The sequence below is a fragment of the Thunnus thynnus genome, chromosome 7 (assembly GCF_963924715.1).
Source record: "Thunnus thynnus chromosome 7, fThuThy2.1, whole genome shotgun sequence".
NCBI lineage: Eukaryota > Metazoa > Chordata > Actinopteri > Scombriformes > Scombridae > Thunnus > Thunnus thynnus.
In genome coordinates, this window is record NC_089523.1 from 7446444 (window position 1) to 7506002 (window position 59559).

A 59559-nucleotide genomic window follows, 5' to 3' on the forward strand; every position below is an offset into this window, starting at 1 on the left:
TGAAACACAGCTGACAAGTTAGTTTTGTGCCGGTGGTGAGTGGTGGTCAGAAGGAAGCCGGCTGCCCTCCATGCCTCAGCTGGAGAGCTGCATGCAGTCTGCCACACCGCACAGATAAAGTGCAAAGAATAAAAATAGAAGACAGGGAAGTTGGCTTTCACAATAAAAAGACCTTGATGGGTTTCTTAGGAAACAGTTCAGGCATGGTTTCAGTCAAGTGTTGTGCATTACAATAAACAGTTACAAATGCAGCATGTGTTATTTCACTGTGAATGTACATGAATGTTGTATTTTAAAGAATATGGATTTCTAATTTGTGCAGGGAAAACACTGAACACAGGAATAAAGACAAACAGGCTAAAAATAGATATTTTGCCAAAGCTCTGCAGAGGAGACGAGATCACACATGGTCCTCAAAATAATTAACTGAAGGCACCCACAATATCTATAGTCGTGTTTCTAATGTAGAATATGTATTAATATAGTGCTAGAGTCAGTATGACAGGATTTAGGATTTATATGCTGAAATGTTTATTGTGTATACAGGGGCAGAGAAATGCATCTCTTCTTCTAAGAGATATGGTCAGGCAAAATGAAAAGAAAACATTTTTTTGAGAAAGGAGAAGAAGTATAAAAGACTTGCAGCTCTATGTTTTAGTGTTGTAGGCTACTGTCTATATTTATTCTTGGTATGTTGCTAATTAAACTAAACTAAAACTATCACTCCAAATAATAGGCCATGTGCAGTGTCAGTTAGGCTACTACTGTATGTGCAGAGTTTGACACTAGAAGGCTGTTTTCACATTTATCTGCTGAGAGTGGAAAGTTTCTCTGTGCTCAATGAAAATCTAATTTTAAGGGATGGGTCTATGAGCATGATTTATGACATCGCAAATAGTTTGGAAGCCAATTCTGGTCCAATATTGAACTTACACAAGTGTGATGTGGAAACTTGAAGCCTCCAGTGCACAAACACTGAGACTGGACTTTACAGTGAGGTAGGAGACATCTTGCAGTTAAACTACAAGATGTCTAAACTTAAACTGCAGTAAAACTTGAAATGAACAATATTTGCATATTTATAGATTCTGAATTTTTAGTAAGGGAGAAAGAATAGATGCAATTTTAGGTATTTTAACAAGATAATTAACTTTTTTGGCGAAAAAAACATACATATTTACATACATAATATTTCTTTGTATACTATGTATATAATCATTGCACAATGGATTAAAAACTTTTTTTTAAATCTACCTCACTACCCATTTTATTATATACTACGTATATAATTACTGCATAATATATAATAATAACCTTTTCTATTTTAACATGTAACTATTTTATTCTGTGGTGCGTGATGTGTGCTGAACAGTGCTGTTGTGACAATTAAATTTCTTTCGGGATTAATAATGTATTTCTTATTCTTATTCTTATATCAGACAATAATCATTATTCAAAGCAGAGTATTTTGTATACATATCAAACATGTGTGGAGGGGATCTTTAAATAAATAACCGCTGCAGTCCTGTAGGCTACGATCATCGGACAGAGTTTTATTTTGAACATCCTGAGCGGAGGTCCTGTTTGTCTGTGAGTCTCTGGGACTTGACGGCGGTGGGAGGAGGGAGCGGAGGGAGCGGAGGGAAAAGCAGCGGCGGCCGCTTCACCTTCTCAAACAAACAGGAAGCGAGACCGCGCGCGCTCTCCTGTCCACCTGAGACATCTATGCTCCGCGTCGGAGGCACAGCCGGGCTACGCGAGTCGTCTGTCACTCCGACTTTTTGCATGTGAAACTACATAACCGCAATAGTAACTGTCAGCTGTTTGTTCGTCCGCTAGCCTACATTTTAAAACGACCACACGACAGAGTGCCTAAAGGTAAGTCCCTCACTTCTTATTACGCCACTCATTTGAGCCCCGTAGACGTTCACTAGTGAGCACGTCACGCTAAACTCCGTTCATTAAGCTGTCCATTGCTTAGCTACCATTAAAAAAAAACATAACTCTGCCAACTTCTGCGAATGCATAACACCCAGCTTTTAATTCGACATTTATCCAACATACTAGTTTAAGACACATTTCGGTCTCACGAAACTGTTAGAATTGTTTTATTAGTGATTTCTATAATCAAGACATTCAGTTAAATGGACTGTGTGGGTGGCAGTAGCGACAACAGTTTTTAAGTTGGGCTTTTATTAAACTAAAGTGTTGCTCACTGTTATATGTAAAATACCAGGAGACTTTGTGGATTTATGAAGAATTCAGTACACGATTAGAGAGTCGATGACTTGTACTGATAACCCTGACAACAACAATCAACAAGATTTTCAAGCTGGGTTTGATTAAAGGTCTCTTCTTGCTTATTTTTATTGTGTGTGTGTGTGTGTGATTGGCTTATGTCTCTACCGAGGTGAATCTGATAAGTGCCTGTATTGTTACTGTACAGTTGCGTGTTTGGCCTTGGAGATCATGCGTTTTTAAATTGCACAATCAGACAACAATGAAAGAAGCACTTTCTTAACTGTCTTCGTCCAGCCTCTAAACTTGGGCTTTGCTGTTTTTATTATACACTAGTCTCCTCTAAAAAAAATATTCACGTGACAGAGTCCTACTTACAATTAGGTAGTCTGCATTCTCTTTCTGGGATCATTTGTTTTGAATTGTTGTAGTTATTTTTCTTTGAGATCCTGATGGTCTTCATCAGGGACCCCTGGGTCATGATCCCCATCTCAAGAAACACTAGTCTATAAAACCAATAGTATTGTTAAGGGATCATTGGGACGACTTAGTTTAGGCAGTGTGTCGCTGATGACAGTTGTGTCTGTTTTAATGTTGAGAAATAGACAACACAGTCAAATAAAGAGGATGTGAAACTTTAACATTAATTTATCTAGTCAGCTATTCTGTCATATGTGTAAGAACCACCTTTTGGTTTTATTTCATTCAAAAACAGAAGTCAGCAGTGGCTAAACAGCTGTGGTAGAGTTTAGCTGCTAGCTTAGCTTATGTGACCCTCCTGATTACTCAAGCTGATTCATAAACCTTCATGAATCGACAGTTTACGACTAAGCCCATATGTCATATGCACTTCAAATGTTGTAGGCGAGGTTGAAATGGGCAATAGGTCATACCGCAAAGATTTTGAAGTCGGCTGTTTTTAAGTGTATGACAAATAATGAGTGACTTGAAAGTTGATACTTCTCAAGAATTGTTGTGATTTTGATGCGGGTTTTAGCATGTCGGACTCTGTCAGTAAATGTATAAGACCAATACCAACTGTATTGCACGTTTCATACCTGTGTATGTGGAAAATTGTGACTGACGTGCTTGCATGTTTGTGTTTAGCAAGCGATAGCCTGACATATCTTAAGGCTGAGTTTTCCTAAAGGCTCCATTCTGCTCTGTATTTACTATAAGCCAACAAGAGATATTTGTGAATCAGAGTATAGTTTGAGCTCAATCTCTTTCTGACAGTGGAAGAATTCAGTAAGTGGAATGATAATGTTGCAGGCCACAATACAACATGGGGAAGATGTGCTGGTGTGCTGGCAGGTGTGTGTGTGTGTATAGAGTGGTGCCCTCGTGTGTACTTACAGCATGTCTTCAGCAACTAGCCTGAGGATGGAGCATTGTGTTGCATCACGTTAGAGATTTTTCAACCAGTAGTGATTTTTGCTTTACTGTTTCTCCTCTGGTTACTATCCTTTTAATATCTATAATGTCTGAAGGCCATTTCAGGCAATGTTTCAAGTCAATGAGCAGTACTGTTTCATGGCAGTATTGGATTTATAGGATTTAATTCACCAGATCAACCAAAAACAGATGTTTCTAGTGGTTATTTTTCTGTTTCTCAGCAACATTTTCAGAAAATTTACTTCACAGTACATGTCCCAGTCATGACATAAAATAATTTACACAGTATCATGATTGAGGATTTTATCTGCACCAGCCACACCTAACTTGTCCTGAAGTACATGTGTTCCAGGTGGCTGTAGTGTTTTATGTCACGTGAGACTTGTTCTGACTGTCCACAATTGTTTGTCTATAAACCTAAAACACTCCCAAGCAAACATAACCTTAAAGATAATTTGACCTTTTTAGTAGTTTGATCTCCAGAGTTATGGCCTTTTGTCACAGTGATTCACAACAAACACTTATAACACACACACACATACACTTGCACTTGTGCTGTCCCTCACAGGTCTTAGAGCCACGCTACATATTACAAAAGAGAAGTTGGGTTAAAGAGAGCTTTAACCCAAATATGCTGCTAATTTTGTTTTGTGTTGGCACAGCACTACCACTTCTAGAAATATTGTTGCCCAATCAGTGCATTTGATGATGTAATTTTAATCAGGCAAAGGTCCTGGCAGCCCCGTCTTTGGGCGGGGTCTGCTGTCAGGCCCCCTCTGAGGTAAAGTTAGAGAACACTGATAAGGCTAACTGACGTCATTCTGTAGACATCAGCCAACAATGCAGCTATTTACTCCAAGCCAGATTTAGTCCCAAAGCAGGCCTCTCCCGAGAAACTGGGCACAAATGAAAAGAGAGTTCTAAATAAGTGTTTCACTAGGGAAAAAAAAAAAGTTGTGTAACTGTGTTGACATCCATCGTCTGCGTCATTATTGGCCTAACAAAGTTTTCTATGTGAAGTTTCCGTTTCACATATATTGTGGTTTAGGATACCTGAATGATACAAGCTTAAGTGAGGGAAAGAGAAAAGTGGATTGCAACTGGAGAAAAAGTGTTTCTGGTCTCAGTGACCAACAGTGTGGTGAAATTATGAGGTAAAGCTTAGAGGAAGGAGGCCTGCATCTAATATAGCCCGAGTTACTTTACACACCAGCAGTGTGTTTGCTGCCAGTAATCAGAACAATAATACATTTTACTGCTGTATTTTCCAGGGTACTTAAAGACTTAATGGCATATTGCAGCATGGTAAAACTAAACATACAGCGCAGCCTGTAAGTGTTTGGACAGTGATATGTTTTCATTGCTTTGGCTCTACTCCACCATGTTTAATTCCAAATGAAACAATGACTACGAAGTTAAAATGCTGACTTTAAAGTTCAGGGGTGTTAGGGGGTGTTCACATCCATGCTGGGAGAACAGTATCGGAATGATGAAAGTCAACAACCTCAGTCATATTTCATTTCAAATCCAATGTGCTGGAGTGCACAAATACAGACTGCGTCGTATATGAGAAGAGTTCAAATCCAAGTACAGAGTAAGGAGAATGAATTTCAAAAATTTGTATTTTGAAGGTTTAATATGGAGAATAAATACTAGCAGTGTGTTTTAGTGTCAGTCATGCACTGTGCTTTTTCAGCCAATTTTCCCTGACCAGCTGATTTTTGACTGACTTGAAGTATGTTTTCCTACCTTTGTATCTGTCTCTCTCTTATTGCTTACTGAGTTAGAATGCTGTTAGACTTTTTCTGGAGCTCTGAAAGGCAGAAGTCTTTAACTGCTTAGAGACCGAGCAGTGGAGCTGGATTAGATAAGATAAGACACACTTACATGAGACGCCTACATATTCTTTCAAACGACCCACTTTTGCAACCTGAATCGTATATTCTATTGTCAGTGTCTTTCTTTGGAGTGAAACATCTGTGTGTGTGTGTTGCAACTATCACTTATTATACTATCCCCAATATGTTTTGTCCCCCTTCTCTCCCTCTCTGCTCCTGTATCCCCCTCCCTCCCCCCCCCCCCCCCCCCCCCCCCCCGTTCTCTCTCCTCATTCACACTTCCTGCTGTAGTTTTGATGTAATCATCCCTCATTACACTGAAAGGCTTGCGTAACATCCTCTCAAAGAGTAGTATGACAGGGAGTTGGTAGATCTTGTTGTCATTTGTGTGTGAGTGTGAGCAAGCTGACTTTCACAGTTAGTCTTTTTGTAAGCCCCACAACCTCATCTACTACCAGCACTGACCAAGGAAAGGGAACATTCAGTATTCAGTTATACTTAGTGCAAGCTGTGCCTTACTGCTTATTATAAAACTATACATAGAAATGGAAATTGCCAGAGCAAGAAATGTGACTGTGAGATGAGAACGGCCTGCTGGAATTCTCCACTTGCTGCACAGCAGGCCGAGACCTGCCAAGGAATGTAGGGGAGACAGCAGGAGAGGGATAGAGGGAGATGCAGGGAAAAGAGAGGGAAATGCCACAGAAGGTACAGTGAAATATATGAGAGAGGAATCTAACATGCGATATGTGACTACAGTAACATAATGAAGTAATGGCTGATTAAAACTTCACACAGTTAGAGCTAAAATACAGAAAAAAACAGGTGTGGTTAGCTGCATTTTTGGGTAGAGACACATTTAGCCACATTTACTGTAAAGTGTCAATGCCACAAAAGTAACTCATGAGCGCATGACACAATCCTCCCCTCCCCACCAAAGGCAAGTGACTGTTGTTGTTGTTCTTGTGTTAGAAAATAGTGAAAAATGCCTGTCATAATTTCTTAGAGCTCAGCTTGTTTTGTCCAATCTACAGTCCAAAATCAATGATCATGCATGACACAAAAAAGCTTAAAATCCTCACATTTGAGAATCTGCAACCAGCAAATTTGTGTCTTTTTTTTTTTTTTTGACTAAAAAGATTATTTGCTTCTCAGAATAGTTGCGGATTAATTTTCTGTCTGTTAACTTATCAATTAATCGACTAATCGTTGCAGCTGTACTTAGAAATCATACTGTCACTTTCTTAAGTAAATGAAATTAGAAGTGAAACAAAGATCATTGCAGACTCCCTCCACATGAGACCCGCTACAGGCTGTTCTGCGTGAGGCAGGTTCCTCTGGTTGTATGCTGGTGTGAAGGTGCGACATCTTTGACTTGAAAATTGGCTGCCAAACGGAATAGCAGCTAAAAGGCAAACTATAAATAGAAATGTTGAGAAAGCAATAATGTATATTGGTAGCTTCTTATGTTGAAAAGGTGTTCTGCTGTCTCAGTTGTACTATATTATTTCCTTGTTTCTAGCTGTCCTTTCCTTGACTTTGTGTATAATTCAACTTTGCAAACACTAGTATGAGTGTACACTTTATAATGAACATTTTTATGACCAGAATTGATGGTGTTGTTCCCATTATTTAGTCTGTCAATTAAAGTAAGTGAGTGAAGCAGTCAGACAGTGAAAGTATTAGCATTAGCATATGTAATGATAGCATTATGAACAAATATCAGAGAAGCATTCCAGATTAAACATCCACTTAAAACAACAGACACACATGCAGGCAGGAGAAGCAACAAGTCATCTGATTACATGTAGGCTGGTTAATTATACACAAAAACAAAAAAAAAACAACTGAGTGTGCCTGAGAAGATCAGTATTAAAACTATTATTCAAAATTAAATTATTATTTTTATAACCAGTGAATTTTAAGTTCACTATATTCATTGTATACTTGCCTTACCTCCCTGCAAACACAAGCGTGATGATATTGGGTGAGGTGTAATGAAAGCTTGTCTGGGGTCATCTGTTGACAACAGATAGCTGTGCACATTCCTGGCTGGACGCTGCTCGTATGAAAACAAGCGGGCATCTAGACTGTCGCTCAGCTAAATTTCATTTAAAGTGTAACATTTTCAGACATCTACTTCATGTAGTCTGCAGGCTAGTCAGGACCATCATGTCAACAGAATTTAAATGACTGATGACTTGAAATAAATAAATGCAAACTCTTAATTTAACTTGGCTTCTTTTCATACACAATATTCAGTTCATTTACTACATTCACTGCACATCTAATGAAATGAACACACTAAAGTATCTGTTACTACATTTCATACTGCTGTGTATACCTGGATGCTGATTATAATATTGATTTTATGATTAGACACTACATAATGTCTGGATCATGGTAAAGATGACCAGATGTCATATTTTACTTATCTTCAATCTGAATCGATTTTATATTGAGGGGAAGCATTTAAATTGAATGATGTCTGTGTAATCCAGCTAAATCACACGTAGACAAAATTTTAGGGCTGGGTTCTGGGTTTTTTTTTTTTTTGGCACCTTCAGATAGTCAGAATATTGCTGGTGACACAAGCTGTGACTGAATGGAAACTAACAGTATGAATGACACGTGTTTTTGGATACCGGTACACAAGCTTACATATTCAAATAAACACCCCAAAACCCAGTGTGTAGAGCAAAAAGTCATTTGGATTTTCAGTCTGTACCTGAGCCAAGATGGACTTAAGAAGTAAAGATTATGATGGGAAGCAGATGCCTTTGGCTAATGGAGAAACAGGAAATTTTTTTATGATTGCTGAACATTTGGCAACTTTTAAAATAAACAAAAGATAAAGAAATCCGTGATATAACAGCTGTTCCTTCAGTGGTCGTCGTTCTTCTTCTCGCAGGTAGCTAGATGCGGTAACCGCGGCAGCCCTAGATGCATAGATAGCGTCAGGTTATGCTGCCACCCTGGGGGGAGCTCCAGCTTCCAATCTGAAACCTGAGAGGGCAAAACCTCAGCTTCACATCTCTATGGCAACGCTTCCTCACAGCGCAGGATGACACATGCACAGTCTGTCCCACATACACTCTGCTGAGAGCACGCATCAAGCCTTGTGATAGTCAATATGCATACATGCATGTTATATACTGTAGTGCGTTCACATGCTACTGTCTTTACAACATTCCTCCACCCATGTGTCCATGTGGGTAAACTGAAAACGCACATTTGTACTTTGTAAGAAAAGTGTCTCACAGGATATGAAAACTTTTGATTAAATTCACTTTATGCACAGGGTTTAGCACTGTCTTCTCCTTCTTTCTGGCTTTATTTTACTGCAGATTACTTTTTTGAGAAAGAGATGATCACATTTGTCTTCGAGGAGTGTCATCCAACTTTCTGCTACGCTCCTCTCATGATATCATTGTGTCTTAAAGTCCACAGGTCTGGACAGTTTCTCTCTCTGTCAGGCTATTCGTCTCTTCTGTTTTCCCTTCCTCCTGTAAAACTAGACGACTATATTACTGATCTCAACCAGCTGCATCATTGTGTGCGTGTCTACATTGTAATTATGGTGTGACAGTTTTGTGTGTGTGTGTGTGTGTGTGTGTCTTCTGAGCGATCAGCAGTGCTGATCCCCAGGCTGAGACGGACCTTTGCTCAGCCAGACAGCCGGAAGGTAACTGATTTACAGCATCCAACGGGAACTTTTGAGAATACAGACACACAAGCACTCCACCTACCTAAGGGCAGCCTCACAATAGCAGCTATAAATAGAGATTGAAGCAAGTAGCTAAATAAAGGGAGTCGGGGGAAGAAGTGGGTAAAGGCCACTGGTGAGACACCACAAAGAGATGCACTGAGTGGAAAAACTAAATGTAAAGTTCTTTATCTACCTTTAAACTTTACTTTGATGACAGTAGCGCTAATCTGTGTGTTTCTCTGTCATGGAGGCTTGTAAACATCCCACTGTGATAAAAAGTGGGTTTGTATTGTTTTAGAAATGGACAGACAGTGCTCTTTTGTTTACCGTGAAGCAATGATGACGCATGTCGAATGCAATGGCCCTTCAGACTACACTTGTTTGGGGAGTGCATAAAATGTGTGTGTTGGTGCATTCCTCTTGCATTCCTTTTGCGTGTCTTGAGCACATTAGCTAAATTGTCTTTACCTGACATGATTTCTGACCCATTTTCCAAAGCATAGCATAAGGTTAAGTTGATTTCTTGCGAAAAAACAGTTTCAAGAGACTTAAAATTTAGTTAAGAGAAGTGATAGCCTACATCACAGTCTCCCAGTAATAGTCGATTTATTGTATTTCACTGTAGAGGTGTTGCTTTTATTGTGTCCACTCACTCCCTTGAATGAGAAAGTGTGCACATACTTTTGACTGGTACTGTATTTATGCTTCAGTTGCTTATGTTTAAGCCCTTGGGTTAAGTCATTTTCAGGTACAGTAAGAAGAAAGTGGTGTTGTGCCAGGAGAGGGAGCGCCATTCAGGAGATTTGGTTTGATATGCAACCCTTCAGGGCCCGAAAAACCATCTGTTTACAATAGCAGCTCTCACTGCCCCTTAATAGCCTAAAGGTCCTATGGAAATTAGGGATATTTATGAGTATAATAAAGGGTGAGAGCATCCTCCCCCAATGACTGTCTCACATGACCAAGGTGTTTTGTTTGTGTGTGTATACACATGCCCCAAGGTGAAAGAGAGTGAGCGAGAGGTTGCTGGTGAAGCCCCCAGTCATCTTAGGATTGTGCATTCCTTACATTCCTTTTCCAGAGGATGGGTGGAGGAGAGGAAGGGTGTGTGTTTGAGTGTGGTTATGTGGGGAGAGAGAAAGTCATATCAAAGTTAGATGCTCACTGCAGTGTTTGTATAATGATTAGGATGACAGCAGTTTGGAGGGAGGCTCTGAGGATGAGAAAATCTTTCTTCCTGTGTGTGTGTGTGTGTGTGTGTGTGTGTGTGTGTGTGTGTGTGTGTGTGTGTGTGTGTGTGTGTGTGTGTGTGTGTATGTATGTGTTTGGTCACTTGCTCCTTTAGTACAGGGTAATGTGTATGTGCAGTAGCCTAATTCCTTTTGCGTAAGACATAACAGTAGATAGACTGAAAACTTGGAGCTAACGTCACTAACCACTACTCTGTGCATTGTGCTGTAAACTGTTTTTCCAGTGCTGTTATCCTGCAGAAATAACAAATATAACCTAACTAGTTGCTTAAACACACTGGTGCAGTTGAGCATACCATTCACCTTTTACTAATATGAATGTGCTTTTTGTAATTTGTAAAGATAATCCCATATAATATATATGTTATAGCATATATGAATACATAAAAACATTCAGAAAGGCTGGACATTGGAGCTACTGCATAAATACTTCAAGATGCACTTCCATAAAGGCCAGTAGATACAAAAAAAAATATTGAAGTCAGTGGTGACACCAACTTTAATTTTGTTTCTATCATATTAGGATCTTAATTGCTGTTTTGCTCTTTCTGGGAATTTAGACAGTTATTGTCCATTAATAGGAAATTAAAGCTTAAAGAGAAGAATACTTGGACATTCATGAATTCCTGAAAATGTAAAAAGAAAAACAAAATGCTAGCAGTAACCCAAATTTTAGGCTTTAAATAAATCCATTCTGTGGGGGTGTCACAGACAGTTTTTACATTCCATGATTATTTTCAGCATCAGCCCAAAAACCCATTGACGTTATAGTGGATATTTTTCCACTGAACTGTGGCAGAGCTAACTTTGGGGTTTGCCCTTCAGCAAAAGTTTCATCACCGGACCACTCTCTAGTGAACCCTCCGTCTGTCTCGCTCTCTCAGTTTCTTCTAAAATGACTGTAACACACACACACACACACACACACACACACACATTTGCACTGTAGATCATGTGATGCTTTGAGCTGAGTCCAGTCAGGGAGTTAAACATTGACTGTCTCTTGCCTGAGATTTTATCATTGTGTTAAACAGCACACTTCCTGGAACTGGTCATCCCATTTGTGGTTTTACTGTAGATGTGTGTGAAGGCTACATTATTTCCATTTTCTGGGGAAACCCACATTCTCACCTCTTTCTATGAATTTATCCTCAACCCCGCTGTAAGCATATAAATATCCCATGTGTCGGTACATAAAAGATCTCTGTAGACTCAGAAAGACTCACCACAGTTGTTTTTGTGAACCTCTCTGTGTCACGCTCTGGTAAACAAGATAGAGCATCTTAACCACTGGGGAAAAACAGGAAGTTTACTGGCCTCAATCAGGGTGAGAGCATTGCGTGTCATTAACGCGTATGACTTCACTGTGTGTTTTTATCCACAGTATATTTGCTTTTCATATCGCTCACTTCACATCTTGATTTCTATAGCTGCAGCTCTTTGAACTGTGGGCAGATGGTAGTGATGGAGAGGCCTATGGACCGCCTCAGGCACTCTGTCTGCACATACAGAGGTCACGTCCTTCACTCTTTTTTCATCTCCATGTTTCAAACTCTTTCATATTTCAATGTTAGGTTGACTAGATAAGACTGTTCAGAATGTTTGAATGAAGTGAGACTCAAGACAACAAGTCTTGTTTTCATTTACTCTGTCTGAGACCCTGTTACTTACACAATGGAAGTGAATACCTGACATTGTACTTTTTTTATTTTGTAATGCTGGTGCCAGAGAAGTTGAACATTTTGCAGCACAGACAGTAAAGGGTCCAACAAACCATTATTTTCACAATTGATTAATGTGTCTTGATTAATTGTTTATTCGATGACTTGTCAGAAAGCGGCAGACAATGTGTGTTGAGATGTATTCAGTTGTCCTGTTTTGTCCGACTCACAGCCCAAAACACAAAGATATTCAGTTAACTGTCATATATGACACATAAAAGCAGAGAATCCAATTTGAGAAGCTGAATGCAGATCATTTTTGGCATTTTTGTTTAAAAAATTACTAAAACAATGAATCGATTGTCAAAATAGTTGGCGATTCATTTTCTGGCGATCGATTAAACCGTTAATCAACTAATTGTTGCAGCTCTAAAATCAATAATTCTGAGATGAAAACATCTGTATTAAAGCTGTTATGACGACTTCATCTAAAGGCTTTATTTTCATTATGAATTAACTCTGAAGACTATTTTCTTGAGTACCTGAGTAATCATTTCATTTATATTATGTCAGAAGAACAATAGCCATTTCCCAGAGCCCAAAGTGACATCTTCTCACTCCTTGTTTTATGTGACTATCAGTCCGAAACCCAAAGATATTCAGTTTTCATTCATATATGTCCAAAAAATGCAGCAAATCCTCATGTTGGAGACGCTGAAACCAGAGAAAGTTTGGCATCTTTGCTCAAAAAATGACTGAAACCTTTCATAGATTATCAAAATGGATGCTAATCAATTCTGTTGATCATCCAATCGTTTCATCTCTAGCTCTTATTACTATCGCTTGATCACTATTTCAAGATGTGTTCAAGCGATTAAAAGGAGAAAAACTGAGTCGAAAGTTGTTTCATGGTATTAACCTTGAGTGAACTTAATATTTCAAGGTAATATCAAGTGAAAGATTAAAACAAGGACATGTACACATTGACAGACAAATAGCAATAACTAGTTCTGATAGATTTTGCTCCAGCTACACAAAGTTAATACATCAACAAAACATTCTGCTGGCTGCTCATAATAGTTTGGCTCCCTTAGAGGAAGACTTCCGCTTGACTGCAACATTAGTTGCAGGGAAACCCTTCAGGCACTTTGGATTGTCTCTAGTTGCATGCTGTAAGATGATTCTACACCTTGTAGATGTGACTCAGACTTTCTTGTAGGTGTGATTCAACATGAGGCCTTTTGCTTCCACTCTCACTGAAAAACCATGTTTCATTACTTGGTTTTTCTATCTTGAGTATCTACTCAGTTTCATAGCTGCTGTGATAATATTGTTGCACTGGAAAACCCTGCCTGTGTAAATCTTTACTGTCCATGTCAGCAGTTGTTACATGCAATAATGAAACTTACTAGGAGTGGAGAACATGATTTAATACGTCCACTTGGTGTCTTTATGAGTTGACTTTTAGTTTTCAGTTTTTCCACAGATGAATGTTCTTGTACAGGCAATATGCTTTCTAAGTGATTCTAAAATGATCTAGACTATAACCATGAATTAAAGGTGAATGATTAGTCATCACAGAAAAAGGAGATAGTGGGAAAAGATTGTAAGAAAAGAGGATGAGTGGAGAGACAGAGGAACAGTGGAGAGAGCGTTTTCTGTTGTCTTATCTCAAATGAAGGGGCAGCTGGGGCCCCTTTGAGCATGTGGTAGCCTGTGTCAGTGTTCAGTGCATCTCCAGTGGTGGAAAGTAACTAAGTACATTTACTCAAATTTGAAGTACTTGTACTTTACTTGAGTATTTCCCTTTAATGCTACTTTATACTTCCACTCCACTACATTTCAGAGGGAAATGTTGTACTTTCTACTCCACTGCATTTATTTGACAGCTTTAGTTACTTTTCATCTTACAACCCCTCAGATTTATCTGGTGACCCTTAGGAGGGACCCGACCCTTAGTTTGGGAACCACTGGACTGAACTAGCTGACTATAAATAAAGTGGTTCAAACTAGTTCCACCTCCAGCAGCTAAAACAGTAACATGCTGCTCTAACACTGATGCATCAGTATTAATAATCTAATGATGTCATATATAATAATGTATCAGTCAAAGGAACCAAACCACTACTTGTACTTTAATACTTCAAGTGCGTTTTGCTGATAATACTTATGTTCTTTTACTTAAGTAGGATTTTTCATGCAGGACTTTTACTTGTAATGGAGTATATTTACATTACTTTTACTTAAGTAAAGGATCTGAATACTTCTTCCACCACTGGTAGTCTCTCACCTCTAGAGCAAAACTTGTCTTGTTTGTTTCCATTCTCTGCATTAAATCAATCATTTCTCAGACACTTCCTATTTATTTACTTTCTTTTTTTTTTTTTTTTTTACTTCTCCATTAACTTTGTCACCTTATTATACATATAACTAAAGATACAGCTCTCAGACATGTACCACACTTCATGGTTTCTTCCCCTCCCCTAACAGCCAGTTTGTTCTCATCCATCAGATGCAGTGTCCCAGCCGCTATCCAGACACCCCCAACGAGGAGCAGAGGCACAGGAAATAAAAGACTCAAGGAAACAACAGGTAAAACCTGTGTGATTGTGTGTGTGAGAGAGAGAGAAAGGGAGAGAGAGAGAATGCTGTATCTTGTAATTATCTTGACCTACTTTACCTGTGATACCGCTGTGGGCTTCTGTGTGAAAGTGGGAGAGGAAGAATGGAGCGCTGACTTGGCTGGAATCTGGGAGAGTAGGCCTCGTCCTGACAGGCGGGGAATGTGTGGAAGTCAGCCAACATGCTTTACTTTCACGTCAGAGATCAGTGTTACACCACCTCAGTACACTCCCACCATCATTTCTCATGTATCATATCCTCCTAATTAGCTGAATTACTATGAAATGTTTCAGGACAGTACAACCAAATAGACCCTGTGTAGTGTTGTTGTGTGAGTTGTTTTTTTCCCATGTCTCTACAGCTAGGTGTTTTATGAAAATTATCAGCATCCTTTTACTTCCTGTATTTCCTCTTGCAGCGCTCTTGGCTCCAGTGAAAATTATAAAGTCATAAGTGCTTTATTGTATCAGATTTCAGCTCTTGGTGCACTTGGCAGTCATTTCCTTGTCAGAAGTATTGCACCTCTCAAGTCAGATTTTGGTTTATGTAACAGTGCAGTAAAGTATATATGTATATATACAGCAATATATGAAGTATAGTTGCCTTTTTTCCCCTCACTGTGGTAAGTAGTTGCCCAGAGAAATGATCAGCATGGCCTTTTTTAGAACAGATGTGGTGATTGGAAGAATGTAAAATTAACCATTTAAGCACTGAACCGTGGCACTCTCAGTACTACTGACCCAATTTGTTGTTGAGTGTGTGTGAATCTGCTCTTGTGTAACAGAACTGTATCCTAACAAGTGCAGGATAGCTTGTTCATTGCTGTGGGTCTTTTTCTGTGTCCTTACTCACCACATGCTCTCCTTTTGTCTTTTTAAGCAATGCCAACAGAACTGTAATAATTAGATGAGCATGGAAAAAAAGAGAAAATCAGACTCTGATTTGCTGATTTCTGTTTTTTTTGTTTGTTTTTTGTTTTTTTTTTTGCTTCTCTTCACCACTATGGTATGTGAGCCAGCTGCAGCAAATACTGGCACAGAGTAAACATCGTCTTATTTCCGCCTCCTCTCAGATGTAATGCCGCTATAAATGCAATAGTACAGTACAGGTGCAGCTTTGACATCTATAAGCCTGACAACCACATTTCCTACTGTCAATCAGTACCGGTGACCCATAACCGGTACAGATGCCTCCCACCTGCTCTCTCTTTCTCTCTCTCTCTCTCTCTATCTCTCTGTCTTTTTCCCCTCTTCCTTCACCTCCTACACAAATTTGGAAAAATAGCTTGATTCAATTACTCATGCTATGTTCTGTCTCCGGTGATCCGACTCTTCCCACCAACACAACCGTATTATCTCCTCGGAGCAGAGGGATTTCTAATGGCACTCCCAAGATTATCACATAGCCTCTCTCAAGAAGCCAAATGAGGAACGTGTGTGTGTGACTAGTTTCTTTTTTCCCATAAATGAATATTCTCCTTCTTGGTTTTGGTATTAACATTAAGCAGTGTACCGTAACTCTCTTCACTCACACAATCCTAGGAAGCCCTGCCCTTTGGTAGCACAAGGATAATGCCCAAACACACTCCTGAGAATGCACCAGAGTTATTACAGAGGTTATGTAAAATTAGATTAGACTGTGTTTTCAGCTGGACAATAGAACGTGCGCTGCTATAATTAACAAATTATACAATACAATAAATGCTACATCTCATTTCCTGTCTTTGGTAACAAGAGATGTGTTTGTGTGTTTCTTTAGATGGAGTGGATAACAAAGATAAGACGTTATATTTGGTATTGATTGTTGTGTGTAACTTGTGTGTACAGTATTAAAAGTTTAACAGAAAGCGACGCTGCGGCAGGGGCAGCGTGTGTGTAGAGGCGAGCAGCACAGACAGATGGATGGATGTATAAACTGGAGAGGCGAACATCAGCCTAGCATTTACCGCAGCTAAGTGTTCCTAGCAACCCAGTCACCCCTATAGTGAGATGATGGCCAGAGCCAAGAAACGTCTCCCATTTCTAGGCTTGTGTGTGTCTGTGTGTGTGTGTGTGTGTGTGTGTGTGTGTGTGTGTGTGTGTGTGTGTGTGTGTGTGTGTGTGTGTGTGTGTGTGTGTGTGTGTGTGTCATTCAGGGCCAATGTGTGGCCCTTTTGTTTATGAGGGAGATAAATGGTGGCTTGGCAAGATGTTGAGAGACCAATACTGAAAAATCAGCAGTGTGTGTGGGAGCCATCCCCGCTACATTCACGGCAGCTCAGTGTTATTTTTGTCCATCTCTCGCAGTCTTTCCACTGTTTCACGACATAATCAGCGGCTGTGTGACTGTGTGACAGGCTGGGATTTTCTTTAAATCTATTTTCAAACTTCCACTTTTGAAGAATCCTTTTGCAGCGTGTTGTGCTTTTAACAGTGACCTCAAAAGACCTCTCAATCAGCTCTGTTGTTCTTTTGCTCAACTTGTTTTTCACATCGCTCTATGAGAGTCCTCTGTTGTTGATGTGAATTATGGTAGTGCCCCTGTGTAGCAGTAGCAATGCTGAAGAGGGTCGGTCAAAATACACACTGTGGTTATAATAATGCCAAAATTGACAATTGTACATTTTAACTTGAAACCAGAGCTGAAGCAATTAGTTGATTAATCACTTAGTTGACTAAAAATAAACAACAATTTTGATAATTAATTCATCATTTAAGGCATTTTTTTAAGCAAATATGCCAAAAATTCACTGCTCCCAGCCTCTCAAATGTAAACATTTGCTAGTTTTCTAATTCTTCTATGATTGTGAACTGAACATTTTTGGGTTTTGGTTCTTTTGTCAGAATTTTACAAACAAAATGATTAATTGAAAGCATAATCAGCAGCTTAAACAGTAATGAATTAAATATCTGATATCTACAATCTAATATCAGTATTGGTCAGACAAAACAAACAATACAAACAGGTCAACTTGGGCTTTTGGAAATTGTGATTTTCTGACATTTTACAGAACAGGCGATTGGTAGATTGATCAAGACTATAATCATAAATATATACTGTAGTGTTGTCAGCTTTTTAGGTGTTGGTGGTATCTTTTGATAATGTGGGACTGAATTGAGACATTAAAAATAGGTTGCATAAGCTGTTGTTAAGTAGGTAGTCATAAGAAAGGTTAATGTTATTTTGAATGGAAAAATATTGACCTCAACAAATAAAAAAAACATGCCCACAACATGTTCACCCTCTAATGATAGCTGTTCATTGTTTCCTTTTTGTCAGAGTTTCCAAGGAAAGCTTCCTCTGTTCTTTTTTCAAAAAGAGGCTGTTGTGTCAAACGGAACAAAGGCTAATCCTTACGTCACCCTCATACAGCAGCTGTTAGTGCACGATCCTACTCCACATCAAAACAGGAAGTACTATATTGGCCACCTCCTGTCAACGCGCGTATCGTCTGTGATCACTGGATGCTGAGGCAAAAGGAGGGAGGAGCTCAGACCCCAATGCTCCAGTTATTCAAATATCCCTTTTTTTTAAAGAGAGGAACAAGGAAGTAGCCCATTATATAGTATTCAAAATAGTGCTTTTGTTCTTGTTTCGATGACATCAGGTGTATTTATAGAGGAGTTTTGCGAAAATCTTCAAAGATGTCAGTCAATGGCTGGCAGGTTGTCGCCTCCATTGTATTTGATTCATTGTCAAGAGCAGTCAAAACAAAGGAGAGTATTAGTCGTCTGTGTGTGGATGTGCCAGAGCATCCAACGTCTTAATTTCCTGTTTCACAGAATCAGATTGGCAAGGCAAACTTTGCATGTGATTTTTTTTTTTTTTTTTTTTTTTACCTGCAAGGCTTCCTTTAGCTTGTGGTGTGAGTGGGTATCTGAGCTCACTTTGAATAAAGACCTTTTGTTGTGATAAGAGTTTGCATAGCCTTTAGCTTTTCAGTGAGGGTGTGGTAAATATAAGCCGTGTTTGGGTGTCGAGGATATCTCTCTGCTTCCATGTCTGTCAGGAACGCTGGTGTGTTTGGTTTTCATCAGTAGTGCTTAGACTAAAAAAAGCAGCTTATTTACATGTGCCTTGAGTTTCACCCTTGTGTGTGTTTACGGAAGCTACTGGAGGTGTGAGTAAGCCACCTGAAGGTTGATCTCACACCGCAAAATACAGTAAATCATGTGAGTGTAGTTCTTTTATTGTAGGGGGGCACTGTGTGACTAGTGCCATGTGACCCCGTTGCCCCCTCCAGCCTCAGTGTTTTTATGGGAGCTCTGTGTGTGTGTGTGTGTGTGTTGGTCTGTGAGGCCAAGCTGGTAGGGCTTTATGTGTCTGTGTGTGTGTGTGTGTGTGTGTGTGTGTGTGTGTGTGTGTGTGTGTTTGAGAGAGAGAAATGTTGTAAGGAGGGGTTGATGGGGGCAAGGGCAATACAAGGGCAGTGTTTGTGCAGGGCACGGGACTGTCCTCGCTGGCACGCACGTACACATACAAACATGCACACACACTTGCCAAAAACAGAGGCTTATTGTGGACACCCAGCCCAGTTCGGTCCACCCACTACAGTCACACATTGTATCACACTTTGCCTTTTCCATCTCTCTCCCTCTCTTATCTCCCTCTCTCTCTCTCTATATCTATCACAAATTGCTGTCTCTGTCTGTTTTTCTTCCTCTCTGTCACTTCCCTCCACTCTATTTTAAACTTTGCCTCCAGTTTCTGACATTATCATGACCTCACATTCATACTTCACCTGTAGGCTGACTTAATCAGTCTCTCATTTGTTTCCCTTCTTCCCTTCCTGAAAACTTGAAACATCTTTTCATCCGTTCCTCCTGACACGTTCCTTCTCCAATCATCTTGAATCATCCTCCCCGTCCCCTCATTCGCTCTCATCTCCGAGGGAGGCGTGAAAAGTCTGACAGTCGAGTCATGGAGAGATTCATGCTAGCACTACTCATATTTACGTCTGTGTGTAGCCTGTGTGCTTCTCCACACTTGTGTTTTTGAAGTGAATCAGGCTCTGTGGGACATCACACTTGCCCAGAAAGAATGACCGTCCTCTCATCCCCCTCTTCACACACACACACACACTGACAGAGAACTCATAATCCATCTTTATTATGCAGACTATCTGCACAACAATTAGTATCCACTGCATATCAAATTACTCTTCAATGATCAACAATGTGATTATGACTCTTTAATGCTAATTTGCACCCTTGTAATATTTTACTTTGCTGCTTTCTCTAGATGTAAGCTAATTGACATTTTTTCTAAGAAAGTATTTTACCATGGTCACTAATGCATCATTATTCTTATTATCTAATAAAGCCATTCACTCCCAATTTGCTCCTTGTATTCGTTGCCCTCACCTCATCTTACTTTGTATCTCTCAAACCAAAAGCACACAGGATGTATCGGTTGGGACAAATAATCCATTCAACATGATATTGTGATATATTCTCTTGTGCTACATAATTGATGCACCACTTGATGTCCCAGTATGATCTCTGGCAACATTGAGGCATAATGAGATCCTTCCTTTGCTACAGATATTTGAACTGCTCTCTGGCAGTTCAGGATCTACCAGTTTATCGCCTGTTGACATTTGATAGATGGTTCATGTGTACACGTAACTGTATTCTGAAGGCAGATACTGTGTTACTGAACATCAAGTATAATTTTGAGCCATGGTGACTTTTCATCAGGTCATTGCAACTATTATTTAATGCTCAATAAAAAATATGAATGTAATTCTGGTTTGTAATTTGACTGTGTTTGTGAGAAGCTTTGTCATCTGTGTATAAACTGAAAGCACCTCTTGATGCAGTGAATAAATGAAGCAGAATTCATTCTTGCCGTTTTAGAGGTTATGTTCTCCTCTTCAGTTAGATATTTGAATGTGTCTTCAGTTGCTGTTCAGTATATTGTGTATCACAAATTGCCTTTATCCTGACACCATCATGATCTTGGGAAATGTATTATGGAGTTATTGTATTAGTAGTACTATAATTCCAATCAGCACGTGCAGCATGGAGCACCACATGCCAGAAAATCAAGCACAAGCAAATACAGACAAACCAGAAGGGCTGAATTGAAGTTTCATCCATAATGAGTATAATATCTACATGATCAATGGGTAGGATTGATTTGTTGTAATATTGGATTTACAGGATTATTGCATTAATATCATAATTTACTTTAAGACTAAGGTGATATATAATTACTATGCTAGAAGATTTTATCTATCCAACTCAACCCATGTGTGATGAGTCTGACATTCCGCTGCTGTTAGTACCACACACACATGCACTCATGCATAACGCAGTCAGTGTAGAGGATATGTTCTAGGCAGGTTCAGACTGATACTTCCTGTAAATGGGACTTGTGAGATCATCTTTTTCGACATGGGAAGTTGAGAACGTAACATGCTCGGTGTTCAAGTGGTTTAACTCAACAACACTATTGCGAGGCAGCTAATATCAAAATGATGCCTGTCCTCTTTTCAGAAGTGGTGAATGATTGTGTTTTCTGCTTTTGAATATGCTGTTGAAGGCACCATCACAAGCATGTTCAGGCCACGCATCACACAGTGATGTCACTGCAGGTGTTTTCCATCAGTTGTCATAGGCACAACTTCTGCTATGACATAACTGGAAGGTGTTTCACGCCATGGAGAGTAGTTCTGGGCAGTAGGACACATACATTTAGGGAAGTTACTATAAAAAAATACAGGGCTGTAGAAAAAGTGTCTTTTTTTTGCCGCAGTAACACGCAAAAGCTTCACAGTTATAACCACAGTGGATTCTTTTCAGAGTTCCTGTAAACATAGACACAAATACCCCTTCCACATGCTTATGGAAGCTATTTTTTTCTTTCATCAATATGATGTGTGACTTAAGTGTTTGAGGATCTGCAACTGTGCAGCAGCAATCGTATGATGTTATCATGTTTGGAATAGTATCATAAATTTAAGTGCACAATTGTCGGAAAAAAATTTAGCGGCATCCCAGAGCAACTTTTGTGGTTCAGCCAGTGAAGCAGTGATATACAATCAGTCGATCGACAGAAAAGAAACTGTGCAGCTATTTTGATAATTGATTAATTTAGCTGGTTTTAGTTTCTCAACTGTGAGGATTTCACCCTTTTTTGTCATACATGATACAAAACTGAATATATTTGAGTTTGGGACTGGTCGGGCAACACAAGACATTTGAATACAATGAAAATTATAACGTCATTTTTCACAATTTTCTTCAATCAAGAAAATAATTGGCAGATTAAATCATAATGAAAATAATTGCTATTTGCAGCCCTAGTAAACACTGGACATGCAAATATTGTATGATTTTTGTCTTGAATTATACTCACCTCGACAAATGGATAGTCCCAGCTGCAGTATACTCACAGACATACAAACAGTGTTCCTTTATTGCCATTAGTGAGTATTGTTGGAGGGATAACATGTGAGAGCAATCTGTGTTGTACATGAAAAGGATCTGTTAACGTTGCCCTTCCTCTCCTGATCCCTCTCTGTCTGTCTCACTGCGTCCCTCCTCCACTCAGCTGATGACCTGGTCCTCCTGATGCAGATGGATAAATGGATGACAAGGAGCGCACATTAGACCCACTAATGTCATTCGAACTGCCACAATCTATCTGGCAGTGACTCATCATGATGGCACAGATAGGTACTTTTAGCGCATAGTTGTCACAAAAGATTTTCAAGATATGACTATTGAAGTAGTTTGATGTATCTTTCGTGATATGTGGTGGGTTTTTTTCCTGCCTGTGATGTAACAACACCACCGTGGCTTAGATATGAGCAGCGTCACAGTGGATTTATGGTGATGCTGCAAATGTCACTTTGATTGTGAGTGAATTATAACATCTTTGTTGTAAATGCGGTGGGACGTTCAGTCTTGCTCAGCACAAAACGTGTCAGTGAAAATGTCACATCCAATATATAAGGTTTCTGTACATAATGAAGTTGTCACTGTGATGTCACAGTGATGCTGGGTGAAAACTTAAACACCGTCCCATCTACCTAATAACAGTAAGGTTGTGGGCTAGCTAGCTGTATTGAGTCATCCTTCAGCCCAGAATGGAGCTGGAGCCCAGTTAGGAGAACAAAGAAGATTGCTGGAAAACAGCCACGCTAGCGGCTCTGTGAGGCTGAACTTAGGCACAGAGGTGCTGTGATCTAAATGCTGATATCAGCATGCTAACAATAACAGTGTTAATGTTTATCATGTTCACCATCTTAGTTTATCATGTTAGCCTACAGACACACATTGCTGTCCCCAGAAACACACATGAGGCATCAGAATATGGAAAGAGAGAGTACTGCCTCCTCATCCACACTCTGCTCTGTTTGTTCAGAGCAAATTTTCTTGCATTAATTTGCTTAAATTTGACCACTGGAATGTTTCAGCAGTCTGTGTTTATTCCCCTCAAGCAACCAAAGTACTGACTGTACTGACGTTAGCTGTAACTCGCCAGTGTGTCTGTGCTGTGTTTCTGTGAACTCCAGTACTTTATTTTCTTCCAGCTTCTCTTCTTTTCACTTGCTTCTCTTTATGTTTATGGAGTAGAGTCATTAAGGCTCAGGATAAGTGAGGAATTGGCTTTGCTTCAGTAATGCTGCCTCTGAAATTGACTTTGATCACACCTTTTAGATTTGTGATACCAGCACCCATCATTAACCTTTTTCTGCCATAATGTAAAAAATGAGCTGAAATAAAGTTTTATATCCCATGAAACACACTGGTACTGTGTGTGTAACAGGTCTGTTTAACTGTGTATTTGCATAAACAAACAGTATGTTGCATGCAAGCCATGCAAAGATATTTTGTCTTTTTCTACACCATCTGATAAGATCGAGTTGATTTGACTTAAACACAGTAAACACCAAAAAAATAAGCCTTCAGGAATTAGAATAACAGCTCAGCTTCTGATTCAGAGTTCATCACCTTTTTATGAATGACTGGTTGGGACTTTTGCTCTGGTTATTTATCACTCACTTCCTTTCATGGTGTCATCGCTTGCTGTCTGAGAAGTAGGTGTTTGCCACTGTGTCACTGGAGGTGGTTAGTATGGTGGAGCGCTGTTAGCTGTCCAGGCGCAGTTGGTTCACAAACACAATTCTGTACAAACATCGAAATACACACGCACACACACACACACATACACAAACTCCCACTTCATCACCTCATTCACGTTTCCTCTCTGATAACAGTCTGCATGGAGACGGTTTGTTCTTTAGTGGCTGTGAGAATATTTTTGCAGTGGATTCAGTTTCAAGACACTTCCTCATTTCCAGTTCCAGAGTTGCTGGAAGTCTGTGCGTGATGCAGCCTCGTTTTTGGAAGACGATGATTGGATTTGAAAGATCAGATAAAACTGATCCCTGTGGAGGAACTGGGGCATTGAAAAAACATATAGTTAGAGGATGCAGCAAAGATCTAAAAATCGAAGCATGAAAAGGTGTGAATTACATAATGAAAATGAAGGAAATGCAAAATATAGCAGAAGTTGCAAAAATGTCTCACAGTGACTCTTTTTTAAGCTTTTAAGCAGGTTTGGCAAATGATGACGTAAATGTACAAGTATTAGTCTTTTTGTACAAACACACATTCATACATGCACAAACAAACATGTCTAGTCACTGACCCAGCCACAGATGACACTTGAGTGTGTGTTTACCGTCTACAGCCACCACCTACGTCCACTCCTAAATACAGTAAGTGCTAGTGTTACTTGACTGGTGACTCACACACACACACACACACACACACACACACACACACACACACACACACACACAGTACAAAGATACACACCCCAGCTGACCGCTTATCCACACACCAGCTAGACAAACACATACTGTTGAGCTTAACAGCTTTTCTGTTAACCTACACACACACACACACACACACACACACACACACATGCTGGCCAACACACACCAGTATTCAGTTAGATTTAAACACAATTGTGGAGCTACAAACACCATGAATTAAAAGAGCTACATATGAACATCTGGTCATTAATCTGACTGATAAAACTTCTCAGCAAGTAGTCTATGTGCTGTGTTTTTATTAATCATCCAAATCCATGGTTGATTCTTGATTTTTGAGATTTTTGAGCCATGGTTCGGTTCATACCCTTTTTTTTTTTTTTTTTTTTTTTTTAGGTGGGGGAGGGGGGGTAATGTTACAGCATTACCTATATTACAGTAATCCACACCAGAGACTTACGCTGGCTAACTTCTGGTTATCCCTCCGCTAACTTGAATGGGGATAAAATAATTTAATCGTGCAGCTTTTTAGACTTTCCAAATGTTATCAGGCCAATGAATCAAATTCTGATAGTGAAATGAGTCATTTCGTGGAGGTTATGTAAGATTTGTTACATTAGTAACATAATCAGAGCGCAACAGGCTGCAGATGCAGCAGTGGCATCGGGTTGGTTGGCGGGGGAGGGGCTGCGACATGGAAGATGAAACAGCATCTTGAGACGTGGATGTTTGTGTTGCGGTTTCGGTCTCGGTTTCAGAACATTTATACCCCTAGTGTGGGTACAGTACCGTTGCTGCTAGCTTTGTTGTGTTATATTTGTGGTTAGTGGCTGAAAGTGAAACATATATTGTGGTGACACTAGCAGTAGTTGGTTTGATTGTTCCATTATAATATCATGGATTAATAAAATTAGGGCTGCAACTAATAATTGTTTTCATTATTGATTAATCTGTTGCCTTTTTATGCCTCCGCACTAGCGCCAGCTGTGGCCGGAGGCTTCATGTTTTCGGGTTGTCTGTCCGTACTAACATCCGTCTGTCCCGTTCTCGTGAAAACAGAATCTCGGGAACGCCGGAGGGGAATTTCATTACATCTGACACAAACATCCACTTGGACTCAAGGATGAACTGATTAGATTTTGGTGGTAACACGTTTTTGACCATAACTCAAGAATTCCAACGCTAATTATGACAAATTTTCACACAAATGTCTAATTGGATAAAATGATGAAGTGATGGCATTTTATATCCAAAAGGTCAAAGGTCAGCTTCACTGTGACATCATAATGCTCTGCAAAAACACTTTTCTGGCCGTTATTCAACACCATAACTCAGCAACAGAAGGGGAGATTGTGACCATAATTCACATCTGGTCAGATACTGAATAGATGACACTAATCTCAGTCTCCACCTTGAAACTGTGTTGATTGTTTAGATCTTCTGTGTTGCCAGGTTGAAGATGTTTGTGAAGCATCCACGTGTTAGAATTTGTAGCTTCTTTTCAGCAACATCTATATCTGAAGCATCATCTACTGTCGTGGCTACAACTTTGTGTTCTATCAGAATCAGCTTTATTGGCCAAACATGTGAACACATACAAGGAAAATACACTTAATACCTTATATTAAATTCCTTCACTACAAATATTATGAGTCTGGACAGACATGGATGTAAACTGTGAGATTTCTGGTTAATTAATCAGTCAGTCATGTCTAATGTCAGTAAACTCAAAAATTTTCATCACAATTTCCCAGAATACCATCTTTGAATAGTTTTTTTTGGTTTAAACAACAATCCAAAATTAAAAGATATTTAATGATATAAAACAGAGAAAACTGTCAAAGTTTTAACTTACTTTGTTTTAAACTTTGACAGTTTTTTTTCCTGGTAAACAATTTAAACGATTAACAGATTATCAGAATTATTGTTGATTACAACTTCTGTCCATTGATTAATCAATAAATCAACTACTTGTTTTCAAACTTATAAATATAGACAGTTCTTTTTTGGTTCTGAGACACTGTGAAAGTATCCTCTTAACAACATATCTTTGTTTTGATACAGAAAGATGTGCTGGATGAAGCCATAAGAGCTGAAGCCTTCTATTTTTTTCAGTTTTGCATATAGACCTCCTGCCTACACTTACTGTACACACACACACTCACACACACTCTGCTTGCCTACACATGGAAACGCTGACTCAGGCAGTCTAGATATTGCCTGTGTGTATGTCTCCATGGTCATTTGCAGGAGTACAGTGTTTGTAGTGGGGAGGTGAAGAGGTCTTGTGAACTTTATTTTTAGCACAGTGTAGAAGAAAATGTGTCACAGGACCCTTAATCATCAGGCCTGACCTTTTTATACACACACACACACACACACACACATAGACACACACACATACCATTTATGTTAGCCCCTCTCTTTCAATCAGTCACACACACGCACAGACAGACGCGCGGACACACACTCCATTGTGGAGAGCCTCACAGGCCTCTTACTGTCAGACAGAGAGAGCTTTAGAAAGAGAGTGCTGAGTAACACCAGTGTTTAAATAACCATAAATGCATCTGGGCATGAAAGCTTTCACAACATGTCCCTGTCACTGGTTCAGAGGAACTTCTTCCATTGCAAGCAACAATTTGCTTGGTCTTAATTAAGTGAGGTGTGATTTTTCACGGCTGGCTTGTGTGTTGAAGGATATGCTGTTCTGTGTTCTTCTCTACCACTGACAGCCAATGGCATTTTCATCAAATCAAACCAGTATGTCTCTCAGGTGTGCATCCCTCTGATCTCCCAGCTATCCCTTTGATTTACCGACACACCCCTCCCCAGTGCATCTGCAGATATTTGATCAGAGGACATAAAGATTCAAAGATGTGAACAGATAACAGTTCTCTTCTTCATCCCAGGCAGCTGTATTTTGAGTTTGTGAAAGGAATCAAGCGAGGACACATTTCTGCATAAAGAAACCGTAGACATGAAATCTCAGCTTCTGCATTGTATTACTGTTGTTTTTGTAACTGTTACATAAATATAAAATAAGCCTCGGTTTGCACAAAAAACAAGCAAAGCACATATAAATGGGATCATATTTCTGCTCCTTTAAACACAGACGGTCATCCAAGTGTGCCTGGGGAGGCATGGAGTGGAGGCAGCGTGGTGATGCATCGTTTACTTCTGCTAATGTTGGACGGATCCCTTCAGGCTCTGCTGTTTGTTGTCACATGAAACTCTCTCTTTCTCCCTGATCTTGCAAACCCACTTGTTCTCCTCTGACTGAGCCTGCTGCTGAAACCTGACCTAGCAGCAGACCTCTGGCTGTCTGCCACCACATCCTCAATAACCCCGCTCACCTGTGAATATACAGCGTGTGTGTGTGTGTGCGTGTGTTTGACAGAGACAGAGAGCGAAGCAGAGGGGGAGAGAGAGAGAGAGGTGGAGTGCCGGCATCACAGCAGGATGAGACACTTTTCAAGCTGTCTGGTGTGAAAACGTCATTCCTGAAGCCCATAATTAATGAGACAAACGTTTATATGCATAGACGTGCGTTCACACGTACTTGTGCACATCTTGTTCATCCATCCTTCATCAGCCGATGTTGTCAGTGCGTCACACAGACATGCCAGGTGTCTTGTTACTTTTCATGTGTGTAACTTTGCACCTTTGTGACGTTACAGGCTCGCCATTGTCTGCCCTCTAACTGCTCATTTGAGTAGCTTCTTGTGTTGTTGTGTGTGTATTCTCCTGTTGCTGCCTGGAAGTGTGTGTGTGTCTGTGAGTAAAACATTGTGCTGTGTATGTAGGGGGGACTTCATACATAAACACTCCTGTATAGTATAGTGTTTGTGTGGTTGTGTTTAACTGATTTTGTCTTCACCGACCCTTATCACATGCGGCAGTAATAGAAAACTCCCTTTAAGTGATGTTCAGACAGTAAACTACAGTTGTAATGGCACACAGAAAAACACACACAAGATTGTTTCCATTTGCATGGCTGATAATGTTAAGTGTCTGAGATCGTGGCTCCAAATGCACCACAGTTATTGCACCATGCTGAGGCACGTGGCATAACAACAGCTCATCTGCTGGTAGCTCAAGCACTTAACTTAGAGGGGGAAGACCATTAGAGGCAATCAGGGCTGTCATTTTTAATGGGTGGAACGAGACAAAATGGAGATGGACCTGTGGCCTAGTGGAAGAGTTAATGTACTAGGCCACTTGATGACTAGGTAATGAGAAAAAGGCAGGTGGAAGTGATGTGACGGTACAGCTGTGGTTGAGGCAGGAGCCCAAATGGAAACCAGGCTGTGGGCTGTTTTACACCAGCTGTCCTGCCACTTACTACAGCTCAATGGAACTCGCTGCAGTGTGCCTGTGTGTATGTGCACACGTGTGAATTTGCTTTTTGTCCTTGAATTGCATGTTTACACTGTCACATTGTACACACTGGATTTTGAGATTTAAGGCTGCTACATTTGTGAGTGGCTGATAGAAGTTGCCTTACTCCTCTGGTGTTTTGGAACACACAGAGAGGAACTGTGGCAGTGTAAACCCCTCCTGCCTTCCTTGATAATTACCTTGGCACCAGCCTCTGTGTGTGTGTGTGTGTGTGTGTGTGTGTGTGTGTGTGTGTGTTTGTGTGTGAAGACGATGTACTTATTTATTAGTGTGTACTTTTATGCATGCATTGTCCGTTTATAAGTGTAAGTGTTTTCTTTGTGTGTGTGTGTGTGTGTGTGTGTGTGTGTGTGTGTGTGTGTGTGTGTGTGTGTGTTCTCTGCCGGGGGGACCAGATTGTCAGATGAGGGGAGGGAAGGCTGACCTTTTGTTCTGTTTGCTTAGTGGGCATTCCTCTGAGCATTGGCCCTCACCCAAGTTAAAGCCAACCAGCCTCCCACTGGACTCAGCACAGTGCTGCCCCCATAGGGACACAGTTGCACCATCAACTAGTTGTTGAAAGAATAACAGAAAAAAAGCCTGCATGTGGGGAAAACAACAACAGCACGGTGGATGTTTTGATATAGCTTTACAATGAATATTTAAATTGTGCATTTTATATTCCAAGATTGTTTGAACAACCACAGAAGCTGAAACATCATTTTTAGGATGACACCAGTCTTTGAGCTTTGTCAAATCTTCAATTTAAAATCTTTATTTCTGAAAAAGCTTGTGTTTAATATGTTCTACTCTGTGACAGCACACATCACAACTATCTTTTTAAATCTCTCCTCTTCAGTGTGAATTGATGTTATCTGTGTTTGACTTGTCCGGTCTCTTAAACTCATAAGTTTAAGAGACCGGACATGTGCATGCAGTTATTGTGATTGTTTAAACCAGGCTTGAATTAGCCTAATGATGTTTGCTCCGAGCTGGTTTTGAGGAATGGCCTCATGGCATTTCTGGAATACTGCACTGAGGTGGTCATTTGTGAGTCATGAGAACATTGGATTGCTAACATGTTTACATGTAGCATGTTTGCCTTTAGGGTGAGCTCACTGTGAGTAAAGACGATGGATGAGTCATGGCATTATTGACTTTCTATTAGCTCTGAAGTTGTTGTTTTTGTCATCTCTGTAACCTCAGTTATCATTTTCTCCTATGTAATTAAGTTTTTAAAGGCTGATTTAACTTACCCCAAAACTACACCCTTCAATCATTAGAATGACCTATTGAGAACAAATATATCTTTCCTTAATCTTTTCCTTAGTCTTTTACAATACACAATTTTTTTGTTGTTTCTCTCCTGTGACTCTCCAGGTCCTTATGGTTGAGGTGGTGTGTGGTGTCCCTTGCCATGCCTCCTGCCATGACAGACCTCCTGGACATATGGGCGGCCCACTCGCCCCTGGCCGGCCACGCTCCAGACCAGATCACTGTGGACTTTCTGCTGCCCACCGGTATCTACATCCAGATGGACGTTCCACGCGAGGCCACCATTCAACACATCAAACTGGTGAGTGACACTGAATGGGTGACAGCACAGGTTTGGCATCTAAGCATCTGTTTTATGGAAAGTCATATGTTAGCAACGTCTGGCAAAATGAGATGTTTTCAGCTACGTTGTCACAACACAACTGACAATTAATAGGTTCTGAAAAAACTTAGAGATTAGATGAATGTATTTGTTTGTTGTGTATCCTTTAGTTACTTGATTACATTTCCACACCTCTAGGTCTGTTGTCCTACAGTCTACCACCTCACACATATACTTACAAGTAAACAGACGCAGTCACACAACTGTTCAATTAGACATTATCTAATGCCTGTTTTGATAGGTGGCTACTGTGGCTGGATGAGTGTTTTTTGTTTGCAGATACTTTTTGCGCTCAGGATGCAAATAGCTCATGACATCATGCATGACTGCAGCTAATCCTGTGAAGTAGAGGTCACAAGTCACAGACTTGATGGGCCTTTTTAGAAATTGTTAAGGAAATTACTTAACAATTACTTGTTTACAAAGTGTCACAAACTACATGTTAATGTGAAGATGTTTGAAATAAGAATTTTACTATTGATGTGTGTGGGTAATAGAGGCCCCTGTGATGTTATTTAGGTATCAATTTACACCAAGTGACCAGAAAAATGGAAACACCTGTACGATGCAAGGCAATGAAATACAATATCCCAGCAATGAAATACAATATCCCTGCAATAACTATTACCTTACTGGAGGTTTACTTTAAGGCTGAACTTTGTGGTGGTGTTGTATCAGACTGCATTATATCGAAAGTAGCTTTGTAATATTTTGTCCATCTCATTTACATATACAGAAAAACAAACTTACAATATAATGTGATCCAATACATTACAATCTACAGTCTCAAAATTAGTTCTGAGTGGACCCCAAACCTCTGAGATAGTGTCAACAATAATTAAGGTTTCACAAAGGTATTATTTATTACTGACAGTCGTCTTCAGGGCTGTTGTAATGGACTGCAGTACAATATACCGCCCAACTATTTTCTGGTTACTCGGTGCACAACCTTCTCACAGATAATGTTAAAGATTCTTTTGATCAACTTGGAAAACACCCACATAGGGACACGCAACCTCAAACATGTTTTCCCTAGACAATCGCTGTTCATGAAAGCCTCAAGAGGTTCCTCTGAATAGCAAGTAAACAAGTCAGTCTATGTGTAAGTAAGGTCTGTCTGCCACTTTCTTGGAATGACTTCTGGCTTTATCAGCCCTGTAACGTGACCAAAGATACACACTGACATTCATAGATACTCAATTTTCGCCATGTTCAGGCCTTTAAGTTCATTGGAATAAATGTATATGTGGGTGTGCATGCATAAAAGATGTCTGTTGGCATGTACATGTGAGAGATCTTTATTCCCTGAGGGAAACATGTACAGAACCAACAAAAGCTTTGACAAATTATATATCACTGAAGCAAGAAAATACAGGGAGAAGATGGGGAGAGTGAGATTTTTTTAGAAAATGAAAGAAAGGACAAAGGTGAGGTTGTTAGGTAGGGTATTAGTTTAACCAAAGGTTAGAAGATTCTTTTAACCTTTGCAGGCCTTCCAAACAGCTATGTACCAGACTCTTTATCAGTGATCAAACAGCCAAGATTAGCAGCATTATGAAAGAGAGTGTTTCATTCATTCTAATAAATACTCTAAGGTTTCCCAGAAAGCAGAACATTTTTAAATGTTTTATGGAACTGAGTTATCATTCGAAAATCTACATTTTCCAAACTGTTGACTTGTTAACATGTGGAAAATTAAAATAACTGGCAATAATTTTCTAAATTATGTTGATAGGTAATTAAATTAATTTATGAGAACACTGCACAATCAAATAATAACGCCATCTAAGCATCCTGCGTGCTTTTTTGGAGGAGATGGGATCAACATAACAAAAAAATCACGAGTGTTCCTAGAGAAAAATGTATTTGTTGGGAGGGCAAATGTGTCCTGATCCAGTACGCTGCAGCATAGCTCCATAACCTCAGATGAGCACACATACCTTGACATCCAACCCTGTGATCAGGCAGTGGGGGCACAGGGACATGAATCATGCCAGGATCGGCTGGTGGATATATTATTCATTTCCTGATTGGCTCACTCAGACGCTGTGTCATGTTGCCATGAGTCATATTTGTTCCTGATCATGAAACATACACTTAAGTCAATATATACCATCATATTATATGTTATTCTTCTTAGTTTTAAGGTACTGTTTAAATATCAAAGAACAAAAGCCCTATTTAGGCTCCATATGAAGCCATATAGTGTTGATGCAAGGGTTAGACTGTCAAGCCTTGCTTTGTCAAACCCTGTCAAACACCATTAGATAACCTCATATATGCATGTCCATAAAGCTTTATTCCAGTTGCATTTACTCAAAGTTGGAATTATTTAATTCAGTCTACTGGAGACAATAAAAACACTCCCCATGGTTTTGTAGTGCAAAAGCATTTCAATGAAACCTCAAACAAGTGCACGCACATAGTAAATTCTTCTTCTCCCCTCCAGCTCTTATGGAAGCAGGCTCAGACGTTCCCATTGTTTCCTGCCCTGGGCGAGATGGAGAGCCACATGTTCGAGTGTGTCAACCAGGCAGCCGTGCACGAAGAACTGGAGGACGAAACTCGCAGACTGTGCGACGTTCGCCCTTTCCTGCCGGTCCTCAAGCTGGTGACGCGCAACTGTGGCCGAGCAGAGCGCCTGCTGGACTCCAAAATCGGCGTGCTCATTGGCAAGGGTGAGGCAGCATCACTCTCAAAAATTGTTGCTCATGTTTACAGTTGTAGCGATTTAAATGCTGAGACACGTGTAAAAAAAAAAAAATGAAAGTGGTAGAATATCATGCAAGCTCTCAAACACATTACTCCCTCTCTGACTGATTCGTTTACTGTCCTTGTTTGGCATTCCCAATAAAAAATAAAAAAAAAAGCACTTGAGAGTTGGTAAATGGGACAGTAAATCATTCCCCGGGCACAACAAGCCTTAACCACCTCCTCCAGTACACTAAGTAGCTTCCCTACTCAGCACATTCATCCCAGCCATCAGAGCTGAGGCCCATCTGCAGCTGGCTCCTATCAGTGGCCAAGCTGTCTGATAGAGAAGCGTGAGGATTGACTGGACGTCTTCCTGATATGTCTTCCATCAGCTGTCACTTTGTGTTATCTCTGGTGAAGATTAGGCCTTTAGGAGGATCACAGGTGATCAATCACTACTACAGAAAGGCCCAGTCCAGTGAAGTAATTAAACATTTGTTGAAAGTCAGATTCACTGACAGAATGTCAATCAATGGCTCGGAAGAATAGATTTAATATATGATATATTTAATGCACGAAAACTCACTTACTTAACTTATTATAAATGATGTTTTATTGTAACACATTTTCCAATTTGACACAAAAGATCATAATGCATTGACTTTGATCACAGCAGATATGTAGTTGAATCAATACATATACATGGGGGGACACACATGCATTATACGCACACTTAATCCATATTGTATTACAGTTACATACAATTACACAAAAACACAATTAAAAAGAACAACCTACTTCCCCTTGCTTTCTAAAAAGTCACACACACAACCATCTCTCTTCTCATTGAGATAGTCAGGATTATGGAAGTCCTTTAACCACAGCAGGCCTCTGCAGAGGAAGAAAGGGAACGAGGGAGAGAAGGGGCTCTGAGTCTAATTGAAGGAGACTCAGACGATATTGATATCCTCCCCTCCTGGCTCCACTTTGGTCTGACATGATCTTTTAAAGGCTTTTGTCAGAGTAAAGTAGCGTTTCAAAAGGAACCCCACAGGCACGTCTGGCTAGCCCCACGCAAACACACACACCTACCTCGTGCCGTGCACAGTAATAAACAATTACACACTCACAGGGCAGACCATGTTTTTTTACCCTCCAGAAATACAGTCACACAGACCAGCTCACACAATGCAGCTAATGTGGTCCAGAGCCCTTCTTTGAAAGCTGAGGGTCATATGAATGTTAAATGGCTTTAAATGTCAACATGTTGTTTTCATTACCAAGAGAGTATTGTGCAGCACCCCTTTGAAAAATAGAGACAAAAGCTCAATGGGGAGCAAAAAGATAAAATATAATCAGCCAAACAGCAGTTCATACGTCTGGCATTTAGTACCAGTGTAAATATGAGGAGGTTGTGGTTTAATCCCATGAGAGAGTGCTGTTTGTAATCCTTTTTACACATTCATTACCACCAGGTGCAACTGTCTGACATCAAGTGTCCCACAGGTGTTTGTGCATTTTACATGAACCTTTAATCCTGTGCTTTAAAGCATGTTATCCTGTGTAGACAGGATCCTTCTCTCACCTGAGAGCTCGTTCAGCTTCATGAGATCACAAATAACCCGCTGAATAAGTAGAAGTTTGGACACACTTTCCCTTGACTGAGAAAGTGTGTCCAAACTTTTGATTGGTACTGTAAATCACAACTTTTGTTATGTCTTTTCTCAAGGCACATTATCAGACAAATTACCTGTTAGAAGTAGTTTCAGTAATCTAATCTGTCCACTTAATTTAAATTGTGATGTACTTCAAGTAATGCAGCAACTATTTTTTTTGTTCTCAAACCTTCCACCAGGCCTCCATGAACTCGATGGCATAAATGACCAGGAGGTGAAGGACTTTCGCAGTAAGATGTTTCGTATCAGTGAAGAGAGGATGCAACGTGTCCAGATGATGACATGGGCGGAGTGGCTGCAGGCCTGCTTCTCTCCACAGCTAGAGCCAGCAGCTAGGACAGCCATCACCGATGGACTCAATGATCGGCCTGCAGACCTGAAAGTCATTATCCACTTTGACCAGTCTCAGGTGAGAGTCTGTCACCCAATGCTATAGTGGCTTAGTAAGTGGAGACCAAGACCAAGTATGTTTTTGGTTTATTTAGGAGTTAGATTAAAACTATAAATAAAGACTGTTTGACTTTTTTATGATGCAATGAGCGAACTGTGAACTGTTATCACCTCTCCACACCTGGCAAGAAGTACGAGCACAGCACCAAACTCATGATCATAAGCAACATTTCAACCCAGTGCATTATGTATACAACGTTTTTATTATGCCTCCACGCCCGCGACAGCCGTGGCCAGAGGCATAATGTTTCCGGGTTGTTGGTCTGTCCATATGCACGTCCATATGTCCCATTCTCATGAACACGATATCTCAGGAACGTCTTGAGGGAATTTATTCAGATTTGACACAAACGTCCACTTGCACTCAAGGATGAGCTGATTACATTTTGGTGGTCAAAGGTCACTATGACCTCACAAAACACATTTTTGTCCATAACTCGAGAATTCCAACGTTAATTATGATACATTTGCACACAAATGTCTAATAGGATAAAATGATGATATGATGACATTTTATATCCAAAAGGTCAAAGGTCAACTTCACTGTGACATCATAATGTTCTGCAAAAACACTTTTCTGGCCGTTATTCAACACCATTACTCAGGAACAGAAAGGCAGATTGTGACTATATTTCACATTTGGTCAGATACTGAATAGGTGACACTAATCTTGGTTCCCACCTTGAAACTGTGTTGATTGTTTAGATCTTGTGCTGCCAGGTTGAAGATGTGTGTGAAGTATCCACGTTTTAGTATTTGTAGCTTCTTTTCAGCAACATCCATATCTGAAGCATCGTCTACTGTCGTGGCTACAACTTTGTGTTCTATCAGAATCAGCTTTATTGGCCAAGCTTGTGAACATGGAAGGAAAATACACTTAATACCTTTTTATTAAATTCCTTCAAAGTCTTCACTACAAATATTATATGAGTCTGGACAGACATGGATGTAAACTGGTTGGCGGAGGCATACAACCACGGGGCAGTATTTCTGGTCACATTCTGTACCACAAACAAGTAAGCCTTAACCAGACAACTATGTTTAAATTACTTACATTGTCAGTTCAAATTATTTTAACAAAGTCCATCCTGAGTTTTCTTTATTTCTTTTTTGAGCATTTTATTTTTATTAGATTGCCCATAGTAAAGAGATGACAGATGAAGAGGATAGTGAGAAAGGGAATGACACGCAATTAAGGTCCCTGACCGGATACACCGGGGACATCGTGGTTCATGGTCGGATACTTAACTGCTGGGCATCCCCTATCCTCATGTCTGATGATGAATAGATAGATGGGCCATTGAGCCTGGTTTATGTTCTTTTTGTTTGCATTCAGTGTATTCTGACAGTTGCAGCTGACTCCACCAACTTTGTCAAACATCCTATGTCATTTCATTTAATGTCAGCCTTGAAACTAGTGATAATGACCTAGCAACAATATTGTTGCAGTCTTCTGTGAAAACAGTCTTACCAGTTGCCAGACTCTCTGTGTTGAAAATCATCCTTATTTTATCTCATAAAGAACCCACCCTTGTAGACATTAAATGTGATTAACTTTGTGTATGAGGACCATGTAGTTTATTAGCAAGCCTCACAAGCCTCTGAAAGATACAAGTCCACTGCCTATCACAAACACCCAGGACAGTGTTTCCCCTAGGTTGACAGAGGCTCCCAAACACTGTTGATTTATGAATGAATGGATATTTGGCGTTATTATTGGCATTGAAAAAAATATTTTTTTGGCCTGGCGGGGGTTCTCGTTGGCCTGGCGGCCTGCCAGGCCTGTACGATTATAGGGGAAACACTGCAGGACAATTGTTGTGCCTTGTAACTCACTGAAGGAAGATACTGATTGGATGGAATTTAGGAATATTTCTTTTTTTCAGACCTTGATACTAGATAGCACTCAATATGAATAAATATCAAATGTAATAAATTAATATTGATAACTTATACATTTTACAAAATGATAGGGTTCTGAGGTTATTCCCAAATGCCCAGTTGCACAAACACAATGAAGTTTTAAAAATGCCTTTATCAAACATAAAAAGGACCATGAAAGAAGCATGTAGATTACATTTTGCTGTAAGGGATATAGACTCTTCTCTGTAGACAGCTAGCAGTTACAAGAGAATGATGGCTAACTTATGTTCTTACTAAAATCATTACTACTATTTTCTTGCCATCATTTTTCTGTTAGAAACAAAGGAGACCACCACACATTTCATAATCATAGTTGCTTTACTCAATGAGGGAAAATGATATGCAGGGAAACTGGAAATGCAAACCATAACATGCTCACTGCACAACATCTCTGCATACATAATGAGCTCAGAATAACAGTGTGATTTACGGCACCACTACGGCAGACAAAACCACCTTGTGTGAGTGGCAAAAGCAGCCATGTGACTCCACCAGCGCAGCCACATGCACTGTAGCTCAGCCTCTTTTTCTGCTCACAGTTAGCAGCTCCATAATAGTCACGTGACTGAGCCCACTAGCAAGTCATGTGACAACACTAAGTGGGTCAAAACTATCAGGGAAATTATGCCATCCTCCCGGACACACACACACACATTAGCATGGCAGCTCAAGGGACCCAAACGCTAATTAAAATGAACCTCTTTCCCTCTCCTTCTGTGAACTCGCTGTCTGTCTCCTTCCATCTGTCTTTGTCTCTCTGTATCTTTCTCTTTGCCTCTGTTATAGATGTTATTTAATAATAAAACAGATGGTCATGTCCCTGCAGACCTGTGTATATAAGCTTTGGTCAACATCACAGACGCACACATGCACATACACAGAAACAGGCCATCTGTGCCACTGTGCTCAGGTGGACATAGACAGGAAGTCTTATTTGGGAGGTCAGACACAATAAGCCACATTATAGACAGGAAGTGTGGTGGCGTTTTTATTGTTGTAAAGTGAATATGTCCAAGTTTCAATGGTGAGCCTTCCTTTAAGCGATATCCTTAGGATTATTCACTGGTTAAACTTAGTCTTGTTCACTTGGTCCCTCATTGTATTAGCATTGAAATCTAATTTCAACCTTAAAATAATGTTGAACCAGTTTAGAAAAAAATGTGTGCTCTCAAGATATGTCCTGCATGAGCTGCTGGTTTTGTAGTTCCACCATAATGTAGCCATGGAATATTTTCTGTCGTTAATTATTAATGGATGACATTTTTATTAAACCTCCAGGAAATTATAATTCCATCTCAGGTATCAGGTCAGTACTCAGCTATAAATAGGATGAAACAGTGAGCCTCACTCTTGCACTCAGAACATATTAGACTGGCTGTTGCAATGTGTGGAGGACTCACATGCATTTACACGCACCGTAGTTCACAGTCTGTTGGAGTGTGATTTCATTCTGCCACAAATGCACACATGTCCAAGTGATCACTTGTATATGAACCCAGTGACTGCATGTGTGTTTATTCCTTGCACACATCACTGTGCCTATGTCATATGCCTATATTTAATTAGCTACAGTATGGCTTGTTTCCTCTTGTTTGCACACACAATATGTCTTAAGATCAGTAAACAAATGGAGGACACGTCTCACACGTTCTGATATGACCCAGCAGCAAGGGTCATCAAGAGTCTGTGCATTCTCATGTTTACCCCCCCCCCCCCCCATCTGCTTTTTAACATCCTTTAGTCCACGTTTGACTTCTCACAAAAGATTGCTTAGCTGCTTATATTTCTTTTAGAATTCTGTATCATCAATCTTTGTCTCTGTCTTCCTTTCTTCTCTGGCAGGACTCGGCCAGTCTGAAGATGCCATCATCCTGCACCCCCACTGAGCTGATGGAGCTGGCCCTTAGGAAGTGGCTGACCACCCATGGGCCTGAGGAGGAGGCGTGGAGGGGACAGTACGTACTGAGGGTCAGCCATTGCCTGGAGTTCCTTTGTGGAGACCAACCTCTCATTCAGTACAAGGTCTGTGACTACACAGTGGGCAAGGTTGCTCTGCATACTGTAAGAAATTCAATGTTACACAAGCAGTTTGAAAAACATCTAGATAATGGACCATTATATTGAAGTTGATTTATACAGGTGATTGCATTTTTATTTGTTTTCAGTGCCTTGACCTTGTAAACACAGTGGGGATTATTGTTTATCAGTGATTTATAGACAATACTATAATCCTTCACTTTGATGTTTTATCTACTGTATCAGTATTGTTGGCATAACCAGATGGAGGAGAGATAGTCCTCTTAAAAGGCTGACATTTTGTCTTCTATCCTTGGATTCTAAATATCTATGCTTATCATATAGTAATAAGTCTTAAAATGTCATACAATGTTATATCAGTTTGACAATAACTGTCTGAGCTATCAAAACTTTTTTTTTTATTCCAACAACAGACGTTGTCATGTCTGACTGGGAAAAGTTTAGGTATAAACTAGAATTAATGGGCTTGAACCTCATAGCTGATGGCTCAACAAAAATGTTTTTGGTAATGGTACGGATGGTTGATTGTGTGTTTACAGTATGCATGTTTACGCGTTACTTGTTTCAGCTGTTTCGGAAAAGATTTAAGCATCCCAGATAAGCCTACATGTGAATCAGGCATAAAAAAAGAACTTTCTGTTCATGCCAGAAGCTGGCTCTTTCTCTATTATTCACTTAAATTAGCCATTGCAATTTAGGACAGTGTCTACAGTTCTTCCATTGTATCTCTTGCCATTAGAGTTCTACATTTGATTTTTTTACATTTTATCACAATATTATCTTGGAGAATAAAATGCATTAATCAAGATTGTAAGTGTGAAAGTATCAGTCATTTGGCTAGTTTTCAGTTGCAGTACTATGATGGGGTGATGGAGAGAGCTGTTAAAAACAGATTTACAGACAATAGACATATTTATATAGACACATTTAGAAAAGGTCATAAGAATAAGCACACAAACACACCACTTATAAAGAGCAGCAAGACTGCATTTAACCACAAGAAGCATAGAAAGAGTCAAAGCAGTTAAAGCATACATTAGTATGCTGGAAAGTAACTGTCATAAAAAAAAGAGATAAGAAAACCAAGTTATATAGACAGGGTAGCATTAGCATACAGAATGAAGACATTTAATGGCAACAGTTATTGTGATGACAGTGATTGTTTTCGAGCTGAGATTCTGATCTAGGAGAGAATGAATGATAAGCAGTAAAGTGATGTATATCATGCTCTCACTGTTTCACCAGTGCTGCTTCTTCTCTGTCCAATGATATTTTGTCCCAGTGCAAGTATAGTGAACCTGTTGCTTTGGATTTTATGTGGAATGAAAGTCATACACAAGGGATGACTTTATTATCAGAGAGGTATTGTGGAATTTAAGATTTCCTCAGTTTAAAGCCCAACACATTGAGAGTGTTTGTTTGTAGATTCAATAGGCTTAATATTGTTATGAGTTCAACTAGACATGAAGTAGCCTCGGTAGGTAAATGTATGCATCTTAAGTTCCGCAAGCTATGTTCTGGTTAGTCACTTGTCTTGCTTTTTTTAAATGAGTGATTTTAAGTCAAGTGCCAAGGTATTTTAAGCTGAATCAGGTCCTGTCTGTGTGCAGCCTTGCATGTTAATTTGATGAAGTATGCTTATAAGCTGTGCATAAATTTCACCTATTTTTTTTTTCTGTCGTCTTTAAAGCACTTTAGCTGGTTCTCTCTGAAAAGCCATTCCACTTTTATTTCTAACAGAGAGGCATTTGCACACTACTGTGTGTTACTGTTACTGAGAGTCCTGATTTTATATCAACCTAGTGCAAGTTTAATTTTAACAGAAGTATGAACAAAACATCTTTTTCACAGGACGAAAAAAGGCTTAAAAATGTACACAGTTAAAAAGTGTTCCTGTCCTGTCTTGTGTGCAGTACATCCGCACGTGCATGCAAGCCAAGGAGTCTCCACACCTCACCCTGGTCCACACCAGCACCGTCAAGGCCATGTTTGAAAAGGAAATCTGTGCCATCGGAGCTGTGGTTAGCCGCAAGTCCTCCAACCCACCTTTACCACTACCTCCCAAGAGAAGGGTTCCCACGGTTAGTATGAGAATAAAGTGTGTGGCCTTGGGAATGAATGTGGCTCTCACTTCTTTGCTGTGGTAGTTAAGTCTGTTCAACAGCCACATATGCAGGTCAACTGATTTGAGTCTTCAGTGGCTAAGGTGAAGTCAATGTCCACTTGTTCAAATTCTTATCACATACTATTATTAATGTTGCCAAATTTATTGTCAGTCACTGTTGTATTTAACATACATGCAAGTGTGCAAATTTGATAACATTTGATTAAAACTGATGTTTAGATGCACATATTAAAATGTTCCTATGTACACTAGATAACAGTCACTTAATATCCACCAGTGTTTACTGAGTAGTGTTCTTGTTTCACCAAAATAGCAAAAGCTCCATAGTTTGTTTGATTCACCTGCACTGAACAAGGCAGGTGTGCAGGTTTACCAAGTAAACATGTACTTGGCAGCTGCCATCCGTCTTTTATGAGGCAGTGTTCCGAGTGTGTCGCAACAAGCCTGCACAGCTCCGCCAGCATTTGCCACGTTGACGATGACCCTGATGGAGGCGTCAAGCCAAAACGCGTTGGTCTAACAATTAAGTTGTTCTATATACTACAAGCATTGCTGGAGTTTTGACCTCTTTAGCATTTGTCACATTGTCAGAAAACATCGCTAGCTCCTTGCTGATCCTGTCAGGTGCAAAGTGACATCATTCCTTGTTGTGTGCAACCACATTTTAATTGTCAGATTGAAGCGAGTGTTTCGTTAGCGAGTGTCTCCTGTGGTTTTAATTGTCTGATGCCACGCTGACTGTTGATACCTTGTGATGTGCAGCTGAGAGAGGGTCTGTAAATATTACAGGTGTGAATCATCATATGAAATGTAACCACATCACATTTATGACATATTATCATAATAGTGTCAGAACCATTATTTCACAACTTGCTCTTGTCGTTGCCACTTTATGATCTAACATTTATGTGTGCATTTACAGTAAAAACAACCAGCAGTTTCATCTCACTTCCCCATTTTGTTGATCTGTACATTCATACTCAGTGGATAAAATGACTCAAGGACACAAAGTGTCCCAATCACTGTATATCATCATATGATAAATGCAGGCATACTGTAAAATGACTGAAATATTTTGTCCAGATATAGTGGGTGAAGTTGACAAGCAAAGATGGAAATGCTAACAACATGAAATAATTTTACAAATCCATCTAATATGAGATGGCACCTTCTAGGGCTAAAAAGCATCTAAATACCCCCCATGAACCTGGATAAATTAATTTATATATGTATTAAAGCATAAATCATGGGTACTTATAAGGTGATTATCAGAAGTTCAAATAAACTGGGTTAGCGCTGCAACTAATTATTCTCTCAATTAATTGATGAGTCTGTGGAATATCAGAAAATAGTGAAAAATGTCCATCAAAATTTCTCAATAGTCCAAAACCCCAAATTGTTCAATTTACCGTCCTACAAGACAAAGAAATGACTTAAATGATTAATCACTTATCAAAATTGTTGCCAGTTATTTTCTGTTGCTTAACCAATCAGTTGACTTGTCATTTTGAACTACTGCAACATCCTGCCTTATGGTATCAGTAAAAACCCTTTCTCCTGTTTACAGCTTGTTCAAAATTTATCTGCCAGGATTTTAACTGGAATTTAAAACAAGATGATATTTCACAAAAAACAGAAACGGACAGGGATTCTCATCAGACAGTAATAAGGTTGTTGTCAGTGTCATTGGCCGACAGGAAGTGAGATTTATTTTCAGGAAATGAACCTGTTATTGGATTCTCTGCTCTTGGGCTCTTGTAGGAAATCTTTCTGATAATTGGTCAAAACAAAGCAAGAGAAGAGAGGGACAGGGTGTTTTCTTACAATACAATATATTGAGCTCTTGTTTCTGCCTGTAATAGTAGAGACAGACACAAATATAGCGTCTTATCTGACAAGAGGCGAATTACACACACTCACACGAGCATTTAAACACATCAGCACACACACAGAGGCAGCAAACAGCAGGAAGTATGCTAGTTAGTCATGTTCATAGGCTCTAGGTGTCATGTGATGCTGTTTGTCCTGCTGACTGCTGACCCTTGCAAATCCACTTGGCTTGACATCAGTATGACCTGCCTGACCCCCCACATTGTTTGTGTGTTTGTGTGTGTGTGCATGAGCAAGTGTGTGCCGGTAAAGGGTGCTTGTGAAAAAGCAGCGTGTTGGAGTACATATTTTTACAGCACATTATGCAAATACTGCTCACTTATTGCAAGTCTCTCCCTCTCCTTTCACTTTCCCTCCGCAGCAAGTACAGACATATGTGTGGGACGTGTCTATCCCATTTAAGATAGTGCTTGTGAAAGGCAGCAAAGTGAACGCGGAGGATACTGCCAAGGTAAACTACTGCTTTGTACACATCCATCAAACTGTCATTCATGTTGTTGTGCACACTCAAAAGCTGCAAACACAGTTCTGCCATGTCTTCAACACGGCTTCGCATTTACAGTAGTAACACACAAACATGTCATCACCAGCTACAGATTGTCAGTCAGATAAGTAATGTTAAGAGTTCATACAAGATTATATCATAAAAAATAATTTTCATTTAAAAATGTTTTGGCTTGAGTGTTAAGCAGCTGTGAAATACTTCAGATTATTTTATTCTCGCAGGTTGTGATCTTCCTTTTTGTTTTCATAAAGCCTTGCCAAAAGCCAGTTGAACTGAAGTTTATTGACAAAGTTTAACTCAAGGACCAAAATGACACTATGCCTGTGCTGCCATCCACCCAGGTCCAGGTGAGAGCAGGCCTCTTCCATGGCACAGAGCTGCTGTGCAAACCTGCGGTGAGCAGCGAGAGCAGCAAGTGCTCAGATCACACATGGAAGGACAGCACGCTTGAATTTGACATCTCTGTCTCTGACCTGCCCCGTATGACCCGCCTCTGCTTCGCCATCTACGCCGTCATGGATAAGGTGAAGAAGCAGAAGTCCACCAAAAACGCCCATCTAAACAAGTACCAGACCATCCGCAAAGCAGGGAAAGTGGTAAGAAACAGGCTTGTTCACAAACCTAGTTACTGTGCATATATACACTATTTTTATAGTATCATTGACTAAAAATGTCTCTCTCTCTGTGAACCAGCACTACCCTATAGCCTGGGTCAACACTATGGTGTTTGACTACAAAGGCCAGCTGAAGACTGGAGATATTATCCTGCACTGCTGGTCTTCCTTTCCTGGTATACGCACCACTCTCATGTTTACCTTATTTCTACTAATACAATTAAGCTAGAGTTACCACCATGCAGTAGATGAATGTCAACCAAGTTTGTATCTGTGTGTGTCTTGCACAGATGAACTTGAAGAGATGCTGAACCCCATAGGAACCATTCAGACCAACCCGTATACCGAGAACGCTACAGCACTGCACATCCATTTCCCAGAGTACTCGCCACAACCCATCATCTTCCCTCCCTTTGACAAGGTCAGACATTAGTCAGACATTGTACTGTTTGCTCTTTTGCTTCCACTCCTAGAGACATACCTTTTGCTAACAGTTGGACATGCCAGTAATCTTGAATATCTCATTTGCTTGAAAAAATAATTTCTGCAGCCATGCACACAAACGTGTGAAAGCTGACTATGATTGTGCCATACTCACTATAGTTCTGAACTTAAAAGTGGATGGGACCTCTATGGCCCTTTTTTTAAAGACTTTACTGCAGTTGAATTTGTCATCGCAGTGGCTTAGTGCTCTTCATAATGGTACCTAGTGATTATGATGAAGTGGTGGCTGTTGGCACGAGAGGATCAGGACGTGCTCAGCCTGCTTAATGTGCTCTGGCAGTGATGTATCAGTTAGTGTTCCCTCATACAGTGCTCACTTACTTTCTTGCAGATACTGGAAAAAGCTGCAGAGATCGCCAGAGCAAGTGACTGTGCATCTATGGTGAGTTGATGAACAGTATGGGATAATTATGTAGATATACCAAAATATTCACATTCTACAAGTGCAGCGCAGGTGAAAACCAGGTGACACAAATAAACCTGCAGTGTCAGGTGACACAAATTAGCATGCAGTGTTATTTCTCTCTCTTCACAGATACACATACCAAGTATAACCTCTCAAGTAGGCACACACTGCTTGTTGCCTAGGAAACCCATTGTTATCACTTTGGCAGGGTGTAACAGCAAAATATTCCAATCCCCTTCAAAACTAGAGACTCTAATCAGATTACTTGTATGTTTTCCTGTCTCACTGCCCCTCAACTGAAAACCCACTCCTGGGCGTGTTACAGCCGGTTACATAATCTTGTGTTATGTAGAGGGCATGCCTGAACGCAGCCTTTTAATGTGAGGTGCTCATGTGAAACTATGGATTAGCACTGACTACAAGTTACTGTTTATTTTTTACAGTATGTCAATTTGTGCATAAGTTTACAGATCCACACAACTTCACTAATGTTATTCCTCCGTAATGAGTTTGGCCTGGCATCTGTTTTACCTCAGCATATCAAGACCAAGTTTACATTTAAATCATTGGCTCTTTAATGCACCTGTGTCCTTTTAAGAATCAAACAGCAGACACTCGGTATAAACAGACAATTCAATAATAGTCCTTGGTTTATGGATTGAGAGGAACATTCAAGACAGTTACTGAAAAAAATTGGGGCATACTTTGATACACTTCTGCCATCTTGTGGCCTTGTACAGTTACTGCTGTTACTCCTCTCATGTCCTGTCACTTCCTTGGCTCCGTTTCCTATTTATCTTCATCTCCTCTTCATCATCTCATCTCTCCTCTACATCCTCTCCTTCTCAAAATCCCTAACCCAACGGTTGCTCCTTCCTCCCATCATTTCTCTCAGGGTCGCGGGGGTAAGAAGTTCCATATAGAGCTAAAGGAGATCATGGAACGGGACCCGCTCTCTCAGCTGTGTGAGAATGAGAAGGATTTGATCTGGACACTACGTTACGACTGTCGTGAAAATTTCCCTCAGTCACTGCCTAAGCTGCTACTCTCCGTCAAATGGAGCAAACATGACGACATGGCCCAGGTTAGCCAATGCCTTATTTGACACTAGAGATGAATAAAAAATAAAAGTGAAATCATATTTCTTGTTACGGTTTGGTTGAGTGCCAAACTATAATGATGTGCTGTGGGTGAAATGTCTGTATGAGATCAACACGTTTTTATTGCTAAATTCCACCTCTCCATGCAAGTCTAAGCTAAGAGTCTAAGCTCTTCTAGTCAATGTGAACGTGCACACTCGCATGCAAAGATTCAGAGTGATGCAACAAATGTGAGGAAAGTTTTCTCATTCAAGTAGCTGATTTGGATTAAATTTGGTTATTTGAGACAGACAGGCCATTCATATTTGATCCTGTTCTCAAAAGTTTAATATTATCTTGACTTTTAAGGGACAATTTGAACCTCACACATATTCATAAGTTATCGGTTTTTGAGTATATGTGTGCATGTGTGTGTTTCTCAGCTGCAGGCACTGCTACAGATTTGGCCCAAACTGAGTCCCAGAGACGCTCTGGAGCTTCTGGACTTCAACTACCCTGACCAGTATGTCAGAGAATATGCTGTGCGCTGTCTGCGTGATATGAGGTAAACACATGTATCCACCCACACATAAATATTATATAATACATAATCATCTCCTCAGTTTTTCTTTGCCTCATATTCAAGCCAGTCTGCATTTGTATCATTCACTGTAATCCAGTGTACCTACTTCTTTCTTTTTGATCAGAAAACACATTAATTGCTTTCATGCAGTGGATAGTGGATAATCTGTCTTTTCCTGAAGAGAGGAAATAGTCCAGCCAATTCTATGATCGTTTTATAGTTAAAGTTCAAAAGTTAAAAAAAATGAGTGAAAGTGAAAGGTAAAAGACATCTCATTCTTCTCCCTGTTTTCTTTCCCTCTCTCTTCTCACCAGTAATGAGGAGCTGTCGCAGTACTTGCTGCAGTTGGTGCAGGTGTTGCGCTATGAGCCCTACTATGACTGCGCCCTCACACACTTCCTGCTGGACCGTGCCCAGAGGAACCGCAAGATAGGACACTTCCTCTTCTGGCATTTACGGTGTGTGTGAGAGCACGTGTGTCTGTGTGTCTACTTTTACAGGAGAAAGAAAGGGAAAGCATTTGTTAAAAAGAGCAACTTGACTCTATAGAGGGGTTTCTCCTCCTTACCATGCCTGCTCTCTTCTGCCCCCTACAGGTCAGAGATCCACATGCCAGCTGTTTCAGTCCAGTTTGCCCTCATCCTAGAAGCTTACTGTAGAGGCAGCATCCCTCATATTGAGGTTCTAAAGAAACAGGTACACCACAAACCATGTCTTTTTATTTCTTGTCACTTGTGCACATGTAATCTCACCAACAAATGAAGAAATCACAATCTATTTCCAGTATATTCCTTGTAGATATATTTCTGTGAAGTAGAAGTTCCTTTCTCTCTAAATTTGGCCTGCCTTAACAGGTTATGTCTTATTTGGGCTTTAACCCTACTAGTCCCTGCTCAGGGACCAAAGTAGTACAAGTCAACTATTGTCAACTCCCGTCACAGCAACAACAGCATCACCTTCCTGCCCTCTGACCTTTGCCCTTTACACTGTTGCTTCTGACAGTCACTCCTCTGGAGCTTCTTCCTACTTCCTCATCAGCCCAGTCATTTATCTGCCCACTTCCTGTTTTGAAGAGCATACATGCTGGCTTAGGATTGTAATGCTGACATTGTGTGCTTAAGGAGAATGTGCTCACTTGTCAGTAACCAGAATGAATAATTTCTAGGGTTTGTGAGCTGGTTTCAATCATGAATTGTGAAGCACACTTACTTTGTATTTGAAAAGCAGGTCAGAGATCTACATCACTGATTCAGTTTGATAAGGGTAGAGTGTGCATATTCTCAGTATTGTGAATCTGTGCTGTTTACATTTGCTGATTAATAAGGATATTAATGATGTAAATTATATAATATATGTTTCATTGCTGCCAGGAAAACATAAAGTGTCACATTATCACTTCACATTAAACCATTGTAATTCTGAAATATTGTTTCTACATTTATTTATTTATTTTTTTTACTCAACCAGGTGGAAGCCCTGAGTAAGCTAAAGTCAGTCAATGAGCTAATTAAGCTGGGAACCATCAAGAACGCTCGGAGTAAGACCAAGGAGGCAATGTTGACCAAGGAGGCTATGATGACTTGTCTTAGGCAGAGCGGCTACTCAGAAACTCTGTCGGACCTGCACTCCCCTCTAAACCCCAATGTCCTGCTGTCTGGCATCAAGTAAGACAACACTACTATTCAGCCAGATTATATGGAAATCTCTATTCCAAACATAGGTCTAGGTTTTAGATCAGGTTTAACTTTTTCTCCTCTATTTCTCTGCCTCACTCCCCGTCTATCTCTCGCATTCTCCCATCAGTGTGGAGAGGTGTCGGTATATGGACTCTAAGATGAAGCCACTCTGGATTGTTTACAACAACAAGCTGCTGGGGGGAGACACCCTGGGAATCATTTTCAAGAACGGAGACGGTAGGAGGAATTTAAAAAAAAGGGGTAGGGTGGTTTGGGAAGGAAGGGGAGAGATACAAGGTCATGAAGGAGGAGGCAATTAAACCACTTCCCAGAATTTTAAAGTCAACTCTGCTGACATGTTTTCAAAAGTTTTTTTGCTTTTAAATGCAAAATATTTTCTTTTGAAATTACAAAAACTTGTCTTCCCTGTCCCTTTTCTTCCTCGCTGTCTTTTCTTAGACCTACGACAAGATATGCTAACCCTCCAGATTTTGAGGTTAATGGATCTGCTATGGAAGGAGGCTAATTTGGATCTCAGGTGAGTTTTTGTTTTTGTGCTCATGTCTGTGCGCGAGCATGTGTATGTGTGCGTTAAACAGTCAGTGTTTGTCAAGCTTGTTTGTTCCTGTTCTCTGTGGGGAAGGGGAAGCTCTGGTGGGGAGCAGCAGAGGAGGGGAGACACTAAATTACCTCATGCTAGTTTGACCTCCAGCCCTTTTACACCCTAGACTTCCACACTCTCCCACACACATACAATATCTGCATTACATCCTAATCAAATCCACACGTTGGCACTTTTGCAAACCTTTTTTCTGCCTTTGTCATACACTGACACATCTGGAGCTGAGCAGTGGAGGGGGTTGTTTTGACAGTTGAGCTCAAGGACAGTGCTTCAGATTACAGGGAAATGGGTTCAGAGTTCAGACACAATGATGGGATATATAGAATAAAGGTTTGGACAATGTAATGAAACCGCTATCAAGGATTTCTTGATAATATGTTTCACCACATGTATACCTGTTGGCTGTCTCTAATCATTTTCTCATTGATTTAAACTTAACACCCGTCAAGTAGAGTAAGAAAATGCCCTAAAGGCATTTGGTTTCCATTACACCTCTGTCAAACTGCAAATAAAATCTAGAAATTGAGTCAGCTTTGAGCATTGAGTCATGGCTGTCTAGTGTATAAGACTGGGGGAACAGTATGTTCAGTATGTTAGTTATCTTTTAAGAGTTGTTATTCTCCATCCTGCAAAATGAAGACCTACTGCCATCTTGTGGAAACAGTTAATAAATTCAGTTTAAGTGAATGAAATAGAAAATGTATCATCATCTTGCATTAGTGCATACCATCATGTAATCACCATAGTTCTTCACTGTATGTCCCCATCTGTACAGCTCACTGTAAACAGTACAATAGTCTCTACTGTCTGACAGAGGGGATTGTACCCGGAGGAGTGCTGTTTGCATGAGCCTCTAAATTAACCATAGCCTAATATCTTAATCTCAGAAATGCATAACACTGGAATCGGATATAGAGCAACACTCACACACACAGCTACATTTACACTGACCCAATTTAGATTTCTGCTCGTATGTGGCACAGATTTGAGGACTGTTTTGGGATGCATATTTGTGTCGAAATAAATTGACAAAAATCAGATATCTGTCACTACTACATCTGATATTTACTGTATGTATGCGCAGATTGTATTAAGAACACTATTGGCAATGGTGCATTTGTGCAAAACTAGTAGTTGTGATTTACTGACTGTGAATATACACATTTACTATATTCTCCTCTGTAAACAGCAGAAATTGTGGCAGTTAGTGTGAATGTGAAAAAGGGCAATTAATAATGTGTTTTTGTGTTCCTGCCTTTGGGCATTTTCTTTTATCTATCTACCACATACTCCAGGATAAATGTGTTCACAGTTGGTTATTTGATACCATTAAGCTCTTTGCTTCTCTTCTCTAAATATCATGCAGGATCGTACCGTATGGTTGCCTAGCGACAGGTGACCGGGCAGGGCTGATTGAGGTAGTGTCATCGGCAGACACGATTGCCAACATCCAGCTGACCAGCAGCAACGTGGCAGCAGCTGCCGCTTTCAACAAGGATGCTTTGCTCAACTGGCTCAAAGAGAGAAACTCTGGGTATGATGGTGTCTGGTGTTTAAACAAACCTTTAAGTAACGGCAAGGATATGTCAAATATTACAGGTGCTCAAAAGAGGTGTGAAGTCAGTTAACCCTCCTTCTTCTTTGTTGTGTACTGACAGTGATGCTCTTGATCGGGCCATCGAGGAGTTCACTCTGTCATGTGCAGGCTACTGTGTAGCCACCTACGTCCTGGGCATCGGAGACCGCCACAGTGACAACATCATGGTCCGCAGTACTGGACAGGTTGGACAGATGTTTTATCTGTTGAAATTATCCACGGGCCAGTAGAAAGCCCACAAATCATCTGATTAGATAAATATTTAATAAGTATTTACATTACGTTGCCACACTGGGTTGTTACAAGTCTGCTCCAGTCTGCTTTTCCTTTTTCCATGATGCTCACTGTTTGGCTTTCGTGTCTGCCTGTCAGCTCTTCCACATAGACTTTGGCCACATCCTTGGCAACTTCAAGTCCAAGTTTGGCATCAAGAGGGAGCGTGTACCATTTATCCTCACACATGACTTCATCCACGTCATACAACAGGGAAAGACGGGTTACACAGAAAAATTTGGCAGGTTTGTTCCACTTTTTGTTTGTTGTTTTATCATACAGTAAGTCTCTGTCTCTCTATGCATATATACCATTCTTTAAATACTACTACTTTGGAACTACAGCCATTGTAATGATTTATAAAAATAGGCACCTTTTTCTATCCAGTTAAATCAACCTGTTTCATATGTTTCATCCAATTGACACATTTGACTGTGTTGCTATTAATAGGCCTGTCACTCAAATTTTAATTCAATTTTAATAATTTTAAAACGCCAATAACATTTAATGCACCTTATCAACTACTGGTTTGACTGTCAGCTGACTAATAAGGGTGTTATTGTGGGTATAACGGCTAAGAAAATCCACTAGACGTAGACAACACAGGATCTAAGTCTGTTACTTGGTTAAGAGTACTTCTACTGCAAAGATGATATCAAAGCTAGCAAGACAGAGAAAGCAAAGGGTTTTTTTGTTTGTTTGTTTTTATAAAGACTACAGCTAGCAGTGCCTTCCTTTCACAGAAACTTTTTTGTTTGCAGTGGCATTGTATCTGCACGACCTTCACATGAACCCTCGAAGCAAATTAATGTTTTGACTCTTTTACTTGGATCTTTTTAAAGAGCATTACAGTCTTAAAGAGCAGGAAGTCCATGCATCTGACATGATTTAATGTGTGTCAGTGCAGTACACTCATCCACCAGCAGTTGGCAGTAGAGACTGAAGCACTGATTAAGCTCTGGCCAGCAAGTCTCACTAAGGAGAAATGTGACCAGCTAGAATTCAACACCAATGACAACTGCAGTAAAACTGAACATCCTAGACTGTTTCTCTACATTGTATTTTATCTGAACTGATATAAACACATACAGTACGTTGAGAAATTCCATGTAGAATTTGGATTAGTCAGATACGGTTTGATCCACTTAATTTTAATGTAAAATTTAGACAATCTGATTTAAAAAGATTGAATCCTTTCTTACCAGTCTCGTTTAGTGTTGTACAAACACTTTTTAAAACATTTAAGCGCTAAACCAGCATAAATACTGTAAGCCTAGATAGGCCCTTATCTTAAGAAAGCAAAACCTCACCAATTACAGTAATGTCTCCTTGGATGTAAAAATGTAACATTTGTTGTTGTTTCACTTCTCTACAAAAGAAATGATCCTGTAAAACACCCTTGTGTAATGCTGCCTGATAGCTCATGTGAAAAGGTATAAAATGAGGTTACAAATATGCCAACATAGTTGTGATGTTGGTCTAATTGTATAGCAGTCATTCCCTGATACAGATAAACTGACCAAACTCAGATGTATCATTCTTGAAGTGATCACAAGCCTGAAAATATTCAAGCCTCAACAACATGTTGCGCTGCATGTGCAAGTCTGGCTTCACATAGCAGCACTGCAGCAGTGTGCACTGTTTACCAAGTAGAGATCAGTGATTGAACAAGTAGAAAAATCATTTTACGAAAGTGGAAATACCCTCGTGGTATAGTACTCTGTTATTATGACCTACATTCATAATTGTACCACAAGAGAGTAGACATCTGGAGACAAGTCCTGTGAAGCATCAACAGCTGCTGTAGCTGAAGTTACGACAATTCAGGAGTAATCCAAACAACCACATCATTCACTGATTTGTAGTAAAGAGGTGCAGATCCATTGTGAAATAGCTACCCTCTTGTGTTTTTGCACATCACAGCAGCATGTTAGTTAATGTTTTGTTAGCATTGCCCAAGCCATGACACACTGAATTTAAGATGCAGGTGCGCTGGATTGGGTCTGAAGGGACTGACTAAGACATTAAATATGTTTTTGCACTGACTGCATAAATTTACAATACTCACTCACTAAGCTTCACAGCTGGCTGTTGGTGAAGAGCAGCATGGAGGAGATTTATCTTAGACATGCACTGTCTGACATGAGTGTATGAGCTCCATCCTCAAAACTGTTTATCTGTAAAAAAAGGGAAGTACACTTGTGGTTTGTTACTGCGTCAGTAAATGTGGTATGTGTGGTTCTAAGAAATAGTACATTGTGTACCAATTTGAGATCAGATGCAGATAAAATCATTTTATGACAGCAGGATTACCCAGGTGGAAACGCACCCTCTAACCCACTGCGCATTCAAAACTCGTTCAAGAATTCACTTTCTCATTCAGGAAGGTGTGTCTAAACTCTTGACTGGTATTATGTATTAAACTGGAACTTTCAGCTGCTGATAATAAAAACGGAAAAAAGGCACAAGAACAAAGACAAATTAACTATTTAAATAGTCAAGAATATCTGTTCTTAAATAAACTAAAATAATAATATACAAATTATTAAACTTATCAAACAACATTTCAAAAACCAAATAAGCAAACATGGTGATTCTGTATGTCTTGCATGACAAGAAAATGCAGTTCAGCAGATAATAAATGTCACAGCTTGTAACAAATTCTGTGAAACTCCCTTTATCTATGCAAACATTTCACTGACAGTCGAGATGCAATGAGTAACCTAGTTGCGTAAAGGAAGTGTATGTCATCTATTACGAACAGTAAGTGAGTAATCTCATTTAGCTCAGTCATACATCCGCAGATATGTTTGAAGAAAAGTTTTAACATGTTGACCTTCACATGAACCCTTGAAGCAAATTAATGTTTTGACTCTTTTACTGTTGATAAAAGGAAGCATCACCAAGACAACATTGTGACCGTTATCATGAATTCAAATATCTGTGGACAATATACTGTATATATCAAAGATAACAAATTGTGTATATGTCTGTGTGTTAATAGTTTCCGTCAGTACTGTGAGGAGGCCTATCTAATCTTGAGGAAGAACGGGAACCTCTTCATCACACTGTTTGCCCTCATGCTTACTGCTGGACTGCCTGAGCTCACCTCAGTCAAAGACATCCAGTACCTAAAGGTATTACACACATGCACACACCACCTTCATACATGTAGCAAGTCAATAACAGTTAGAATTTCCTGCAGATTTTTTCAATCCACCAGCCAACCACATCACAGAGCATCTGTTTGTTTTTTGTGCATCTCTTTAGCGTCATCTATTCGACAGCTCAATTCTGCAAAGAGAAAAGGTGACGGGAAGAACAAACAGAAAGTCACATGACATACATAGATATACATACATGATGTACCTGTCAAATTTATGTGTCAAAATGTTTTTTTAAGTCCCCCTCCACTCAAGAAAGTGGTTTGTTCTTCACTGTGCAGAGTTTATTCATCTGCTGAAAGTGGAAAGTTTCTCTGTGTAAATAGACTAAATAGAAAATAGGCTTTTCAGTGTAGTTTTGCATAGTCACTAAAATTAATACTGAAGGTTATTTGAGAAACTTTTTTAACAAACCCAGTAGTCCATCACTAAGCAGTGACATACTAAGTTGATGGATCTGTCATATTCTGGTGTTAAATGGTGTCTTTTATACAATCAAAAACGATAGTTAGAAATTATGCAGATATGAGTCCTAGAGCAGAAAATGTCCAGCAAGCATAGAAATACATTTATGTATCTATAACAGTTTAAATATCTGTGTTTTCCAACAATCTCAGCATGGCAACATGTTGCTTTGGAGATACTGTAGGAGTGAATTTAAAATTATATATTTTTTAAAATAATTTTACAGTTTAAAAAATATATTAATAAAGAAGCTAATAATGTCACTTTGTTTTTTTGAAATCTTAATATGCTACAACATGCCAACCAACATTTCTGGCTTGCAGTTCTTGAGAGGATTTCCAAAACTTCAAAAAAAAAATTCAAAAATGATGGGGAAAATAGTCTTAGAAGGAAGAAACATATGGTCACTAGGTTTGATGCATCACCATACAAGCCTGTCCTAATAAGATGACAATACAAGAGTAGACAGACAGACAGTTTATTTCATTTGTAGAGAAGGAAGAAAAAAATGAATACATACACAGAAATGGTTTGAGTGTACGCTTGATCGCCAACGTCCCCCTCCCTCTTTTCCCATTTCATGAACTTCCTCATCACTTCTCCACCCTCCCTTTCCTCTCCCACATCCCTTCCCTCCTCAGGATTCTCTGGCTCTGGGTAAAACGGATGACGAGGCGCTGAAGCAGTTCCGCCAGAAGTTCGATGAGGCCCTGAGAGAGAGCTGGACAACCAAAGTCAACTGGATGGCCCACAATGTGGCCAAAGACAACCGCTCCTAGACCAGCTGCGACCCCTCTAAGCCAGGGGCCAGGGGCCAAGAGGACACAGCGGAGGAGTGTATGAGTGTGTGGGAGGGCCAAGGTGTGCTATGGAGACAGGGTGACAGCCACCCGTATTTAAAGGGAATCTAGCAGAATATCGCAAACATGAGGAGATTCACCCCCATATACTGTACACGCAGAGTAGATCTACTCTCTGAAACAGTTACCCGGCACACATACTTACTGTACCCCTCCTCACCTTGCATCACTCTAGCATGGTGCCTCCTGAAAATCCAGATTCATGGTCTTGTGACATTTCTGAGGAATCATGGTGGGTAAAGTCGTTGCACGTTTTGCACAGGCACAACAGCTGATGGAGCACACAGCCAAAGGAAGGGAACTGAAGCACCCACTCTGCCCACACTAAACCTTCAGAGGAGAACTGTCCCCACAGAGCGGGCTGAACCGCTGTAGTTGTTTGATGCGCTTGAATTCTGTCAAGTGGACTTGAAACTTGGCTCGTATGGACTCTGAAGGGGCACATGGTTTGCCCACGCCCCTGAACTGTTTTAAAGAACAGCGGAGATAACAGATGGGTGTGGAAAGGCGCAATGGACAAAAAAAAACAACAAAAAAAACGTCTGACCCCCATGTCTTAAAACGACACCATCATGTGCACAACGCCCACAGGAAGTGCAACTTAATAGTCTCGCTCCCGCTGCCTCAAAGTGTGCCTCAAAACTGCGGGAAGATTGTATTTTTTTATGAGTTTTCTTTTTCTTTTGCCATTTAAGAATTTATCATGAGACTTCTATGTGCCAGACTACTTTATTAGTCCACAAAGCAAACTTGTGTGAGGGAATAATGATGAAAGAGAAGGATCGATTAGAGTCAAGGATACCCTGAGCCTTTTGGTCCAGTGTTTGAATCTCAGTTCATTTGGACCATTGAACACTGGAACGTTTAAAGAAAGACATATGAGAAATTTCAAATAGACTTTTAATTAACTAAACACTTTATTTTCTGTTTCTTTTATTTTGAGATGACAATGTGCATTGTTTCTTTGAAACACATCACATCAAGAGCATTATTGGACAAAGTATTATCATCTGTGAGTTATCACAACCCCGAGAAGTCTAAAAGGATGTCCGACTTTTAAAGCGCCATTCAACTCACGCTAGCAACTATGACAAATAAACTCACTGAGAAATAACTGATGCTTTTAACATGTTAGGACCAAAACAAAAAGCAAATGTTTAGTTATTTTATTGTTTATACTGTATTTTTAATTATCTGTCTCTGAATGTCTCAATGTGCAAATATGTGCCGCTCTCTTTTTAAGTGTATTTGTTTTTATACGAGCAGGTGTGGGCGGAGTTCGGGGCCTGTGTGGGCGGGAATTTATCAGTAGGGACATTACACTGCGATGCAAAGCTACTTCCTCGTTTCGACATACGGTGCTCCTCCAGCATCTGCATCTGTGTTTGATTTTTGTGCAATATCCGTAAACGAGTATATGAACCATATCTTATTATATAAAACCTTGGGCTCAAGCCTAAGCCTATAATGGTTTTTCTCTGTTGGTTTATGTGTGATGCAGCTGTAGTTAGAACCACTAGCCTTCAAAAGTCTCAGACACTGGATATTGTCAAATGTACAGGCTTTTATTGTTTTGCTGGTTTGTTTTCATAGGAGTTTTATTAAAGTTATTTTCCACCGCGCTGCATTTCCGCCTGTGGTCTATTTCTTGTTCTAGATGTGGGTTGTGTGACTGTGCACCTACGCAGGGCACCACCATGGATTTTGTCTCTGTTTTGAGCACTACGATGATTTCTTATTGATATAAAGCCAGAAATATATTCTGGCCTATTCTTGCCTGCTTTCTGCGCAAGAGAGAATAATCAGCATCATTGCCAAATAGAGGGATTCATGCCAGTTCATACGCTCTTCTTTTCATTGCTCCTCTTTTCAGACAGCACTTTAAAGTTTGCTATATTATAGTATCACATTGCGCATTAAAATCTCTGTGCAATTATCTGCTTTGAGGCTAAGACATTACCCAAATGACAAAATCAAGAAGTCCAATGACAACTTTGGTGTGATTCTTAAGATGCAAAAAATGAGCGTCAATAAATGATTCTGCATCTGCACGTACTGACCCCCTCTTCAGTATCTGCTTTGTTATTTCAAGTCACACAGCCTCAGTCAGCCTCAGTGGTCAGTTAGAGGATGCACGATACCACAGACAGGCAGAAGCATGTGTTATTTTAGAATGAGAATATAATTTGAAATTATTTGACCAAGAACATAAAATATAGCTTACTGCCATGAGGCACGTACAAAAAGCTGAAAACAGACACACAATAGTTGCTGAAAAAGCTACTCAGTATTGTCAATATTCTCCAAGCAACCAGACCCACTGCAAAGAGGTTTTTGGCGGGTTTTTGGCTTCTCCATGACCTGCTGTATCTCTAGACTAGAATTAAAGGGATGTTCACAATTACCAACCTCCTCATCATGAAGCTCCTTTGTGTGCGGGCTGTTTTTCATCTGAGGAGCATCTGAGAAGTGCTCTTTCCACTGTTGTTTGTATGACTCAGGAAATGTATTTCTTTTCACGCTGTGGGGAATGTTAACAAAGTCTCTACCTTTCAGCGGTCATCATTTATTGATTCTCTGTTACTCAAAGCCACAATCATGGCACAGTGTGAATCATCTGTAATATGTGTGTTGTTCACCGTAGTTACATAATACAGTAACCTGGTAGAAGAATTGTTCACAGGGAACACAGACACAGTGGCAGATATCCTTTAAACAAGGGATATAAAATATGTCCTACATGTCAGTAAAATAAATAATCTGAAAAGAAAATAAAGGGCAGTGATGAAAAACAGCATTAAACATAATTACATGGATGTGTGTATTCACCATCTGAATATATGAGTTGATCAAAATCTCTCATTTCACCATGGGTATGTATGCAGGTGATTTCCTCACTGCTCCCTCCACACTCACCCACTGACATCACTGAGTGCAACAGGTGGCTGATGTTTCCGGACTTTAACATTCATGATTACAGACGATAACTGCATCCAACACACAGGTGTTGAAGGACGGACCAGCTAACTGGCTGTGTACTTCCACTGACGCACCCATGGCACTATTTTCCAGTGACTCACATATTTGATGCTGGCCTACTTTTGGAAATTTCATACATTACATGCTGGGTTATTTTGTTTTGTTTTGTTTAGAAAAGTGGTCTTTTTGCATGTGCAGGAACACACCTACACAATTATAGCAAGAGCCACATGGTGCTGACACTAATATATGCTAATGCATAGCAGCAGTGCCATGAAATACACACTACAAATTATTCCAGAAATGCTTCAATATGAATGAAGTAGATTAGTCCAGGATTCATCAGTACAGCTATACTACATAATTCAGGCCACAAACACTTGAAATATTTGCTTTCTATTCATTTCTATTGTTAATTTCAACCACCTTTTTATCTGGGAAGCAGGGTGATGAAGTGAAGGATGAACATCTTTCAACTGAAGGACCCACATTCAAGTCTCCATGGAGTGCATTGGGGTTCAACATTAAGGAGAATATAAGGTTGCATGAATGAAAATAACAACCTCAAACTATTTTAACAATACACAAGCAAATCTTTTAGCATTTAACATGGCATTAAACATGTTTTCAGAAGCCAAAATATATGACTTGTTGGCTCTAGATTTGTTAATCAAATTGAAATTTACCTTTTTAATGCTTTCTTTTACTTGTGCCATCCAACTGATGTAAATACCTTTAGCCAGTTAATCCCCATCAGCACAGGGATGCTGTTTTGTAGACCTCTGGCCCTTCTGTAGGATATACAAGCATTCTTACAGCAGAAAGAAATGAAGTATTGCATCATATGTTATCCAGTGATTTCCGTCAGACTCTATGTGACTTCTTCAGTACACTGAGCTCCATAGTGCACAACCATAA

At 39.9% G+C, this 59559-nt stretch overlaps 1 protein-coding gene across 1 annotated transcript; it reads left to right on the forward strand.

The window, feature by feature from the left end:
• Window positions 1-1630: 1630 nt before the first annotated feature.
• On the forward strand, window positions 1631-57289 carry pik3cb (phosphatidylinositol-4,5-bisphosphate 3-kinase, catalytic subunit beta). The gene is made up of 24 exons (XM_067594051.1): window positions 1631-1878; window positions 14604-14683; window positions 30243-30438; window positions 32969-33197; window positions 35069-35298; window positions 39105-39284; window positions 41213-41380; window positions 43676-43765; window positions 44161-44415; window positions 44513-44609; window positions 44724-44854; window positions 45269-45319; window positions 46239-46427; window positions 46866-46987; window positions 47320-47463; window positions 47602-47701; window positions 48473-48669; window positions 48809-48918; window positions 49141-49219; window positions 50670-50837; window positions 50962-51085; window positions 51273-51418; window positions 54178-54310; window positions 55444-57289. Exons 3-24 carry the CDS (start codon window positions 30280-30282, stop codon window positions 55579-55581), a joined length of 3240 nt encoding a protein of 1079 aa, XP_067450152.1. The 5' UTR covers window positions 1631-1878; window positions 14604-14683; window positions 30243-30279; the 3' UTR covers window positions 55582-57289.
• Window positions 57290-59559: the final 2270 nt, after the last annotated feature.

What these genes read in the sequence shown, in the direction of transcription:
- pik3cb (XM_067594051.1), top strand. Translation starts at nt 30,280, where the DNA reads ATGCCTCCTGCCATGACAGACCTCCTGGACATATGGGCGGCCCACTCG. An exon ending in AACCTCTCATTCAGTACAAG is followed by an intron (nt 39,285 to 41,212) that starts GTCTGTGACTAC and finishes TCTTGTGTGCAG; the next exon opens with TACATCCGCACGTGCATGCA. An exon ending in CTCAAAGAGAGAAACTCTGG is followed by an intron (nt 50,838 to 50,961) that starts GTATGATGGTGT and finishes GTGTACTGACAG; the next exon opens with TGATGCTCTTGATCGGGCCA.